This window comes from Bos indicus x Bos taurus, chromosome 13 (assembly GCF_003369695.1).
Source record: "Bos indicus x Bos taurus breed Angus x Brahman F1 hybrid chromosome 13, Bos_hybrid_MaternalHap_v2.0, whole genome shotgun sequence".
Lineage (NCBI taxonomy): Eukaryota > Metazoa > Chordata > Mammalia > Artiodactyla > Bovidae > Bos > Bos indicus x Bos taurus.
In genome coordinates, this window is record NC_040088.1 from 48,064,716 (window position 1) to 48,136,804 (window position 72,089).

At 39.4% G+C, this 72,089-nt stretch overlaps 1 protein-coding gene across 2 annotated transcripts; it reads left to right on the top strand.

Moving 5' to 3' along the window:
- The first annotated feature begins 19,355 nt into the window (after positions 1 to 19,355).
- MTPAP (mitochondrial poly(A) polymerase) lies at positions 19,356 to 49,822 on the top strand. 2 transcript variants are annotated; one of them, XM_027559740.1, is made up of 9 exons: positions 19,356 to 19,548; positions 24,288 to 24,460; positions 24,981 to 25,214; positions 27,181 to 27,405; positions 34,613 to 34,824; positions 37,232 to 37,458; positions 47,158 to 47,250; positions 47,331 to 47,404; positions 49,070 to 49,822. In XM_027559740.1, the coding sequence occupies exons 1-9, from the start codon at positions 19,395 to 19,397 to the stop codon at positions 49,427 to 49,429; spliced, it is 1,752 nt and encodes a 583-aa protein (XP_027415541.1). In that variant the 5' UTR covers positions 19,356 to 19,394; the 3' UTR covers positions 49,430 to 49,822. The 2 variants fall into 2 exon arrangements, with proteins under 2 accessions (XP_027415541.1, XP_027415542.1); XM_027559741.1 differs by lacking the exon at positions 19,356 to 19,548 and adding an exon at positions 19,868 to 20,115.
- The last annotated feature ends 22,267 nt before the right edge of the window (positions 49,823 to 72,089 follow it).

Sequence of the window (72,089 nt, forward strand, 5' to 3'; positions counted from 1 at the left end):
CACTGCTCCACCTGGGAAGCCCCAAAACTAACTTTAGAAATCCTAGCATCCCTAAAAGAGAAAGCATACTTAGTATGAAATATACAAAGTAAAAACTGCAAGAACATTGCTGACATGTTCCCAAAGCCAATGCTCATAATTATAAGTGTTTGTACAGGACTTCCAATCTAATGTTCCAACTTCATGTTCCCCAAATAGGGGCAACCTCTTAGAAAAAAAAAATTACAGGAGAAAGAGAAAATCTGTCATTGCTGCTGGTGCCTCTCTGGGAAAATGAAGACTATAGGAAAAGCTTTCAAATAAGGTAACTTTGTATCTCAGAGCTCTGAGATTTTTGTGGTCCTAATAGAAATGTTTCCTGTGGTTGGAGGTCTGTACAAATGCCCTCTGGGTTCAGAGGCACCCAAATTACTTTCTTTAAGGGTCTTTTGTTGTTTTTAAAAAATATTGTTTAAATACCACATTTTTTTTCTTGAGAAAGAAAGATATCAACTGAGCTGGGAATGTTGGCTATCCTAATTACTATTCTACCTTTACTCATAGCCTGGTTTTCTTTTGTTGTTGTTGTTTTTTGAGGATGAGATGGTTAGGTAGCATCACCAACTCAGTGGGCATGAATTAGAGCAAACTCTGGGAGATAGTGAAGGACAGGAAAGCCTGGTGTGCTGCAGTCAATGGGGTTGCAAAGAGTTGGACATGACTTAGGGACTCAATAACAATGGATTATTCAATCTCTCTATGCTTTAGTTTCCTCACACATTAAATAAGGATGATAACAGCTTATTTTATCGATTCTAAGATGGACATTTTCCCCATAATTTAGTATGTCTGAAATCAGAGTGCATTTCATCATTGATAATTTTCTTTTTTAAAGCATTGTGTCCTAAATTAACTAGCGTATTTTTCTTAGGGGTGTATAAAATAATGGAATGTCCTATAATGGTGATGTCTGTTGTTGTTGTTGGATGAAATATGATAATAATATGGATATCCTAAGCATTTGTGAGAGTTAACTGAGTTAAGAAACAAAATGCTTAGAACTGTGACTTGCTAATAATTAATCACTTAATAGATATAATCTATTAGTATTCTTACCCATGGGTAGATTATAAATTAACTAGTCCCTCCTTGGTGGCCCTTTAGCTCATCTCCAATATTTCTATCATTATGAAGTGAAGAGAAGGGAAGTGAAAGTTGCTCAGTCATGTCCGACTCTTTGTGACTCCATGGACTAACCATCCATGGAATTCTCCACACCAGAATACTGGAGTGGGTGGCCTTCCCCTTCTCCAGGGGATCTTCCCAACCCAGGTATCGAACCCAGGTCTCCCACATTGCAGGCGGATTTTTTATCATCTGAGCCACGAAGGAAGCCCAAGAATACTGGAATGGGTAGCCTATCCCTTCTCCAGCGAATCTTCCCAACCCAGGAATCGAACTGGGGTCTCCTGCATTGCAGGCAGATTCTTTTTACCAACTGAGGTATGAGGGAAGCCCTTCTACTGTTATCAGTTCAGTTCAGTTCAGTCGCTTAGTTGTGTCCGACTCTTTGTGACCCCATGGACTGCAACATGCCAGGCCTTCATGTGCATCACCAACACCCGGAGCTTACTCAAACTCATGTCCATTGAGTCAGTGATGCCATCCAACCATCTCATCTTCTGTCGTCCCCTTCACCTTCTGCCTTCAATCTTTCCCAGCATCAGGGTCTTTTCAAATGAGTCAGCTCTTTGCATCAGGTGGCCAAAGTATTGGAGTTTCAGCTTCAATATCAGTCCTTCCAATGAACACCCATGACCAATCTCCTTTAGGATGGACTGGTTGGATATCCTTGCAGTCCTAGGCACTCTCTAGAGTCTTCTCCAACACCACAGTTCAAAATCATCAATTCTTTGGAGCTCAGCTTTCTTTATAGTCCAACTCTCACATCCATACATGACCACAGGAAAAACCATAGTCTTGACTAGATGGACCTTTGTTGGCAAAGTAATGTCTCTGCTTTTGAATATGCTATCTAGGTTGGTCATAACTTTTCTTCCAAGGAGTAAGCGTCTTTTTATTTCATGGCTGCAGTCACCATCTGCAGTGATTTTGGAGCCCCCCAAAATAAAGTCTGCCACTCTTTCCAATGTTTCTCCATCTATTTGTCATGAAGTGATGGGACCAGATGCCATGACCTTTGTTTTCTGAATGTTGAGCTTTAAGCCAACTTTTTCACTCTCCTTTTTCACTTTTATCAAGAGGCATTTTAGTTCCTCTTCACTTTCTGCCATAAGGGTGGTGTCATCTGCATATCTGAGGTTATTGTTATTTCTCCCCGCAATATTGATTCCAGCTTGTGCTTCATCCAGCCCAGCATTTCTCATGAGGCACTCTGCATATAAGTTAAATAAGCAGGGTGACAATATACAGCCTTGATGTACTCCTTTTCCTATTTGGAACCAGCCTGTTGTTCCATGTCCAGTTCTAACTGTAGCTTCCTGACCTGCATACAGATTTCTCAGGAGGCAGGTCAGGTTGTGGTATTCCCATCTCTTTCAGAATTTTCCACAGTTTATTGTGATCCACACAAAGGCTTTGGCATAGTCAATAAAGCAGAAATAGATGTTTTTCTGGAACTCTCTTGCTTTTTCCATGTTGGCAATTTGATCTCTGGTTCTTCTGCCTTTTCTAAAACCAGCTTGAACATCTGGAAGTTCACGGTTCATTATTGCTGAAGCCTGGCTTGGAGAATTTTGAGCATTATTTTGCTAGCAAGTGAGATGAGTGCAATTGTGCAGTAGTTTGAGCATTCTTTGGCATTGCCTTTCTTTGGGATTGGAATGAAAACTGACCTTTTCCAGTCCTGTGGCCACTGCTGAGTTTTCCAAATTTGCTGGCATATTGAGTGCAGCACTTTCACAGCATCATCTTTCAGGATTTGGAATAGCTCCACTGGAATTCCATCACCTCCACTAGCTTTGTTCGTAGTGATGCTTTCTAAGGCCCACTTGACTTCACATTCCAGGATGTCTGGCTCTAGGTCAGTGATCACACCATCGTGATTATCTGGGTCATGAAGATCTTTTTTGTACAGTTCTTCTGTGTATTCTTGCCACCTCTTCTTAATATCTTCTGCTTCTGTTGGGTCCATACCATTTCTGTCCTTTATTGAGCCCATCTTTGCATGAAATGTTCCTTTGGTATCTCTGATTTTCTTGAAGAGATCTCTAATCTTTCCCATTCTATTGTTTTCCTCTGTTTCTTTGCACTGACCACTGAGAAAGGCTTTCTCATCTCTCCTTGCTATTCTTTGGAACTCTGCATTCAAATGGGTATATCTTTCCTTTTCTCCTTTGCTTTTTGCTTCTCGTCTTTTCACAGCTATTTGTAAGGCTTCCTCAGACAGCCATTTTGCATTTTTGCATTTCTTTTTCTTGGGGATGGTCTTGCTCCCTGTCTCCTGTACAATGTCATGAACCTCTGTCCATAGTTCATCAGTCACTCTGTCCATCGGATCTAACCCCTTAAATCTATTTCTCACTTCCACTGATTTAAATCTAAATCTCACTTTGATTTAAGTCATACCTGAATGGTCTAGTGGTTTTCCCTACTTTCTTCAATTTCAGTCTGAATTTGACAATAAGGAGTTCATGATCAGAGCCACAGTCAACTCCCGGTATTGTTATAGAGCTTCTCCATCTTTGGCTGCAAAGAATATAATCAATCTGATTTCAGTGTTGACCATCTGGTGATGTCCATGTGTAGAGTCTTCTCTTGTGTTTTTGGAAGAGGATGTTTGCTATGACCAGTGCATTTTCTTGGCAGAACTCTATTATCCTTTGCCCTGCTTCATTTTGTACTCTAAGGCCAAATTTGCCTGTTACTCCAGGTGTTTCTTGACTTCCTACTTTTGCATTCCAGTCCCCTATAATGGACACCTTTTTAGGGTGTTAATTCTAGAAGGTCTTGTAGGTCTTCATAGAACCTATCAACTTCAGCTTCTTCAGCATTACTGGTTGGGGCATAGACTTGGATTACCATGATATTGAATGGTTTGCCTTAGAAATGAACAGAGATCATTCTGTCGTTTTTGAGACTGCATCCAAGTACTGCATTTCAGACTCTTTTGTTGTCTATGATGGCTACTCCATTTCTTCTAAGTGATTCTTGCCCACAGTAGTAGATATAATGGTCATCTGAGTTAAATTCACCCATTCCGGTCCATTTTAGTTCACTGATTCCTAGAATGTCGACGTTCGCTCTTGCCATCTCCTGTTTGATCACTTCCAGTTTGCCTTGACTTTTGGACCTAACATTCCAGGTTCCTATGCAATATTGCTCTTTACAGCATCAGACTTTACTTCCATCACCAGTCACATCCACAACTGGGAGTTGTTTTTGCTTTGGCTCCATCTTTTATTCTTTCTGGAGTTATTTCTCCACTCTTCTCCAGTAGCATATTGGGCACCTACCGACCTTGGGAGGTCATCTTTCAGTGTCCTATCTTTTTGCCTTTTCATACTGTTCATGGGGTTCTCAAGGCAGGAATACTGAAGTGGTTTGTCATTCCCTGCTCCAGTGCACCACATTCTGTCAGAACTCTCCACCATGACCCATCCATCTTGGGTGGCCCTACACGGCATGGCTCATAGCTTCACTGAGTTAGACAAGGCTGCGGTCCATATGATTAGATTGGTTAGTTTTCTGTGATGGTGGTTTTCAGTCTGTCTGCCCTCTGATGGAGAAGGATAAGAGGCTTACCATTATATACGGCGTCAAATATTTTTGTATGTAACCCTTTATGTTCACCTCTAATTAGGATAGACTGCTAAAAGTGAAATTGCTAAGGTCAAAAAGCAAGAATGGTATTTAAAGGTTGGACTTAAGAAAGTCAAATCTGGATTAGGCTCGCCAAAGGATTCTTAGTCATTCTACTTAGCCTTTCTGCATCTCGGTTTTTGCATAGATCAAATGAGAATAATGATAAAATTCACAGGTGTTACAGAGAAAAACCACAGGCCCACAAGGGCAGCACATCCCAGAAGGATATCAGGCCTAGACTTAATGGCTCTCCTATTTGCAGTTTCAACCTCCCCTAGAAATGTAATCTTAATCAACCAGTCTGGAATTTTCTGGTCAGTACCAATGACATCATCGGTCACATGGGCCCTTTCCACTCCCCTCCCCACCTCGAAAGGGGGAGGAGGCCAGCTGTGTGATAAACTCCCTTTCCCCTCCCACTCCATAAGTGTCTGGGCCTCAAATAATCTTTTCCTTTCTTTTCACTAACAGTTCCCTTGCCCCATCCTTCTCTCATAGAAACCGTCCATTTGGTACCACCCCTTGGAGTGCCTTTTAGATTCGAGGTGAGGTGCTCCTCTGTTTCCGAATCACTGAATAAAACCAATGAGATCTTCAGTTTTACTCGGTGGCATTTTGTTTTTTAACACAGGCATGCTGTGAGGTTTAAATAAAATGATCCAAGTAGACAGCATACAGTACTGGGCCATAGTGAGTTCACAGTGAAGGTAAGCTATTTTACTGGGACATTCAGACTGGGCTTGCCTCGTAGCTCAGTCAGTAACAAATCCGTTTGCAAAGCAGGAATCCGGTTGCTTGCAGGAGACTGAGGTTCGAGTCCTGGATCCGGAAGATCCCGCGGAGACGGAAATGGCAACCCATGCCAGTATTCTTGCCTGGAAAATCCCATGGACAGAGGAGCCTGACGGGCTACTGTCCATGGGGCCGCAAGAGTCGGACACAAACACGACTTAGCGACTAAACCCCTCACCGTCACTAAGCAGACACCCTACTAAGGCGGCTTGTCGTGGACCTGTCCTCGAAGCACTGTGAAATCACCAGGGTCCAACAGTGACCCCGTGTGGCCATATTAGAAACAGCAGCTGCAGAACGAATGCCTGCGTTGCCAGATACGATGAGATTCCTGTGTTCCTTTCTCGTGGTGTCCCGTGACCAGACTGTCCCCGGCCAGAAGCATGTTCCTGGGATTCTTGAATGACCTGAGACAGACAGACTCAGTTAAGGGGTAATGGGCACTGCCGACCTGAAGAGAAAGACCTGAGCGATTACTTTAAATGTTGATAGATGATGACCTCATAGGTACATGTGAACTGTGGAGTTAGTCATCATTTCTACAGAAACTACAAAGAACAGTGGATCTCCTTGCACAATATAACCATGAGACAGCACTTTGGCAATTACGTGTGTCCCTTATCAGTCAGTTCAGTTCAGTCACTTAGTCGTGTCTGACTCTTTGTGACCCCATGAATCGCAGCACACCAGGCCTCCCTGTCCATCACCAACTCCCGGAGTTCACTCAGACTCACGTCCATCGAGTCAGTGATGCCATCCAACCATCTCATCCTCTGTCATCCCCTTCTCCTCCTGCCCTCAATCCCTCCCAGCATCAGAGTCTTTTCCAATGAGTCAACTCTTCGCATGAGGTGGCCAAAGTACTGGAGTTTCAGCTTTAGCATCATTCCTTCCAAAGAAATGCCAGGACTGATCTTCTTCAGAATGGACTGGTTGGAACTCCTTGCAGTCCAAAGGACTCTCAAGAGTCTTCTCCAACACCACAGTTCAAAAGCATCAATTCTTCAGCACTCAGCTTTCTTCACAGTCCAACTTTCACATCCATACATGACCACAGGAAAAACCATAGCCTTGACTAGATGGACCTTTGTTGGCAAAGTAAAATCTCAGCTTTTCAAGATGCTATCTAGGTTGGTCATAACTTTTCTTCCAAGGAGTAAGCGTCTTTTAATTTCATGGCTGCAGTCACCATCTGCAGTGATTTTGGAGCCCCCCCAAAATAAAGTCTGACACTGTTTCCACTGTTTCCCCATCTATTTGCCATGAAGTGATGGGACCGGATGCCATGATCTTGGTTTTCTGAATGTTGAGCTTTAAGCCAAGTTTCACTCTCCACTTTCACTTTCATCAAGAGGCTTTTGAGTTCCTCTTCACTTTCTGCCATAAGGGTGGTGTCATCTGCATGTCTGAGGTTATTGATATTTCTCCCGGCAACCTTGACTCCAGCTTGTGCTTCTTCCAGTCCAGCGTTTCTCATGGTGTACTCTGCATATAAGTTAAATAAGCAGGGTGACAATATACAGCCTTGATGTACTCTTTTTCCTATTTGGAACCAGCCTGTTGTTCCATGTCCAGTTCTAACTGTTGCTTCCTGACCTGCATATAAGTTTCTCAAGAGGCAGGTCAGGTGGTCTGGTATTCCCATCTCTTTCAGAATTTCCCACAGTTTATTGTGATCCACACAAAGGCTTTGGCATAGTCAATAAAGCAGAAATAGATGTTTTTCTGGAACTCTGCTTTTTCCATGATCCAGCAGATGTTGGCAATTTGATCTCTGGTTCCTCTGCCTTTTCTAAAACCAGCTTGAACATCAGGAAGTTCATGGTTCACATATTGCTGAAGCCTGGCTTGGAGAATTTTGAGCATTACTTTACTAGCGTGTGAGATGAGTGCAATTGTCCCTTATAAACCCTGACAAATTCTGATACTGAATTTTAGTGAGTGGTTTAGTGGGGCTGTAACTACCCCCAAAGACCTTCTGATGCAGCCTGGAGTTCATATAATGAGCACATTGAATATACTTAACAACTGGCTTGTCAGGTGATTGATTTTCATATTTCATCGATTGTGTTTCACATAATACCATGTAGACCTTAATTGTCTGGTGTCTACAATCTACTCAAAAGGATTAACTAAAAGAGAATATGAATTAAACAAAATTTTTTTTAATTGGAGGATTAAAATTACAATATTGTGATGGCTTTTTGCCAAGCACCAACATCACTCAGCATTAGGTACACACATGTCCCCTCCCTCTTGAACCCCCCTCCCACCTCCCTGCCCTTTTTATCCCTCTAGGTGGTCACAGAGCGCTGGCTTTGGGTTCCCTGCATCATACAGCAAATTCCTGCCGGCTATCTGTTTTAGATAGGGTAATGTATATGTGTATGTTCCAATGCTATTCTCTCATATCATCCCACCCTCTCCTTCCCCGCTGCTGTGTCTAGAATGTCTGTGTCTCCTTTGCTGCCTTGCCAGTAGGATCGTCAGTAAGAGAATATGTTTTTAAAAGAAGCTTTTACTTTTTTAAGTAGACAGCATCTAGAACTACAGAACCTCAAGTAACAGTTGAAAAATGGCCATAAACCATCAAAACCATCAAAATCATATGGATGTGAAAGGTCAGTTTGAATTGGAATAAATTTAGAATATGTAATTTTAAAACTTTATAAGATTTTTTTCAATGTAGTATTTAAGAATGTATATAATAACTTCAAATACCAAGTTATATGGAAGATCTAAAATGCTTAAAGGTATATACTTCCTTTCTCCCTCTAGATACCCATGGTTAAAAAAAAAAAAAAAGTAAAGATGTGAAAGGCAGACAATGAAACTAAGTTGTCTCCCCCTCAACCTCCCTACAGCCCCATTAGATCCCCAATTAATCTCCTCAGAGGCAAGCTATAGATATGAGATAATTTATATTTTTAATGAACAAGTGTTTTGAATCTTTAAAATCAAATTTAGAGTTATAATGTTTAAAAATGGTTTAAAAGGTCAAAAGCTACACAAGGCAAAAAAAAAAAAAAATCCGCCTTTCATACTTGTCTTCCAGCCTTTCAGTCTCATCTCCAAAATCAATCAAGGCTACCAGATTTTCTGTGTATCCTTCCAGAGGTAGTCTGCACACACACCAGCAAATGGGTGTGTTTAGTGTCCTACCCACTGGTTGCTCCACTTGCCATTTTAATAATGTATCTCTCTTTGAAACTTTTTTAAATTGAAGTATAGCTGATTTACAATGCTGTGTTAGTTTCTGATATATAGCAAAATGACTCAGTTCCACATACAGAGATATCTTCTTTTTCACATTCTTTTCCATTAAGGTTTATTACAAGATATTGAATTAGCAATGTATCTTGAAGATTATTCCAGATCAGTAGATAAAGAGCCTCCTCTTTCATTTATTACTTCTTCCACTAAGAGCAAGTTTGTCTCTACTATACATTTCTAGAAGTAGAATTGCTGGATCAGAGGTTAGGATCAGAGGTTATATGGATTTGTATTTCTGAGAAGTATAGACAAACTATCTGAAGAACATTTCTAAAATTCAACTGGTTCAAAGAAATTCACACATAGTTGACATTTCATTTGCATTTTTTCATTGCAAAGTCCAGTTTCATAAACAACAGAAAGGTAACTTTAGTCTCATCTCTGTCCAAATTATCTTAATTCCAAATTGGTAGAAGATTAACAAATTCTTTGTCTTCAGACATATAAAATTATAATGAAATTTCTGTAATGGAGCAAATGGAAAAAAGTGACAATTAAACCAAATGGAAATGAAAAGTAATATGCCAGTTTACGAGTAGATGTCCTGTGTTAGCACAAGTGTTTTAAAATTTTGGTTCATAATTCGATGACTTGTGAACCTATTATGTTCTTAGCGCTAGAGGAACAATGATGATTGAGTCACAATTCTTATAACAGCAAGCTGCTCACAGTCTTGAGAGAGAGAGAGTGTTCGTGTACCGTGCTTGTCTATTCCTGTGGCCCACCCCTCCCTCACAACACACCATGTCTTTTGGGGAACATCTGCTTCATGCTTGCTTTCCCTTCCAGCATTTACCGCTGGATGCTACCTAACCTATCAACCAGTCTGATCGCCTCAGCAGAAGGTAGACTCCCTGAGAGTAGAAACACAGTTTACTCTTGACATAAACATCATAGCACCATGCAGTACTGGCTCAGAATTTTAAGGGAATATGTCTTAACTGAATTCTAAGTCTTGGAGTTGTGATGCTAGAGAAGATTCCTTAATGCCACCCAACCATCTCATCCTCTATTGCCCCCTCCTCCTGCCTTCAGTCTTTCTCATCATCAGGGTCTTTTCCAGTGAGTCATCTCTTCACATAAGGTGGCCAAAGTACTGGAGTTTTAGCTTCAGCATCAGTCCTTCCAATTCAGGGTTGATTTCCTTTAGGATTGCAGTCCAAGGGACTCTCAATGGTCTTCTCCAGCACCACAGTTCGAAAGCATCAATTCTTTGGCACTCAGCCTTCTGTATGGTCCAACTCTCACATCCACACATGATTACTGGAAAAACCATAACTTTGACTGGATGGACCTTTGTACGCAAGGTGATATCTCTGCTTTTTAATATGCTAAGTTGCTTTTCTTTCAAGCAAGCATCTTTTAATGTGATGGCTGCAGTCACTGTCTGCAGTGATTTGGGAGCCCAAGAAAATAAAGTCTGTCAAGATGGAAATGACAAAAGAATTTGAGTTTCTCTCCTGAGGACACACATAGCAGGTTTCTGGAAGAGGTAGGACCAGAATCCAGCTTCCTGACTCACCAGGCCAGTGCTTTTCTCACACCTCCTGATGCTTTTGCCTGATCTCAGGTTGCTAGCCAGGGGCTGCCCTCATACAAAGTGCTATGCAGAGCTTTGAGAAACAGCTATGAGGTTGGGTCTTTGGTCTTAAACAATGAATGAAAAGATGGGTGGAATTAGTATAAGTTAGTATAAATTTAGTATAAATTCACTGGAGAAGGGAATGGCAAACCACTTCAGTATTCTTGCCTTGAGAACCCCATGAACAGTATGAAAAGGCAAAATGATAGGATACTGAAAGAGGAACTCTCCAGCTCGGTAGGTACCCAATATGCTACTGGAGATCAGTGGAGAAATAACTCCAGAAAGAATGAAGGGATGGAGCCAAAGCAAAAACAATACCCAGTTGTGGATGTGACTGGTGATAGAAGCAAGAGCCAATGCTGGAAAGAGCAATATTGCATAGGAACCTGGAATGTTAGGTCCATGAATCAAGGCAAATTGGAAGTGGTCAAACAGGAGATGGCAAGAGTGAACGTTGACATTCTAGGAATCAGCAAACTAAAATGGACTGGAATGGGTGAATTTAACTCAGATGACCATTATATCTACTACTTCGGGCAGGAATCCCTCAGAAGAAATGGAGTAGCCATCGTGGTCAACAAAAGAGTCTGAAATGCAGTACTTGGATGCAATCTCAAAAACGACAGAATGATCTCTGTTCATTTCTAAGGCAAACCATTCAATATCATGGTAATCCAAGTCTATGCCCCAACCAGTAATGCTGAAGAAGCTCAAGTTGAATGGTTCTATGAAGACCTACAAGACCTTTTAGAACTAACACCCAAAAAAGATGTCCTTGTCATTATAGGGGATTGGAATGCAAAAGTAGGAAGTCAAGAAACATCTGGAGTAACAGGCAAATTTGGCCTTGGAATACGGAATGAAGCAAGGCAAAGGCTAATAGAATTTTGCCAAGAAAATGCACTGGTCATAGCAAACACCCTCTTCCAAAAACACAAGAGAAGACTCTACACATGGACATCACCAGATGGTCAACACTGAAATCAGACTGATTGTATTCTTTGCAGCCAAAGATGGAGAAGCTCTATACAGTCAACAAAAACAAGACCAGGAGCTGACTGTGGCTCAGATCATGAACTCCTTATTGCCAAATTCAGACTGAAATTGAAGAAAGTAGGGAAAACCACTAGCCACTCAGGCATGACCTAAATCAAATCCCTTATGATTACACAGTGGAAGTGAGAAATAGATTTAAGGGCCTAGATCTGATAGACAGAGTGCCTGATGAACTATGGAATGAGGTTAATGACATTGTACAGGAGACAGGGAGCAAGACCATCCCATGGAAAAGAAATGCAAAAAAGCAAAATGGCTGTCTGAGTAGGCCTTACAAATAGCTGTGAAAAGAAGAGAAGCAAAAAGCAAAGGAGAAAAGGAAAGATATAAGCATCTGAATGCAGAGTTCCAAAGAATAGCAAGGAGAGATAAGAAAGCCTTCCTCAGCGATCAATGCAAAGAAATAGAGGAAAACAACAGAATGGGAAGACTAGAGATCTCTTCAAGAAAATTAGAGATACCAAGGGAATATTTCATGCAAAGATGGGCTCAATAAAGGACAGAAGTGGTATGGACCTAACAGAAGCAGAAGATATTAAGAAGAGGTGGCAAGAATACACAGAAGAACTGTACAAAAAAGATCTTCATGACCCAGATAATCACGACGGTGTGGTCACTGACCTAAAGCCAGACATCCTGGAATGTGAAGTCAAGTGGGCCTTAGAAAGCATCACTATGAACAAAGCTAGTGGAGGTGATGGAATTCCAGTGGAGCTATTCCAAATCCTGAAAGATGATGCTGTGAAAGTGCTGCACTCAATATGCCAGCAAATTTGGAAAACTCAGCAGTGGCCACAGGACTGGAAAAGGTCAGTTTTCATTCCAATCCCAAAGAAAGGCAATGCCAAAGAATGCTCAAACTACCACATAATTGCACTCATCTCACACACTAGTAAAGTAATGCTCAAAATTCTCCAAGCCAGGCTTCAGCAATACGTGAACTTCCAGATGTTCAAGCTGGTTTTAGAAAAGGCAGAGGAACCAGAGATCAAATTGCCAACATCTGCTGGATCATGGAAAAAGCAAGAGAGTTCCAGAAAAACATCTGTTTCTTCTTTATTGACTATGCCAAAGCCTTTGACTGTGTGGATCACAATAAACTGTGGAAAATTCTGAAAGAGATGGGAATATCAGACCACCTGACCTGCCTCTTGAGAAACCTATATGCAGATCAGGAAGCAACAGTTAGAACTGGACATGGAACAACAGGCTGGTTCCAAATAGGAAAAGGAGTACGTCAAGGCTGTATATTGTCACCCTGCTTATTTAACTTATATGCAGAGTACCTCATGAGAAACGCTAGGCTGGAAGAAGCACAAGCTGGAATCAAGATTGCTGGGAGAAATATAACCTCAGATATGCAGATGACACCACCCTTATGGCAGAAAGTGAAGAGGAACTCAAAAGCCTCTTGATGAAAGTGAAAGTGGAGAGTGAAAAAGTTGGCTTAAAGCTCAACATTCAGAAAACGAAGATCATGGCATCTGGTCCCATCACTTCATGGCAAATTAGATGGGGAAACAGTAGAAACAGTGTCAGACTTTATTTTTGGGGGCTCTAAAATCAGTGCAGATGGTGACTGCAGCCATTAAATTAAAAGATGCTTACTCCTTGGAAGAAAAGTTATGACCAACCTAGGTAGCATATTCAAAAGCAGAGACATTACTTTGCCAACTAAGGTCTGTCTAGTCAAGGCTATGGTTTTTCCTGTGGTCATGTATGGATGTGAGAGTTGGACTGGGAAGAAGGCTGAGTGCCGAAGAATTGATGCTTTTGAACTGTGGTGTTGGAGAAGACTGTTGAGAGTCCCTTGGACTGCAAGGAGATCCAGCCAGTCCATTCTGAAGGAGATCAGCCCTGGGATTTCTTTGGAAGGAATAATGCTAAAGCTGAAACTCCAGTACTTTGGCCACCTCATGGGAAGAGCTAACTCATTGGAAAATACTCTGATGCTGGGAGGGATTGGGGGCAGGAGGAGAAGGGGATGACAGAGGATGAGATGGCTGGATGGCATCACTGACTCGATGGACGTGAGTCTGAGTGAACTCCGGGAGTTGGTGATGGACAGGGAGGCCTGGTGTGCTGCGATTCATGGGGTCACAAAGAGTCGGACATGACTGAGCGACTGAACTGAACTGAACTGAGTATAAATTTCTGTTTGCTGATAGAGAAGTAAATCTTCCTACCTGGGCTGGTCCGAAGCAAGTGAAAGGGGATTATGAGCTTTTCTTGCTGCGGAGAGGTGAAAAGCTGGGTGAGGTGGACCATTTTGTAGACTCAGCGTTTCTCCACCAGGCTCTCTCCTGATTCGATGCTGTGATGCCAAGAAGGCAGTGAAAGCTTGCAGTTGCACCTTTGATGGAACACTGAAGAATTTAACAAAGGACAGCTCCAGTCTCCAGTGTCACCCCTGGGCCTCAAAGATGGGAGGGCAGGAATCTTTGGCAAATGGGGATGAGAATCGTGGATTGCTGATTTTACTCAAACATGATTTGAGAGGGAAAGTAAACTACAACCTCTCTCAGTATCCTTGGGGCATTGGTTCCAGGATCCCTGCAGATTCCAAAATTCACAGATGCTCAAGTCTGTTATATAAAGTGGCGTAGTATTTGCATATAACATACACAAATCTTCCCATATGTAGGGGGTTGGGGTGCTGACTCCCATGCAGTGGGAAATCCACAGATAACTTCAAACTCCTCCAAAACTTTACTACTAAAGCATTCTGTTGACCAGAAGCTTTACCAATAGAATAGACAGTCAATTAACACATATTTTGTATGTTTTATATATTATACTGTATGTTGTTGTTCAGTCACTAAATCGTGTCTGACTTTTTGCGACCTTGTAGATTGTAGCATGCCAGGCTTCCCTGTCCTCTATTGTCTCCTAGAGGTTGCTCAAGTTCATGTCTATTGAGTTGGCGATGCTATTTAACCATCTCATCCTCTTCCACCCTTATATAGTGTATTCTTACAATAAAACAAGCTAGAGAAAAGAAAATGTTATTAAGGAAATCATAAGGAAAATACAGGTAATGTATTATATTTATCCATACATCATCTGTTTATGAGTCATTGTGTCAGTACCTATGTCAATATTGTCTTAGATGGTACAAAACACGGTAGATGTCATACATATTACTAACACTAGCCGTCACAAATGAAAAGATAATGTGAAAAGGAAATTTGTTTATTTATAGTTATAACAAATCATGCATTGATAACTTTATGGTTGCCTCATGTCATGGATAAGATTGCTCCACAATTAATGTACACAAATGAATGAATCATTATAAAATTTTATGGCATAGAGTGTTAGTCATATTCATAATACTGTATTGGAAGCATTGCTACATTTTTTTAAAAACCACTTACCTATGATGATAGCTGATACACAGCTTCTCCGATTACGAGAGGGATACCATACAGTAATGAAATTCTTTGAAAGCAAAGCTGTAAAACAACAAGGAAAGTAACCCATTATTAATTTTATAGTAAATATCATTCACCTTATGCCTACATAAGGAAACACTGTGAATGAGTGCTCAGTTACTCAGTCGTGTCCTACTCTTTGCAACCCCATGGACTGTACCCCGCCAGGCTCTCCTATCCATGAGATTTTACAGGCAAGAATACTAGAGTGGGTTGCCATTCCTTCTTCAGGGAATCTTCCTGGCCCAGAGATCAAACATGCATCTTTGGCTTCTCCTTCATTGACAGGCAGAGTCTTTATCGCTGAGCCACCTGGGAAACCAATACACTAATATCTGAATATATTTTATGCATTCATAGCATAACCTTTTTTGTTATATATATTTCCAGGCCAGGCTATGAATTTCATCTGTAAGTTTTTTGAAATTGTCACAAATCTCCAGAAAATGTTCCAATATAGTTATTGAAAAAAATTTACATGTAGGTAGATTCATGCAGCTTAAACCCGTGTTGTTCAAGTCAACTGTGCTTTAAATCATCTGTAGATTTCTTATAATACCTAATACAAAGCAAATGTTATATAGTTGTCTTCGTGGGGAAAATTCAAGTTTGGTTTTTTAGAATTTTCAGGAATTTTATTTTTCGAATGTTTTCCTTCTGAGGTTGGCTGAATGTGTAGATGTGGAACCCATGGACATAGAAGGCTGACTGTAATTTAGCACACAACTTAGCAGCAGCAGCAGCAGTGAGGAAAATAGTTATTTTTCTACAGCAGCAAAAATATAAATATTGTAGAGAATGGACATTTTCATGATTTTATAGATAAAAAACATAATTTCTCAGAAATTCTAAGACTGTGATAGCTCATGCCTTTCAAAATCCCAGTGGTTGTAAGTTTGCTTTTCTCTGCTAGTAAAGCTTCCTTTTGCACTTCTGCTTGCTGAGCTGTTCTTAGTCGACATACTCAGCTTTGAACATGAAAATCCTTCTTGATGACTTGAACAGGAAACCACGAACTGAAAGGCCATTAGTAAGGTAGCCAGATAATTTATCCTCTGAATTGGAATACTTGTTAGAGTGAGAGTGTGGAGTTAATAATTACATGAGCACCACTGAATATATGCCCTCTGGAGGCTTAAATCACACACTTTCACATTTTATCAAAGACAAGCTTAACATGTAAAAAGCATTGTGTGGCATATGAAATGTAGACACAATTTAAGAATTTCCTTACTCATTTTCTATTGGCTTTCCATCTGCAAAGGATTCCTTTTTCTTTTTAGTGATAAAAATAATACCTGTTTGTTTAAAAAAAAAATACTAAATGCTGGGACTTCCTTGGTAGTCCAGTGGTTAAGAATCCACTTTGCAATGCAGGGGATGCAGGTTCAATCCCTGGTCGGGGAACTAAGATCCCACACGTCTCAAAGCAACTAAGAGTAGGTACTCTATTAACAGAAGAGTCTCATGATGCAACGGAGATCCCACACGGCACAACTAAGACCCGAGGCAACCAAACTCATGAATTAATTTTAAAAATGCTAAATGCTAAAAGTCTCTCATTTCTATGCCCCTCAGCGCCTAATTTCCCTCCTCATCAGATAGCACCATTTAGGTGGCTTAAAATAAAAGAAATGTATTGTCTCACCATTTTGAAGGACAGAAATCCAAAGTCAAGGTGTTAGCAAGGTTGTGTTCCCTCTGAAGCCTGTAGGAGAATTTTGTGGCTTGCCAGCCATCTTTTGGCTACATCTCTCCAGTCTCCACCTTGTCATCACTTGTCATTCTTCTGTGTGTCTGGCTTCATCTGGCTGCCTTCTTATAAGGACACCAGTTATACCCCCTGCCCCTGCTTCACTATGAACTTAACTGATTACATCTATAATAACCCTATCTCTAAATAAGGTCACATTCTGAGTTCCTGGGGGTTAGGATAACTTTAGACGGGCACAATTCAATCCACAATAGAAGCTAAACTCTGTAAGTCAATAAATTAAGGCTGCCATCTATAACAAATATTCATAATACTTCAAAGTTTGGCTCTTTTTACCCATGTTTGAGAGAATCTATGGGAGCAACATTTTTTAATTGACATATAATTGAGTTATAATGTTGTGTTAATTTCTGCTGGTTTTCAATTTCAGCAAAAATGATTCAGTTATATATATATATATATATATATATATATATATTCTTTTTTCATACTCTTTTCCACTATAATAACCACAGGAATTGAATATGGTTCCCTGTACCATACAATGGGACCTTGTTGTTTATCCATTCTATATATAATAGTTTGCATCTGTCAGTCCCAACCTCCCATTCCTTCCCTCCCCCATCTACCTATTCCTTAGCAATGTGTGGGTAAATTATTGATAGACATAGAGAAGCCTGAATGAACTGACCTCAGCTAACCAGAATCACCAACTTATTGACCAAAATGTATATGCACTGGACTTTCCAAAAGAGCAGTCATTAACAAGAAAATACTCAATGACATGAATGTAACTTTGTATTAAATATTGAGTAGATACAAAATAACATTTATAAACATGTGTATGGTAAGAAGAATTCTGATCCAATGAACAATTATAGCCCCACCACACAGTTTAAAAAATAAAACACTATCCTTCAAGAATTCTACATTTAATTTTTAAATGGCTAAATTAATGTGTGGACATACTTAGTCTAAAAACTTTTTATAATTAGAATTCTATTGAACAAAAATAGAATGGAATAAATAAATAAAACAGATAATAAGGAGTATTGACAAGAATGTAGAGAAACTGGAACACTCATAAACTAGTTGTGAGAATGAATATGATTCAGCAGCTATGGAAAATAGCCTACAGTTCCTCAAAAAGTTAAACACATGACCCACCAATTCCACTCCTAGGTATGTATCCAAGAGAAGTGAAAACACATGCTCACACAAAAACTTATACATGAAAATTCATAGCAGCATTATTTATAGTAACAAAAAGGTGGAGACAACCCAAAGGCCCATGAAGTGATGACTGGATACCCACTTGTGGCATAGTCACACAATGGAATATTATTCTGCCACAGAAAGAAATAAGGTGAGATAGATGCTACAACGTGGGTCAACCTTGAAATGATTATATCCTGTGAAAGAAGCTAGTGACCAAAAAAAAAAAATCTCATATGATTCCATGTATATGAAATGTCCAGAAAGGCAGTTCCATAGACACACAGAGTAGATAAGTGGTTATTTAGTGCTGGGGGGAGTGTGGTGGTTAGGGGTGGTAGCTGACAGGGGCACAAGGTTTCTTTTGGAGGTAATGAAAGTGTTTCTAAAAATAACGGTGATTGGTGTCCATTTTCGTGAATATACTAAAAATCACTGAATGATGCACCTAAAGGGGTGTAGCAATGGCACCCCACTCCAGTACTCTTGCCTGAAAAATCCCATGGGTGGAGGAGCCTGGTAGGCTGCAGTCCATGGGATCGCTGAGGGTCAGACACGACTGAACGACTTCACTTTCACTTTTCACTTTCCTGCATTGGAGAAGGAAATGGCAACCCACTCCAGTGTTCTTGCCTGGAGAATCCCAGGGACGGGGGAGCCTGGTGGGCTGCCGTCTATGGGGGTCGCACAGAGTCGGACACGACTGAAGTGACTTAGCAGCAGCAGCAAAGGGGTGTATTTTGTAGTATATGAATTAAATCGCAATGAAAATTTTACCAAAAAATGACAGGGAGGGAGCGAGAGAGGGAGGGAGGAAGGGAAACCCTACTGTGAAACCTAGGTTTACTTCTATTTCTTTCCCAGTCTGGCTGTAGAACTTTAGGAATGTTACTTAACTTCTCTAAGCCTTAACTTCCCCATAAATAAATGGGCATAGTAAGAGTTCTTACGTCACAGGGCTGTTGTAAGAATTAAAAAAGTCAACACACGTCAAGGGCTTGAAGTGAAGTCGCTCAGTCGTGTCCGACTCTGCGACCCCATGGACTGTAGCCTACCAGGCTCCTCCCTCCATGGGATTCTCCAGGCAAGAGTACTAGAGTGGGTTGCCATTCCCTTCTCCAGGGGATATTCCCGACCCAGGGATCGAACCCGGGTGTCCCTCATTCCAGGCAAATAGTTTAAACTCTGGGCCACCAGGGAAAGAAAAAGTGTCGAATTTATTATATTCTTAGATTCCCAAGTCAGCGCCTCTTCCTCATGCCCCCGTCTCTGGTTCTATTTTCAATGTAAAAGAGTAAGTCGCCTGCTAGTTCTCTTCAGCGTCTTTTTTCAGAGAACCGCGGGAGAGTGGAAATATTAAAACATGTCAGAAAGCTCAGGCATCTTTATTCAAGCCGCATCTTATTATCTAAGGGAAACGTCCTTTGCTTAGTTTGACCCTCTAGGCTTCCTATCCTTTTCGCCTCAGCGCGCATGCGCGGAAGCCCGGCGCCCCTTCGTTCGTGCTTCTGCCGCTTTGACAATGGCGGCTTGCAGCGTGGGGCTGTTGACCCGTTTGTCCCTGCGCGTTCAGAGAAGCCAAGTCCAGCGCCCTCTTCGCAGGCTTCTCAGTTGCCCAGGAACGGTGGCCGCAGGCCTCAGGAGGGAAGAGCAGTCCTCGGGGAGCGCGGAGACAGGTGTGGTGCCGGGGCTGTAGCCGCGATCTGCCTCGGGCCAGGGCAGGAGGAAGAGTCTGGAGTCGCGGGCGGGCGCTTGACCTGTGGAAGCGGCCGAGGAGCCTTTGGCCATCGGAGAGGTGTCCCGACCTCGTCTGACCGCGCTCGGGGAATCTAGAGCCGCCGTCGTGGCTCGTGGTCGTAGCGGGGTTTGTGACATTTCTGCCTTCGGGGACTCCGTGTCCAGCAGTGAAGTCGTTCAAGGCTCGTTTGCAGGCCAGGAACACAATTTGCCAGTGTTTGACAGTTTGGCGAAACATTGTTGCCAGTAATGGTAGTGATTCCACAGTTCCTTTTTCGGTAGCTTCCTAGCTCACAAATGTAACTGATTTTGATGCTCACAAGTTGCTCATGGAGGCCGAGCGATGCCTTGATGAATGAGTAACTGGGATCCCTGGTCCTCCAGTGGAGGCTCTGCTTCTGAAGTTACTGCCTTTTGCTTTATTCTTCTGGCCAGTTTGAACAAAATCAGCCTGGTTAACAGACCTGCAGGGGCTGGAACAGCAGGAGTTTTAAGTTTATGTGTTGGTGTGTTCAGAAGTCCAGCCACCCCTCTTGAAACCTAAGAGATGCGTATACGCTGTTTATAATTCTTAAAGCAATCTAGCAAGAAATGTATAATTGTTTCCATTTTAGAGATGTAGACAGAGGCCCAAGGTGCTGAGTGGTTTGCAGCTCAGTTAATTTATACCTCGAGTCCCACTGTTAAACAAAATATGTTGATTTTACCATTTCTTGGAGCTGGAATTTTAAGATATGAAATTATTTCTGGGAACAACTCTAAAACATGCTACACCAGGAAAGTGTTTTTCCCTAAAATAAATGATAGGGTTGCCGTCCTCATCAGACTGTTTGAGAGACTCATTGACAGTGAGTGGGAAATATTGCTTAATATGACAGTTCATTGAAATGTCGATTGGGTTGTGTGTAGTAGAAACTGCTTCTGTTAGAATCTCTTTAAGTGACTCAAAATTTAAGTAAGACTTCTGCCAAAGAAGCTATTATAATTTAACATGACTATGGAGAAGGCATTGGCAGCCCACTCCAGTACTCTTGCCTGGAAAATCCCATGGACAGAGGAGCCTGGTAGGCTGCAGTCCATGGGGTCGATAAGAGTCAGACACGACTGAGCGACTTCACTTTCACTTTTCACTTTCATGCATTGGAGAAGGAAATGGCAACCTACTCCAGTGTTCTTGCCTGGAGAATCCCAGAGACGGGGAGCCTGGTGGGCTGCCGTCTATGGGGTCGCACAGAGTTGGACACGACTGAAGCGACTTAGCAGCAGCAGCATAGCGGCTTAATTTTAGAGTATTTTCATATGCTCTTTGAGATACAGAACTATGTGAACTCAGTTTGGAAGGAATTATTAGTCCATCTTATAGATACAGAAACAAGTTTGTCCAGGTGGTGAGTAAGTGGTTCAAACTCATTCAGCTATTCAGTGGCAAAGGTAAGAATAAACCCTTCTGATTCCAAGGCTTCATTTAGTAGAACTTTTGTGTTTTCCTTAAGAAATGTGTTTCATTTTGTATCATTAGGGTAATATAACTGGCTAAATATTTAGAAATTCTTGTGAGGCATAACAAGTAACAAAATTCTCATTTGAATTGCTTTTCTGTTTTTAAAGAGAAGAAGGTGATTATTCTATGTAATTTTATAATTAGAAGAAAATTGAGAAATACCCAGTTGAGTTATTCACTCAGTGCGAGAACTCATTGCCAAAGCTTTGCTAGTTACATTTTCTAATAACAAGGAACACACTATTTCATAAAAAAGTCAGTTCATTTTTGATGAGGCTCTGATGGCTGGAAAATATTTATAATGAGCTAAAGCTACTAATTTCCCATTTCCCTGTTGGTCTTAGTTTTGACATAGCTTTCATGTGAGAAGTGGAAAGAACCCTGATTTAAGAACAAGAATTTGTATTGTTCAGGACTCTGGGTGCAGATGACAGAAACTAACTCAAATTAAAGGGAGGATCCACCAACCATGTAACCAAACTCCAGAAGGAGACATGACTGCTTTAAGGTCACCTGGATGGATGTGATGAGAGTGAGTTATTTCCTCTGCTGTTCTTGTGGCGGCCTCCTTATCTCAGGTTCTTCTTCTACAGGTTGTTAATGGTGAGGTGGGGAGGAATGGCCACTAGTAGCTTGCAACTTTGTCCTGTGGGAGAATAATCTTTTGCCTGAATTTCAAAGATCCTAAGAAAGAGTTTTTGATCATCACCCCATCCCACCCCGCCACCCTCACCTACTGGACCAAGAGGCGCTGTTTCAAATCATTTGAGAGTCCTGGCCCGCCTAGTGGGGCGTGGGCACATGTATGGGAAGATAGCTATTGACAGCCGCCCCCTACAATCTCACAGACAGGGTTGTGTGTTACCAGAACAGGGGACATGTGTCAGGCAACCAAGAAGCAGCTAAGCTCTTCAGGAGGCTACCCAGCTTGTTAGATGTTTGATTTGTTTTTTCATCATTAATGATACTTACCTTGTCTATCTCAAAAGGTTATTATGAGATTCAGAAGAGAGTGTTTTTGTGAAAACTGGAAAGTGCTGCCCCAGTGGAAGGGCAGCTGTCGCGTTCTCGTTGGTTTGTTCCAGGTTGTAAATCCCTACTTTCTTTGCAGTGCTTCCCTACCAGAGTTTTAGACCTTTGATTACTTCTTTCCAGATGCTCTCTGGTTAATCAGCATCCTTCAGATCCCTAATGTCTGGAGCAGAGCGTGTACTCTACATGTGGCCTGACCAGTGAATAGTGAAAAAGTGAAAAATCCCTTGAACTTGGATTTTATATCTATATCTATCTTCTCCCCATTCTCACCCCAGAAGTTAATACATTCCCTTGGCTTATATTGAACTTTCATCAAATCACACTTTTGTTCTTCTTTTATACATCTACTGCTAGCTGATCCCTCCCCTCCTCCCACCCCACCCCCATTATGTGCTTCTGTGTTTATGTTGTTTTTGATTCTAAATGAAGGACAGTATTCTCTGTGTTTTTGCTTATCAGATTGTTATCACGACCACTGCAAATTTGAATCTGTCTTAGAATATTAGCACTTACTACTTTTTCCTTCCAACTTTGTGTTCTTTGTACATTTGACAAGCCTTTTTACAAGGTAAAGAACTTACATTACCTGAACTTTCTGACCCCTCTTTCATGCCTTTGTTCTGTCTGCATCATTCGTACCTTCTGTTGTTGAAGGCCAGAGCTGTTAGTCCTGTAGACCCTGCCTTCCCCCCTTACCTCCTGTCTTTTCAAGCATGTTTCTCCATCATTCATCAAACTTCTCGATCTGCTTCTCAAATTCAGTTTCTGTTCCTCCTCAGTAGTCCAACTGCAGGCAAATACTTGCATAAAAGTGCAAAGACATTGTATACTGATGACATTGCAGTGTTGCTCCTGATAGTGATAAAGGTAAACCATCTAAATATTTATCGTAGAGGATTAATTAAATTACCATAAATATCCAAGAATACTTATGCAATTATTTTTAAAATGAGGTAAATATATATCTACTGATGTGAAAAGATATGACAGTGTATTAAATATTTAAAAACGTATTACAGAACAGAATGTACAGTACATTTTCAGTAATTTCAGTTATGTGAAAAATGTTTATCTCTGGAGAGGTACAGATGTATATGTTTATATATGCCTTGAAAATGTCTGGAAAAGTATCACACTTAATACTTGGGTGTCAGAACTGGAGGAGGATTTATACATTTACTCTATGAAATTTTGCAGTTTGATTTTACTTTTACAATTAGCAGTTGAACATCAGTGTAGAGTCAGTAAATATCAGCAACAAGAAGATTGAGGTGGTAATTACAACTGGAGAAGTGGATGAGAAAAACTTGGACCATTAAAAAAAGAAGAAAATAGGGACCAGGTGGAAAGGCTGTCAGTAGACTGAGGTCATCCCTCTCCTAAGGACGGAAGACAGGTCCTCTTCTGTGTTGTTAAAGTAAGTACAACACTGTGACTGACATTCTTCCAGAGATGTTGAAGTGAGGTATTGCAGAGTCGAGGCGATTCTGCCAAGAAGAGTCACAGACCTGAGCCCAGTTTGCAGGATGAATGGGAGTTTGTGAGACAGGAAATGAGAAGGTGGGCATTGCAGCCAGAGAGAGAGGCTGTGAAAGTTCACTGTGTGATGGTGTCGTGTGGAGAGCACTGTAGGTGCGCAGTGTGGAGGAGGAGGAGGTGGCGGAAGCGACGTGGGTGAGAAGGGGCCAAGGTGCTGGGAGCCTCAAACTCAGGCCATGGGGCTGAGACCGGACTAGGAGCACAGCAAGAAGAAGACTTTGCTAAAAAGATTATTTTATAAAAGGGACTTTGGCACCTTTGTTTCATTGCACTCAGGCTTGAAAGTATTTCTTTTAGACTTTGAAATGTTACAGCTTATATAGACTTCTTATGTGTGTATTTATAAAAGTGGTTTTACTTTGAAAATTTTGTGGAACACTCCCTTTTTAGTGCTATTCATTGAATATAGTCAATCAAAACAGTGGAAAGGTGAGTGGTAAACACAAGGAAATGGTGGAGCACTTCACCTTGATAAAGGAGGAGAAGAAATAAGATGAGGTTAGGATAAAGTTGACTGTAGCCAAGTGTACAGTCTTTATATCCTTATCAAGAGACACTTTAAATTTTACGTGTGTGTTGGTAATGTCTTTGTCTCATTCATAGGCTCTGAAGACAGGACTCCAAAACAGAGATTCTCTGAGGTGCAAAACAAGAGACGAGAGCAGGCCCAGCGGACTGTGTTGATCCACTGCCCAGACAAAATCAATGAGAAAAAGTTTCTCAAGTTCTTATCCCAGCATGGACCTATTAACAGCCACTTCTTCTATGAAAGTTTTGTAAGTATTTGAGAAACGGTCTGACTGAACAGTCATGTATATTTTTTTTAGTTATTTTTTGCTCTCTTGCCTCTGCCACATGGTAAAGTGATATTTTCTGTTAATATCCTACAGCTTTCTTTATCTAAATTTCTTTAATGAGGTTTTTTTTAATATGAGAAGTCCTTATAGGAGTATTACAGAATTATAAGCAGAATTATAACCGAATCATAATTTGACTACTTTAAATCATTCCATTATCTTAGGCATTGGAGCCAGTGGGAGGTCCTTTTTTACCTTTTAATTTTCTGTGTCAGCATTATTTTCAGCTTCACTTAACTCATACCATTTTATAGTGTTCCTTTTGTTAATCTGCTTATAATGGTTTAAAACCATTGCTTGTGTGCATACCATTGTAGATTTTAACAATGAACGTTTTTCATGTTGTGATAATTGCTTGGAAATATGAACTAAAACACTTTTAGTTTAAAAATATTAATAGTATTTAGGAATATGTTCTATTCTTATGTTTTTGATCTAGGGTCTTTACGCTGCTGTAGAATTTTGTCAGAAGGAAAGTGTAACTTCGTTGCAGAATATAACCCGGACTCCAAGCCTGGGCCCAGAGGCTGCAATTCCATTCAAGTCACGTTATTTAAATTTAAAATTGAGAAATTCATTAAACCAGACTTCTGAACTGTCAAGCATTCAATGTAGTAACCAGTCTTCTCCTTCAAGCAAGAAGCTTTATCAGTTACTTTGTTGTGCAGAAAGTGTAAGTTTTTAGGTATACTTCCCCAACTTGATATATGTGTATTTGACTTGTTTTGTACATTTTAAGTTTTTATTATCAAATATTATTAAATATTCAAATTACAGAGATACTGACCGAGTGAAAAGTAAAATCAGTCCTTCCCCACTCCTTACCTGATGCACCATTTGTGATCATAAGAAGTAATCACATTCTTCCAAAGTTTTGGGCCTTTGGATTATTCTAGTTTTCTCTCTCTTGTCAACATGACATATAATTGTATATGACATTCTTTTTGTAAACTAAAAGATCTTATTTCTGGTTTTATCTCTTTTTTTCTTGCTCTGATAATGTTTGCAGTTGCTGGCCAGTCGCTCAGTTGTGTCTGACTCTTTGTGACCCCGGGGACTGCAGCAGGCCAAGTTTCCCTGTCCTTTACCATCTCCCGGAGTTTGCTCAAGCTCATGTCCATTGAGTTGGTGATGCCACCATCTCATCCTCTGTCACCCCCTTCTCCTCTTGCCTTCAGTCTTTCCCAGCATCAGAGTCTTTTCCAATGAGTTGCCTCTTCGCATCAGGTGGCTAAAGTATTGGTGCTTCAGCTTCAGCCTCAGTCCTTCTGATGAACATTCAGGACTGATTTCCTTTAGGATTGACTGGTTTGATCTCCTTACTGTCCAAGGGACTTTCAAGAGTCTTCTCCAGCACCACAGTTTGAAAGCATCAATTCTTTGGCCCTTAGCCTTCTTTATGGTCCAACTCTCATATCTGTACCTGACTACTGGAAAAACCGTAGCTGTAACTATACGGACCTTTGTTGGCCAAATAATGTCTCTGCTTTTTAATATGCTGTCTAGGTTGGTCAGAGCCTTTTTTCCAAGAAGAAAGTGTCTTTTAATTTCATGGCTGCAGTCACCATCTGCAGTCATTTTGGAGCCCAAGAAAATAAAGTCTGTCACTGTTTCCATTGTTGCCCCTTTTATTTGCCATGAAGCTATGGGACCGGATACCATGATGTTTATATTAGTTTTGGTTTTTCTTACAGACTTGTCAAAGATTTAGCTAGTTCTTTTCAAGAACCTCTTTATGGTTTTATTTATCAAAATATATTATTTGGGGGTATTGATTTTTCTAGTTTTTAAAACTTCTAACCTTTTATATTTCCTCTACTTTGTGGGCCTTTAAGGCTGTGGTTTTTATTTTAAATACGAATATTTAAGCTTCAGCATGCACCTTCATCGGAGAAGGCAATGGCACCCCACTCCAGTACTCTTGCCTGGAAAATCCATGGATGGAGGAGCCTGGTGGGCTGCAGTCCATGGGGTCACTAAGAGTCGGACACGACTGAGCGACTTCACTTTCACTTTTCTCTTTCATGCATTGGAGAAGGAAATGGCAACCCACTCCAGCGTTCTTGCCTGGAGAATCCCAGGGACGGGGGAGCCTGGTGGGCTGCCGTCTATGGGGTCGCAGAGTCGAACACGACTGAAGCGACTTAGCAGCAGCAGCAGCATGCACCTTCATGGTATGATCATTTTAGCACCAGTTTCCTAGGAAACATCCAGGACTGTTGTTCTAAGAAACTGGGGGATCGTGGGCCTTCATTCCTGAAACTTTGCTGCTTTCTAGTGTTTCTTGCCTTGAACATTGGCTCTCCTCTCCCCTGCAACTCCCTTTAAATGTCCAGCTTTGTGGTGGTTTCTACCTCCTCTACTAGAGCACTTTACTGTTTTCATTTTCCTTAAACAATACTTTATACTCAGTGCCTAAGAAAAGTCGTAGTTTTAATTCTAGCCAATTTTTATTTTGCTGGTATCCTTCCTCATTCCTCAGTACTTTTTAAAGGGCATTTGTAATAAGGCTCAATGTAAAAAGATTGTGTATTTTTAAAGTCAGTCTCCTAAGCCATCAAATATCTGAAATAATATGACCATTATGCAACATGACCTGAACATTTTCTGTGTTTTGTTGTTTTGTTTTGGCCAGCTAGGTAGATGATCAGCTGAACACTCTCTTGAGGGAATTCCAGCTCACAGAGGAGAACACCAGGCTTCGATATCTCACCTGCTCTCTCATTGAAGATGTAGCGGCTGCATACTTTCCAGACTGTGCAGTCAGACCCTTTGGCTCCTCGGTGAATAGTTTTGGGAAACTAGGATGTGATTTGGACATGTTTTTGGATCTAGATGAAATTGGAAAATTTACTGCTCAAAAGGTAACTGCATTTCTTTAAATCACAAAGTTAAAATTATTAGAAGAAATAAAGGAAATATTTGGACTTAATAAAATTATAACTTGATTTCTAAGCTTAAGAGGCACTGTGGTTACAGAGTAAAGTCTATTTGATACTGCTTCTTTGGAATTGTAACATCTTTGCATTAGTCTAATATGTGGTCATTTTTTGTGAACATCTTAAACATGTAATAAAATGTTTGTTCCTTTCGGGGGTTGAGAAATTTTTTGGATAGACCAAGGTTACTTACTGTGTTTTTCAGATTATGTGTATATTAACTAATCGTTTTATCTGCATAACCTAGTTACTGAAATACTTTTTACATCTCATGTTATTTGCTTTTATTCATTTCTCAGAATTCTTCTGATTTTTATTGTATTCAAAGACTATGTTAGCTACATTTAAGTGTATGATTATTTATTTTTTATTTTATTTTATTTTTAAATTTTACAATATTGTATTGGTTTTGCCAAATAACGAAATGAATCCGCCACAGGTATACATGTGTTCCCCATCCTGAACCCTCGTCCCTCCTCCCTCCCCATACCATCCCTCTGGGTCGTCCCAGTGCACCAGCCCCAAGCATCCAGTATTGTGCATTGAACCTGGACTGGCGACTCGTTACCTTTTTATCGGGTTGTTCATTTATCATTGTTATGTCCATCATCTCTGTAAATGCCTTTTCTTTGAATTCTTTTTTGTTTATTAAGATGGCCCCTTGTTATCTGTCTCAGAAACCTTCTTCTGTATCACTATTTTCAGCTTTCACATTTTTGTTCAGTTGCCAAGTCATATCTGACTCTTTGAGACCCAATGGACTGCATTATGCCAGGCTTCCCTGTCCTTCACTGTCTCCTGGAGCTTGCTCACACTCATGTCCATTGAGTCAGTGATGCCATCCAACCATCTCATTCTCTGTTGCCCCTTCTCCTGCTCTCAATCTTTCGCAGCATCAGGGTCTTTTCCAATAAGAAGCTATGGTTTTTCCAGTAGTCATGTATGGATGTGAGAGTTGGATTATAAAGAAAGCTGAGCATCAAAGAACTGATGCTTTTGAACTGTGGTGTTGGAGAAGACTCTTGAGAGTCCCTTGGACTGCAAGGAGATCCAACCAGTCCATCCTAAAGGAAATCAGTTCTGAATATTCATTGGAAGGACTGATGCTGAAGCTGAAGCTCTAGTCCTTCAGCCACCTTATGTGAAGAACTGACTCATCTGAAAAGACCCTGATGCTGGGAAAGATTGAATGAGGGAGGAGAAGGGAACTGCAGAGGATGAGATGGTTGGATGGCATCACTGACTCAATGAACATGAGTTTGAGTAAACTCTGGGAGTTGGTGACGGACAGGAAGGCCTGACGTGCTGCAGTCCATGGGGTCGCAAAGATTCAGACACAACTGAGCAACTAAACTGAAGCTCTTCGCATCAGATGGCCACAGTATTGGAGCTTCAACTTCAGCGTTAGTCCTTCTAATGAATTTTCAGAGTTGATTTCCTTTAGGATTGACTGATTTGATGATCTTAGTGTCCAGGGGACTCTCAAGAGTCTTCTCCAACACCACAGTTCAGCAGCATCAGTTCTTTGGTGCTGTCTTCTTTATGGTCCAACTCTCACATCCATACATGACTACTGGAAAAACCATAGCTTTGACTGGATGGACCTTTGTCGGCAAAGTGGTATCTCTGCTTTTAACATGCTATCTAGGTTTGTCATAGCTTTCCTTCCAAGGAGCAAGCATGTTTTAATTTCATGGCTGCAGTCATACTCTGCAGTGATTTTGGAGCCTGAGAAAAGAAAATCCATCACTGTTTCCACTTTTTCCCCATCTATTTGCCATCAAGTGATGGGACAGGATGCCATGATCTTAGTTTTCTGTATGTTGAGTTTTAAGTCAGCTTTTTCAGTCTTACATCCTCATCAAGAGGCTCTTTCTGAGACTGTTGATATTTCTCTCAGCAACATAACATACGTTGTTATATTTTGGGTATAAATAGCAAATCACTGAATTTTATGCTTTTAGTCCAATCTTTGAGTCTTTTTATTTATTATTACTGGTAAAATTTGATTTTATTTCTACTGTTTAATTTTTTATTTCCTATTTTCTATGCTTTTCCTTCCTTTCTTCCTCCTGTTGAATTCTTTCTTTATTCTGCCCTTTCATCCCTTACCTTCTTTCCATTTACAGTTTAGAGATTTTATATCCCATTTATAGTTTATTAACATGCATGTCTGACAGAGTAAAGTTAATCAGTGTGTCTGGTATCATCCCAAACAGTATAAGAGGGGCTTTAATTTAATTACAACTTTGATTTGGAAAAACTTCTGCATTTTTGTACAATCTTAGGTTTCTATGACTTTTCTTTCTTATGTATTTCAAACTAATAATCCCTGTGTGACTGTCTAGTTGAAACGTCAAACTTAACATTTTGAAAACAAAAGTTTATCTTAATCTCCTTGTTGATATTCTTAAGTTTTTATGAAAGTTATTTATGTGTCACATGTTAATTAGTGGCATTTTAGCTTTCCTGATATTTGCTGTCACCTAAGCAAAGAAATCTAAGCTAATCTTTTAGGCCTGCCTCTTCATTTACATCCTCAAAGCTGCAGTCACAGGGTCCCTTAAAACTTCTCAGTTAAACGATTATAACAACATCTTGCTTTCCACGTATTCCTCACATTATGCCTTGGTATTCTAGCCCTCAGGTTCTGCTGAAGTTACCTTAAAACACAGATTGGATCATCCACAAACTTAGAATTGTTCTTTTTAACAGAGAATTGAAATGATCTGTTTCATAATTCATTTTAGTGATAATTTCTCATTCTGTATCTTCACACACCAGTTTTTCAGTTATATCACTTAATTACCTAATTGTAAGGCACTTTTATGATGTGGATAACAACGAAACAATTGTTATGTCTCTTCATTGAGGAGTGCTGTTTCCTTCCATTCCTGACTGCCATTCCTAAGCAGCTTGCAAGTCCTAGTTCTGATTCCACCTTCTTAAAACCATACTTGATTTTTTTTTTGCTCCAGTCAAAATTAATCACTCCTTTTTTGCAGTGTCTTGCTCATCTTTCTGTCTCTAGATTCCTCCTGGGTTACATTTAGTTAGTGGTTGATCTGTGTCTCTCACTGTATCATAAGCGTGGGCAGAACAGGGACCGCGTCTGTTCGTTTTCTCATCCCACACAGTGCCTATCTGCTTGGTGTGTAATTACAGAGTCAAAACTGGCCAAGGAATATAAAACACATCACAGTGAAACGGATCAGTCTTACTAAGATGAACATGCTTTTAATACTTGAAGTTGTATTAAATTCCTGGCGGGGACACTTAAGTTGTATTAGGTTATTTTTATATTAAATAATTAACATGGCTAACAATATGTTGTGATGGTGAAAGCTTGGGCTCAGGAGCCACACTGCAGATTAATCATTCTTCTACTAACAGCTGTGTGACAATGGGTAAGTTATTTACCTTCTCTGTGCCTTGATTTTCCTAGCTGTAAAACTGGATTGGTGCTGTAGAACCAACTCATAGAATGAGAGGATTGGTAGACAGTAAGAAACAGTTTTTTTTCTGTTGGAAGTAGAGGAAGGAGTTGGAAACTTAGTTGGATGTTAGATTTCTGAACTAAAGAGCTATTTAAAAGACAGTGTTTTAAAAAAGTATTTTAAAAGACAGTGCTTCAGTCTCACTAAACAGTTTGACATAATTTTGTATGTAGGTTTAACTTAAGCAGTGTTGTTATATACTTATATTCTGAAATATGTGCTTATTTAAGATTATAATAGCTTTGCTAATAGAAACTTTTTAGAAATATAATGAAAAACAGGAGCATTTTTTAATTTTAATTTTTAAATAAATAAAAATAAATTAACAGCAACAAAAAGCAGGACTACTTTTAAATTCGTCCTCCATAAAGCAGCTTCTTTGATTGCTGTATGCCGTCATGAACCTCTCCTTCCTCTTGGTGCTCTGTGTGTCTCGGTACCCCACCTTGGTTTGTAATTCTCGGGACTTGTTTTATTCTTCAGCCTGAGTTGAGGACAGTTAGGAAGAGATTATAACTAAATCTATAAATATGTCTTAGCTTCAATCTACTGTATCCTTTTAAAAAATGGCTGCAGAATATTCTATTGAATGAATGCACCATAATTTATTTCATAACCAGTCCTTTTTCGTTAGTTAGGGAGCAGTATCTTTTTTCCTGCTTTATTGCCAACTATAGTAGGTGATATTCTTAGGTTGTGCGTAACAGAAACCAACCCAGAGCAGCTTAAACAAACAGAAGTAGAGGAAGCATCCTAGAACTCAGGAGTCAGGAGTCAGGAGTGTGGGTGAGTCCTGGGAAAAGACTAGAACTAAAGTATAAACTATCAACAATCCACAAAGGGTCTGTTTCTCTCCATGTTTTGCTTTGTTTAATATCTTCCTCCCCTTCACTCTCCTTTCCCCACCCCACTTTGATTTTCTTTACTTTTTCATCCTGGTGGTGTAGCATGTGCCTGCCCCAAAGTTTCTGAGTTCCATTTCAGCCACCTGGTAGCCTCTGCCCCTCAGTTGCAGTTCCTGGTGGAAACACTGGGTGGTGAGGGGAGCCTCCATGCTGCTCACGTCAGCAACCCTGTCTGGTCCACATGCATTGTCAGGGCCTTCATCCTTTCAGGAGTTCTTGAGTTCTTGAAGAGGGGTGGGTTGAGGGTAGAGGGCTTTAAGCTAGATAGAGGTTTTAGAAGGTATTCTACCACACAAATAGTGCTGCAGTGAGTGAACAGCTTTGTAAATCTGCTTGTTTGTATAAGCATTCCTTTGGGGTGATTTCCTAGGATTTTAGTAACTAATCAAAATCTTACATATTCAGAGTTTTGCTATTTCAATATTGAAGTTGTCCCAAAAGTATGTCTCAGTTTACACTCCTCTTGTCAGGATGGATGTGTTTCTCCTCACCCATCAAAGCTGGTCCTGTCAGCCTTTTTGTTTTTGCCAGACTGATAATCAAAAAAAACCTCATTGGTGTTTTAATTTCCTCTTAGTTTCTGGAAAACAAGAACATCTTTTACTATGTTTCTTGCTCAGTTTTATTTCTTCTGTTAATTTCTTATTCAAATGTTTTTGGCCATTTGTAGAATTCGGCTCTGTGTAAACCCTTCATAAATTAGGGACATTATCCCTTTATATGACATGTATTATTATCTTCATTTGTCTTCTGTCTAGTAATAAATATGCTTGGCCTTAAGATGATTTTCATTTTTATTCATTCATATTCTTTTGTGTGTTCTGGAATTTTGTGTCATGCTTAGAGAATCCTTTATGATTGTATAAACATTCTCCCATTGTATTCTGGTATTTTATTGTTCAAAACCTTTTTTATTGAAGTCTTTGCTCTGTGTTGAATTTATTTTGGTTTTGGACTAGTTTCTTTTTTTGATGGCCACTTGACTCATTCTTTCAGTAGCATTTCTACAGTAATTTGCCGAGTTCATTTTATTAACTATTAAATGCCTGTAGTTACATCTAGTTATATTGTCTGTTTCCTTCTGTTGATCTGCTCTTCTCATGCATGTATTTCCTGTTACAACTACTGTGGGTTTGCAGATCTTATGAAAATGGAAAGGCTGACTTGGAAAGGGCATGTATATATATATGTTCTCAGAGTCTGTGGTTCTGTGTGTAGTATTACATAAGTCAATTATAAAAAACCAATGATCTTTCAAGTTAGTATTTTATACTTTAGAGAATCAAAAGACAACTGAAGATTTTTTTAGTGTTTTTATTGAAGTATAAGTTGATCTACAGTGTCATGTTCATTTCTGGTGTACAGCAAAGTGATTCCATTATACATATATTGTGTCTATTCTTCTGCATATTCTTCTCCATTATGGTTTATCACAGGATATTTAATATAGTTATCTGTGCTATACAGTAGGACCTTGTTGTTCATTTTATATATAGCAGTTTGTATCTGCTAATTCTAAACTCCTAATTTACTCCTTCCCTATCCCCATACCCTTTGGTAACCATAAGTTTGTTTTCTATGTCTATGAGTCTGTTTCTGTTTTATAAATAAGTTTATTTGTATCATATTTTAAATTCCACATATAAGTGGTATCATATATTTATCTTTCTCCTTCTGACTTCATGGTAATCCTTGGTCCATTTATGTTGTGTAAATAGCATTATTTCGTTCTTTTTTTTTGGCTGAGTAGTATTCCAGTGTGTGTGTGTGTGTGTGTGTGTGTGTGTGTGTGTGTGTGTGTGTGAGTGAGTGAGTGTATATCACATCATCTTTATCTGTTCATCTGTCAGTGAACATTTAGGCTGCTGCTATGTCTTGTCTGTTGTAAATAGTGCTGCCATGAGCATTGGGGTGCGTGTATCTTTTCAGATTTTTCTCCAGATAAATGCTCAAGAGATGGAGTTTTGGATCATATGGTAGCTCTATTTTTGTTTTTTAAAGGAACCTCTATACTGTTTTCCATAGTGGCTTCACAATATGCATTTCCACGAAGAATGTAGAAGGGGTCCCTTTTCTCCTCACCCTCTCCAACATTTATTATTTGTAGACTTTTTAATGATGGCTGTTCTGACTGGTGTGAGGTGATATTTAATTGTTTTTAAATTTATTTTTAATTGAAGGATAATTGCATTACAGTATTGTGTTGGTTTCTGCCATACAGCAGCATGAATCAGCCATAGATATACATATGTCCCCTCCCTCTTGAACCTCCCTCCCACCTAATTTTAGCTTTGATTTATGTTTCTCTAGTAATTAGCGATGTTGAGCATCTTTTCATGTGACTGTTGGCCATCTGTGTGTCTTCTTTGGAGAAATGTCTGTTTAGGTCTTACACACATTTTTTGATTGGGTCTTTTTTTTTTTTCTTTGGTTTTTGTTTTTGTCATCGAGTTGTATGAGCCATTTGTATATATTGGCCCTTGTCCAGTTGAACTGTTTGCAGATATTTTCTCCTAGTCTATCAATTGTCTTTTCATTTTGACAATTGAGGGTTTTTGGTCTGCTTTTGGCTGTGATTGCATGGAGAATTTTTTGTGTCTGTATGGTTATTAATTTTTTGTTTTGTGTGTGTGTGTTTTGACCAGAAATGACTTAGAGCATCTTTTTAGAAAAGTTTCAGAAGTTCCTTTTTATAAAAAGCTCCTATTTGCTAATGTTTTTATTATTCAGACCTCAGGAAATTTTCTGATGGAATTTCAAGTGAAAAACGTTCCTTCGGAAAGAGTTGCAACTCAGAAGATCCTGTCTGTGATAGGAGAGTGCCTAGACCAGTTTGGCCCAGGCTGCGTGGGAGTCCAGAGGATCCTGAATGCCCGCTGCCCGCTTGTCAGGTTTTCACACCAGGCCTCCGGGTTTCAGTGTGATCTGACTACTAACAATAGGTACGGTCTCTTACTTACCATCTTAAATGAACGTTACAAAGGATTAGCATAGTTTTTCTTGTGCAGAAACAGTGATTTTTGACTCTTGGATATGCTTTACTAGTAATTTTTTTAAAACGTGAAAACTTGAAAAGTAGGAAGTACTTGGGTTTTTTTTTTTTTTTTTTTGGTGTTCTTAATTAAATGTTAAGATACTGTGTTAAAATGTTAACATACCTAACAAACATCTTCTGAGAACTGTGTTTCATTGTTCCTACTTATGTAGCCTGATAACAACTCAAAAGTTCTGAGTATCTAGCCTTCTAGTTTACTTAGAAAGTAAAGTGGCATCTTGAGTTTGCCCTGGGAATTGCCTCCAGATATAGTCAACTTTGTGTCAAACAAATGGTGAACTGAGCAGCCTAAGAAGACTGCATAGTTTTCTTCAGCATGTTTTCATTTTATTATCAATCTGTTTGCTTAAAAAAGGGGGGTAATGAGAATGACAAGTTCTTTTATGCCCTGGTAACTTTTCCTTGGTTCTCAGTAGGGAAAACTTCAGTTGAGGCGTTTGTTTCTTTACACTCTAGTGTACTCATTGCGTGCATTTCATCTCCCTGTACTATCTGTTAGTTAAATAATCATAACTAAAAATAGATTCAGAAAATCCAATCTAAAGCAGTTTTGAATAAACTCAAGTGTTTGCTAACGAGTCAGTGCTAAATACTTCTGAATTTCTCTCAAGTGGCTCATGGACTAAAAATAAATAAAAATGCATACTATACTTTCTCTCATTACTATATTTCTTTATAGTATGTAAGTCGAATAAAATGACTTTTATCTTTGTAATAATGTTCTTTTCATTGTCTTGTTGCTATAGTTTTTACAACTTTAATATGCATCAGACTTTTTATATTTGCATGTTTCTTTATATCAGATACCTTGTACTGTGTGCTCGGAGAAGGCAATGGCACCCCACTCCAGTACTCTTGCCTGGAAAATCCCATGGATGGAGGGGCCTGGTGGGCTGCAGTCCATGGGGTCGCTAAGAGTCGGACACGACTGAGCGACTTCACTTTGACTTTTCACTTTCATGCATTGGAGAAGGCAGTGGCACCCCACTCCAGTACTCTTGCCTGGAGAATCCCATGGACGGAGGAGCCTGGTGGGCTGCAGTCCGTGGGGTCGCTGAGAGTCGGACACGACTGAGCAACTTCACTCACTCACTCACTGTGTGCTACTTCTTTTTCAGCTTAATTTAGCTTCATTTACATAGCTAACGCATTTAATCACCATGAATTTCCACCCATGATGTGCCACCCATGATGGTACTTAGTAGACAGTTTGGAGTTGATACTGTGAAATAACATGTGCCCTCTCTTGGGTCTTTGAGAAATTACAAGACATGTCTTGATCATTAGGAACTTAATTTTAAAATATTTCTTATAATTCTTTGCATTATAACATATGACTAGAAGACTTAGAAAATAGGCTCTGAAGACTGATTTCTTAATACATATTTAATCTTCCTGAGTTGTGGTTTTTATAAATAGTACACTTAACTAATTTTGGCTAAATTTTAAAAGATTTATACTTTCTTGATAAAATAATATTTCCCTTGTCTGTTGAAGGACTAGATAATCTCCCTTTCCCATTCTGAAGTGTCCTGATTTGGATGATAAAGTATAAGGTTAGGTCACCTATAATCAATCCATAACAAAATCAAATTGTTTTTGAAATTCAGTTATCAGGAAATCTTTGTCATATTTTTCTTCCTGTGGCGAGTGCAAATCCTACATATGACTTCATTTCCCTTATAGCTTCTTCTGATAGGAAGATCAGAAATAATCATGCAGCACAGTTTTAATTAATCTGCAGAACCATTGGATTGGAATGCCTGTAGCCCAAATAGATTCTGATTCTGACTTTGTTCATTCTGTCTTTATCTTCTCTGCATGTATCTTCAGTGCCCCTTAAAACACTAGAAAAGCTGTGGGTGCAACAAATAAACACAGGAATTAATGATGACTTAAAACAGAAAAGGACTAGTTAATCTACATTGCAACTAAAATATGAAGCTCCTACTTACAGACCTGCCTGTGTCTTTATTGATAATTAATAAAGAGCACTTAGGTATTATTTCACTTATTACATCATGTTTAGGGACTTTGATTTAAAATTTTCAAGTATGATAACTGCATTGTGGTTGTCAGCATTTAGAATAATGTTTTAATGATAATGAAAGGTTACCATTCATATTAAATGTTATATTGCAGATACATAATGCATTTGATGATCTGCTCTTCTTGTTCTGAATATGTTTAGATAGAGTAAGATAGTTAGATATGTGCCCAGGTTTGTGTTTTGTTCTACTCTGGGATCATATTTTGGGGGGGTTGAAAATTTCTGTTATTTTTCTCTTTCGAAGGATTGCCTTGAAAAGTTCTGAACTGCTTTACATGTATGGTGCCCTGGACTCGCGGGTTAGAGCCTTGGTGTTCAGTGTCCGATGCTGGGCTCGAGCACATTCGTTAACGAGTAGTATTCCTGGTGCTTGGATTACAAATTTCTCCCTCACCATGATGGTCATCTTTTTTCTCCAGAGGAGGTCACCTCCTATTCTTCCAACACTAGACTACCTAAAAACCCTTGCAGGTGAGACTCAAAACATCTGTTTTCTCTCTAACTGTTTGAATGGATAGCAGTACCATGTGTTATCAAAGCCATGTGTGTGTGTTTGTTTATTGTTCAGTTGCTCAGTCAGGTAACTTTGCAACCCCATGGACTGCAGCATGCCAGGCCTCCCCGTCCTTCACTATGTACTGGAGTTTGCTCAGACTCATGTCCATTGCGTTGATGATGCCATCCAACCATCTCATCCCGTCTCCCCCTTCTCCTCCTGCCTTCAGTCTTTCCCATCATCAGGGTCTTTTCCAATGAGTCGGCTCTTTGCATCAGGTGGCCAAAGTATTGGAGCTTCAGCATCAGTCCTTCCAATGAATATTCAGGGTTGACTTCCATTAGGATTAATCTCCTTGCTGTCCAAGGGACTCTCAAGAGTCTTCTCTAGCACCACGGTTTGAAAGCATCAGTTCTTGGGCACTCAGTTTGTTTAAGGGTCATGTATTTTCAAAGTGTTGTGACTCTTATTAATAAAATCTAAAAACTGTTAATTTACTTAATGTCCACCAGGGGTCATGAGAGCTGATGATTTGTGAAGCAGAGGCCTTTAAAATTTTTCAAGAGCTCTGTCTTTCTGTGTCAGTTGGCAACATTGTTTACCATCTCCTGAGCCAATTGGAGCCTCTCCTGCCTTGACCAAGTTTGGAATGACCTTGGAGAAAAATATATCCCAGATGCAGCTTCTGATTGGAGCCCAGCTTACAAATGACTTTCCAAGTTTGAATCTATTTCCAGATTTCTCTTAGAAATGCCAAAAACCATTTCATGGTGTTTCAAGGTCCTAGATTTTTTTTTTTTTTGGTTGAAAGTTTATAGGCAATCTTAGGTAAATGGTTTTAGAATTAGTATACTATTTAATTTGTGTTTTAAATAAATTGAAATTTTGATAGTCTGCTGGGGGAGATACTAAAGTATTATAGTCTTAAATTATGAAAGGAAAATAATTCAGGGATTTACTCAGAAAATGTATATGCACTCCATCGTCTGCCCCTCCTATATATTGCTGCCAGATAATTCTTTTAAAGTACATTCCTAAAGTGGCCCTCTTTAAAGGGATTGTAAAAGGATTTTATTCCCTAGAAAATAAACCTCAGGCAGTTGGCTTAGCTTTGTATTATATAGGATCTTCACCTCTAGCCATTTTTCCAGCCTCTTCTCCCACTCTTTCTCTTCATGTGTTCCCACATTTCAGCCAATAACATGTTCATAACATTTCCTCTTAGCTCCTTTTTATATGATATTTGTTTTTCATCCTGGAACATGCCTTTTCTTCTCTATAAATTCTTTTAAGTTCACTTCCATGCCACTTTTCTTATTATTCAAATTAGAAGTAATCTCTTCTTTCCCTCAAACACTTAAGTGTTGGTCCCACTTGAAAATAAGCTTTAAAAATCTCCGTGTGGTAGGTTATGGAAAGTAGGAAGTTTAGAGGGAGGTAGAGTGGTGGGTCTGTATCTCACCTTTGAGGTCCATGCCTGTGTTCATCTCCTCATTCGGTGTCATTCATTCACTCCGGATCTGTTGGCTACAAACTATGTGTCAGGTGTGGGTTTTGGTGCAGTGGTCTACATATAGACGATAGACGATGTTCTCAGGCAACGCTTAAATCTAGTAAAGAGATAAGATGCACACAAACAGAAAACCTGGGTAGGTCTCACCTATTAGCCGCCTGGAAAGAGCACTTCCTGTTCAGTCCTGCTGTGTGCACTGATGCTTAAGACTACTTTCCTAGAAACTGTTTAGGGAGGTATCATGGATTTTGGAGTTCAGAAGCGAAGAAAGAATAGAAACTGAAAAAAGGAGGCTGCTTTGAAGCAGATTTGTGTTAGCGGCACACCATCACACCTTGATGGTTCTCTCCCACCCCTGCTGCTATCCGGCCCTCCGCATCCCTGCCTGGGGACATTTGCACCGCTTCTCCCTTCCCACTGCTCTGGTCTTAACTAACAGTGATTTTCAGAAATTCACATCTAATTGTAGTATTCACTCTCTTGAAATCCTTTCAGTAATTTTCCTATTATCTTTTTAAATTTCCACTAATTGTTTTAGAAAAAGAATATAATTTGTGAACAAATTTAAAATGACATGTTGAGTTTTTATTCCAAATCTATTTTAAGCCAAATACAAATTTAATCACATTCTACAGCATCAAAACATTCCTTTGATGGGAATTCTTTTATTTTCTACTTAAAAATACCAAGTTGGTTGTTTAACATTTTTCATGCTCATTCTTAAACATGGTCAGAGAAATCAGGCCATTTCAGTTGCTTTTTTCCACATAGCAAATTATAGGTGTGAATTGCTAATAAATGTAAAAGTGAACTTGATATAATTGTTGCTACTTTTTGATCATTGATTTTTAAACTTCTAGTGAAATCTTGAACTTTCTATGAAATACTTTTTCATAGGTAAATGTGTGTATGAAGGATGTGGTAAAGATAATTTTGAGAAGAATGTATCTAAATTTTTTTTCCTATTCATTTACATATTCTTTAGAATCCATGCTTTTTATACTTTCTGATTTTAACCAGGGGTCCCAGACCAATGTATCTTCAACAGTATATGGCTAAGAATAAAAACAATGTTAAACTGTGAAATCATTGCCATCATGGGAACCCCGTGGTTCATCAGCTGAGGGGCTTGAGTCCTGTTACAGTCATTTTCTTCTGAACTGTGCCTTTCGTTTGATATTCAGATAGAGCCTATCAATTTGTATTGTTTCAAAAAGAAGAAAGTAAGAGAGTAAGCTTGCTTGATTGCCTGGTAGTTTATTAGTAGAAGGCAGTGTCAGTTTGTGGAACACCTGTCAGCACTTCTAGGACTCTGTCAACCACTGTTTGAAATCTGGAAGTTGAAGTCCAGAGCTTCTAGCTTTGCGTTTAGGGTCCCTCATGATCTTTGTCTTCCTCCGCTTCTTGTACCTTCTCTCCTCTGTGCAGCTCAGGAGCTGCAGTTCTCCACACTCCTCACTGATCCTAGAGCCTCTGCACTTCTGCATCTTGTGCCTTCACCTGCAGTGGCTTCTTCTCCTGACTTCTCTTTTTACCTGGAGAAGCTCATCCCGATCAAGCCAGGGAAGAGAAGAGACAAACCCAGTCCAGAATGTGACTTCTTAGGTCTTTCCTGGCTTCCTCTCTCCTCCCTTCCTTCTTGGAGGTGGTGCCCTGGTGCCTTCCAAGCACCTGGAACACACCTGTATTGTGACAACTATTAGATTGTTTTCTTTGACCTGGCTGCCTTGACCAAGCGTTTCTAGGTCATGCTGTCTCTGCATTTTCCACTCCTGGCTTAGAGGAGTTCAGTAAATAGATTCAGATGATTGGATGAACATTTTAAAGTTGAAGGCTGTTTGTACTGAGCACAATGGCAGCTTTCATATTTTGGTTATTCTTGAAGTTTGTCTCTTCATGTTCTCTTACAGTCTCTACTGCTTTCCCCGTGTGTCTCTTATTTTCTTGCGTTTTCTGTCTTGTTTTGGCTTTGGTCCCTTTGTAATATTTACTTCTGTGCTTAATGCTTTTAATCCAGCATCTTCCTCTTATAATCAGTCATTTGATTAGAGTTCTTTTGTTTAGGTTGCCTGTTTTTCTTTCCTATGATGAATTAAAGGTTTCAAGAAGAAATGACTGGGTGGCACTTTCAGCAAGTTTGATGCAGAGACCCCAACATAGAAGAGAGCTTTAGTTGCTCATTCTCCGTGACCCAGTGACAATTCTTTGAGTTCCAGGCACTTGGGTGAAATTTTTTTTGCATCATCTAAGTTTCCTATGTTAGAACATGCTCTTTCAGTCTTTTTTTCTGGAAGAGAAGGCCTGGCTTCTGACATGCTGAAACTTTGGCATTTATTACACCATTTGTTGTGTTTAGAACAGTTTTCCCACTCTCAAACGTGTCTTGCATCTCCTAGTATAGAGATTCTTTCTTGTACTGTCTCCAGGGTAAACCTGACATTTTCTGTCAGGAAGAGACCTGGGGGTCTCACTGCTCTAAGCATCAGGCATCCAGGCTGGGCCCTTCTGGTCAGACCTGGCACTTCAGCTGCTAAGCTTTTGGAGGCTCTGCCTGAATGTCTGGTTTCTTCTTGGCTTTCTTTACTGCTGGTTTAGGACCCAGTGTTCTCAGATCTCTTTCAGTCATTGCTGCTTGTTCATCAGTTCTTCAACGTAAAATTTTTGGTTGCTCTTGTCTTTCCTATTCTCCATCTTTAAGATTTTATGTCATTTTACTCTCATTTCAGTAGTGCTTTGGGGTAAAGGTAGATGCTGAGTTTATATCACCATCTTTACCCCAGAGCATGTGCTCTGAAACAGCATGTAGGTGCCACCCAGAGGGGCTGAGTGTCACTGGCATGCGTGGCCTGGTAGGAGGGGTAATAGGACTTGACCTTGTCTGTAGATTGCCAGTGTTTCATACAATACTTCTAAGAAGTAAGTAATTTCCATAGAAATGAACAGAGAGAAATAGGGTGGCATAGGAGCTTCCCAGGTGGCTCAGCAATAAGGAATCCACCTGCCAGTGCAGGAGACATCCCTGATTTGGGGAGATCCCCTAGAGTAGGAAAGGGCAACCCTCTCCAGTATTCTTGCCTGAGAAATCCCATGGACAGAGGAGCGTGGTGGGCTACAGTCCATGGGATCGCAAAGGGTTGGACATGACTGAGCAACTGGGCATGCACACATACAACAGGCTGTCATGTTTGAATAGGCTGAGAATGATTTCTCTACGGCAACATGGTTCAGTAGAGCTTCCTGTCATCACATTGTCCATTGGGCAGCCACTTGTTACCTGTGGCTCTCAGGCACTTGAAATATGGTTAGTGTGACTAAGGAACTGAATTTTTAATTTTAATGGCTATCATTTGTATATTAGTTTAATAGCAGAAAAACAGGAGCGAGAGTAAAAAGGGAGAAGACTCAACAGCTGAGTTGTTTCCTGGGTTTGAATGCTTTAGGGGTTTTGAGAAAACAAAACTGGCCCTGTCTTAAATCAGGGGGTCTTTTTTTTCCTTCAAGTTTTACTGCTTTCTGTTAAAAACTTTTTCTGGTGAAGACCAACAGTTATAGACACAGTCTGTTTTTCATCACTGTACATTCCTAGAAATATTCAGTACTTTAATATAGATATACTTTAAAGTGGATTTACTTTTCTATTGTAAATATATTCCTGGAAAAAAGAAAAATAAGATACAGCAGCTAGAAGAGCATCAGTATATATGACTGGCCTGCTGATAATTTGAAATAATAAGGCATGTGCCCAGGTCCCAGGAAAAATAAATCTAAGTGGACCTGTATATAAATTCTTCAGTTGTATAACAGTGCACATAAAATGTGCTGTTAAAAAATGAGTAACAGTTTTAGAATTTAGTATCAGTATTAGAATCTGGAATGATTTTTGAGTACTTAAGTCAGTAACCAGGGTTTTAACCAAAAAATAACCAAAACCACACCAAAAAACGGGAGGTGGTAGTTTGAAGAAACCTTGTTTTATGAATTTCTCTCTGGCTGTTACAGATAATCATTCAAAGTCAAATATCAGCTAACATTCAGATTCTTGGTTATGTGCCTGCTGTATGCTGGACACTGTTGCTGTGGACTGGCCAGTGGGAAGAGGGAAGGTCATCACTGCCTTGGACTGGACAGTGGTCTCTCTAGTCCCAGACTGGGGTCAGGGAGTAGATAGCATGAATGCTGCCATAGTGTGGTCAGGTGCTTGCTGATGGAGCACAGGACAAAAGGCTGGGCGCCCCCCTACAGCTAGGAAAAGAGAAAGCCTTTTTAGTGGGGGTTGATTAGTCTTTTAAGAGTGGGAGTTTGTTTGCCTGCATTTGTACAGTGGGAGGTGGATTAGAATGGATGAAGGATTTCATGGTGGCTGTATATTTATCCATAACTAGGGAAGCGATTACCTCTAAAGATGTAAATACTGTTAGGAAAGGTGAATTGTGTGAGTCCACTGTGCTGTTAAATGAGTCTTACTGAATCCCGGTCACTGCAGAGGCCTGCCTCTTAGAAATTACCAGAAGTTTTTCAGAACTCTTAGAACATTCAGTTTGTATGTGTCTTGGATGAGTTGTTGAAAGTAAATGCACAAAAGGGTAATAAGACTGAAAATGGAGATCTAAATTAAATATCGCTGATCAAAGATAGTACCAGGATTTAAGTTAGTGAAAGATGGGAACGGTCTACATTTTCATTTATTACTAGAAAATTGATGACCTCAGAGGATAGATTACGAATCATTGAGCGTCGATGGACAGTCTGTTCACCAAAGTTCATGTAAGGTTAATTTTACTGTAGTATAATTGCTCTCAAATCCTTTTTAATGGAGTTTTAATCCTACTATTTATACTATATATAAAAAACCCTGACCAATAATCAGATCAGATCAGTCGCTCAGTCGTGTCCGACTCTTTGCGACCCCATGAATCGCAGCATGCCAGGCCTCCCCGTCCATCACCAACTCCCGGAGTTCACTCAGACTCACGTCCATCGAGTCAGTGATGCCATCCAGCCATCTCATCCTCTGTCGTCCCCTTCTCCTCCTGCCCCCCAACCCATCCCAGCATCAGAGTCTTTTCCAATGAGTCAACTCTTCGCATGAGGTGGCCAAAGTACTGGAGTTTCAGCTTCAGCATCATTCCTTCCAAAGAAATCCCAGGGCTGATGTCCTTCAGAATGGACTGGTTGGATCTCCTTGCAGTCCAAAGGACTCTCAAGAGTCTTCTCCAACACCACAGTTCAGAAGCATCAATTCTTCGGCGCTCAGCCTTCTTCACAGTCCAACTCTCACATCCACACATGACCACAGGAAAAACCATAGCCTTGACTAGACGGACCTTTGTTGGCAAAGTAATGGTCTCTGCTTTTGAATATACTATCTAGGTTGGTCATAACTTTTCTTCCAAGGAGTAGGCGTCTTTTAATTTTATGGCTGCAGTCACCATCTGTAGTGATTTTGGAGCCCAGAAAAATAAAGTCTGACACTGTTTCCACTGTTTCCCCATCTATTTCCCATGAAGTGGTGGGACCAGATGCCATGATCTCCATTTTCTGAATGTTGAGCTTTAAGCCAACTTTTTCACTCTCCTCTTTCACTTTCATCAAGAGGCTTTTGAGTTCCTCTTCACTTTCTGCCATAAGGGTGGTGTCATCTGCATATCTGAGGTTATTGATATTTCTCCCAGCAATCTTGATTCCAGCTTGTGTTTCTTCCAGTCCAGCGTTTCTCATGATGTACTCTGCATGTAAGTTAAATAAACAGGGTGACAATATACAACCTTGATGAACTCTTTTTCCTATTTGGAACCAGTCTGTTGTTCCATGTCCAGTTCTAACTGTTGCTTCCTGACCTGCATATAGGTTTCTCAAGAGGCAGGTCAGGTGGTCTGGTATTCCATCTCTTTCAGAATTTTCCACAGTTTATTGTGATCCACACAGTCAAAGGCTTTGGCATAGTCAATAAAGCAGAAATAGATGTTTTTCTGGAACTCTCTTGCTTTTTCCATGATCCAGCAGATGTTGGCAATTTGATCTCTGGTTCCTCTGCCTTTTCTAAAACCAGCTTGAACATCTGGAAGTTCACGGTTCACATATTGCTGAAGCCTAGCTTGGAGAATTTTGAGCATTACTAGCGTGTGAGATGAGTGCAATTGTGCAGTAGTTTGCGCATTCTTTGGCATTGCCTTTCTTTGGGATTGGAATGAAAACTGACCTTTTCCAGTCCTGTGGCCACTGCTGAGTTTTCCAAATTTGCTGGCATATTGAGTGCAGCACTTTCACAGCATCATCTTTCAGGATTTGGAATAGCTCCACTGGAATTCCATCACCTCCACTAGCTTTGTTCGTAGTGATGCTTTCTAAGGCCCACTTGACTTCACATTCCAGGATATCTGGCACTAGGTGAGTGATCACACCATCGTGAGTATCTGGGTCGTGAAGATCTTTTTTGTACAGTTCTTCTGTGTATTCTTGCCATCTCTTCTTAATATCTTCTGCTTCTGTTGGGTCCATACCATTTCTGTCCTTTATTGAGCTCATCTTTGCATGAAATGTTCCTTTGATATCTCTGATTTTCTTGAAGAGATCCCTAGTCTTTCCCATTTTGTTGTTTTCCTCTATTTCTTTACATTGATCACTGAAGAAGGCTTTCTTACCTCTTCTTGCTATTCTTTGGAACTCTGCATTTAGATGTTTATATCTTTCCTTTTCTCCTTTGCTTTTCGCTTCTCTTCTTTTCACAGCTATTTGTAAGGCCTACTCAGACAGCCATTTTGCTTTTTTGCATTTCTTTTCTATGAGAATGGTCTTGATCCCTGTCTCCTGTACAATGTCACGAACCTCTATCCATAGTTCATCAGGCACTCTATCTATCAGATCTAGGCCCTTAAATCTATTTCTCACTTCCACTGTATAATCATAAGGGATTTGATTTAGGTCATGCCTGAGTGGTCTAGTGGTTTTCCCTACTTTCTTCAATTTCAGTCTGAATTTGGCAATAAGGAGTTCATGGTCTGAGCCACAGTCAGCTCCTGGTCTTGTTTTTGCTGACTGTATAGAGCTTCTCCATCTTTGGCTGCAAAGAATATAATCAATCTGATTTCGGTGTTGACCATCTGGTGATGTCCATGTATAGAGTCTTCTCTTGTGTTGTTGGAAGAGGGTGTTTGCTATGACCAGTGCATTTTCTTGGCAAAATTCTATTAGTCTTTGCCCTGCTTCATTCCGTATTCCAAGGCCAAATTTGCCTATTACTCCAGGTGTTTCTTGACTTCCTAGTTTTGCATTCCAGTCCCCTATAATGACAAGGACATCTTTTTTGGGTGTTAGTTCTAAAAGGTCTTGTAGGTCTTCATAGAACCTATCAACTTCAGCTTCTTCAGCATTACTGGTTGGGGCATAGACTTGGATTACTGTGATATTGAATGGTTTGCCTTGGAAACGAACAGAGATCATTCTGTCGTTTTTGAGATTGCATCTAAGTACTGCATTTCAAACTCTTTTGTTGACCATGATGGCCACTTCATTTCTTCTGAGGGATTCCTGCCCACAGTAGTAGATATAATGGTCATAATGGTCTGACTTAAATTCACCCATTCCAGACCATTTCAGTTCTCTGATTCCTACAATGTCAACATTCACTCTTGCCATCTCTTGTTTGACCACTTGCAATTTGCCTTGATTCATGGACCTGACATTCCAGGTTCCTATGCAATATTGCTGTTTACAGCATCGGACCTTGCTTCTATCACCAGCCACATCCACAGCTGGGTATTGTTTTTGCTTTGGCTCCATCCCTTCATTCTTTCTGGATTACTTCTCCACTGATCTCCAGTAGCATACTGGGCACCTACTGACCTGGGGAGTTTCTCTTTCAGTATCCTATCATTTTGCCTTTTCATACTGTTCATGGGGTTCTCAAGGCAAGAATACTGAAGTGGTTTGCCATTCCCTTCTCCAGTGGACCACATCTGTCAAATCTCTCCACCATGACCCGCCCATCTTGGGTTGCCCCACTGGCATGGCTTAGTTTCATTGAGTTAGACAAGGCTGTGGTCCTAGTGTGATTAATAGGGCATGTTAATCTATAGCTTTGCTTTGTGTGATTATAAATTTCTGAAGTAGGGAATATCTTTGAAATAGAATGTGAAATATTTTCCATTTCTGTTTATTTAAGATGCAGAAGATAAGTGTATAATAGAAGGCCACAACTGTACATTTGTTGGCGACTTGAATAGAATTAAACCTTCACGAAACACAGAAACACTAGGTAGGTGTTTTCCTTTTCTTTGTTCCTTTTTGGACTGAAATAGACTTTCTTATTATCTTTCTTGTTTTATTTTCTTACAGAATTACTACTGAAAGAATTTTTTGAGTATTTTGGAAATTTTGCCTTCAATAAAAATTCCATAAATATTCGACAGGTAAGTACTATTTCATATTTGATTATTAGGTATATGGTCTTCTATTGTACTAATATTTAATGAGTGTAGTTTTCAAAGCATTCTAACAAATGTCATTGTATGTCAACTCTTGATGATAGAGTGATAAAAAATTGACACGTATTGGAGCTATATGACTTGGGCCAAGATTCATCTAGTAGACCAGTTCTTTTCAGCATCTGTCTTTGTCAGTTTGCCATGATATCTTTGTCATCACCTACTACTAAGACTGTATCCTTCAAAATATGGAATATATTCTAAAAAGTTTTTTAGAAAGCGTAATTTTATATACACTTCTATAAACCAGATTGAGTTTCTGTGGAAGAAATGGAATACCTAGTCTCAAAGATAGATTTTAGTAATTCCCTCAATTTGAGCCCTTAGGGTTTAATTTACCTAGGCAAGTGAATTTATTATTTTGGTTCATCTGAGTAGGCTGAATGACAGACATTTTCCGTAAAAGAAGAGCCATCAGAGCAAACTCCAAGCAGAATCTGTTTACAAGTGGGGGATACGTGAGATGGCCTCTGGGTTTATTCTGTTTAGTGTGTGGATATTTGGTTATAGCCCGTGTAAGACTGGCTTCATAAAACACATACTCAGATATTCTTTTTTGCTGTTTTTTCAACTCTCCTTTTTTCATCCTTCCCTGACCCTTATCCTGTTCATGGAGACTTTGTTTAAAAAAGGAAAAAAAGAGAGAAAAAGTGTGGGATAGAGAGGGTAAGAGACACAGAGCTCTGGAATGTAGTTTAGAAGACAAAGGTCATAGAACACAGGAAATGCTTCCCCCTTTATATGCCCTCACTACTCAGGGCTCAGAGAGAACGGTAGGACAGCACCCCCGCTGGACAGTGGCTTGAGAGGCATTAGGGAATTAACAGGGGCTGCCCACAGTGGAGACTCCTGACTTGGTTTTATAGTATTTATGTATGTGATATCATTTGAAAGAGGAAAAGATTATGTAGATTAGTGGATCACTGATGTTCATGAGTCACCTCTAGCTTTTCCTTTTAATTCTATGAGATATCTCACCTGGCAGAGCCTTGTTTAAGTTGAATCTTTAGGAATGTATATAGGAAGCTTTTAATGTTTTAAAATACATAATGGATAATCCTTTGTTCCTTCTCTACCTTTCTCATTTCATACTTGTGAAACATTAATTATTATATTTAAGGCTTCTAATTTTATGTGCTTCTATTTTGTGTGTAATAGATATGTTTTTAGGAAGTCCCCAAAATAACTATCTTATGCCATTTTTCTTTTCCATATTTTTTTTTTCCTTCCCAGTTCTATTCTGTTAGATAAACGTTATGTTATTTTAAAAATACTTTTATTGGTTGACTTAGTCCAGATACCTCTCATTGGAGCAGTGACATCATCATCCATAGCTCATAAACCTAATTTATTTTTCTCTAAAGAGCACTCATAAAACCAGTGGAAAAAGCCAGTCAGAAGTACACACACATATATACACTAACACATAACATGCATACATACCGAGCTCCCTTGGGGAAGAGATTCTTTACTCTGTAAAGTTAGTGCTGGTGTTTTATGTGTTTTTGACATTTTATTAAACCAAACAGTTTCTGTATCTGAGCCCTTAATATATTCATACATCTTTTTCTTCCCGGTAATGATCTACAGGGAAGGGAACAGAACAAACCAGAATCTTCTCCACTGCACATTCAGAATCCTTTTGAAACTTCTCTCAACGTTAGCAAAAATGTAAGTCAAAGCCAACTGCAAAAATTTGTGGATCTGGCCAGAGAAAGTGCCTGGATTTTACATCAGGAAGGTAAAGACCGCCCTTCGCCATCAAGTAATCAGCCTTGGGGGTTGGCAGCCCTGCTGCTACCTTCTGTAGCAAATAATATGTCTCTTTCCAAGAAGAAAAAGAAGCCTGCAAGTGAAAGAATTAAAAACTTGTTGGATTCCATAAAAAGTAGCGGTGCAGAAAATTCCACAGCCACTAATGGGAGAAGAGCAATTAGCACTCAGGCATGATGGCTGCTCATTTGCTTTCAGAACTGGTTTTATCCTGTAAGCTGGTCGCTGACTGCCTGGAAGAACTGTGTGAAGCCCTGGCAGGTCATACTTCCATCCAGTGTCTCTCTTCTCATGATCTTCCTGTCGGGCCCTTTAAACTGGTCTGAGATTCTGCGATATGTTCAGTCTGAAGGCAGTGGCACCATATGAAAATGCTAGCCATAGGAACAGGTGAAAGAAGATTAGAATGTACTTCAGATAAAATATACAAAGCAGGTGGGAAAAATCAGTCCTAGAATCAAACCATTGTTGATATCCGCATCAGTCTCTGGGTGTAAATCATTTAAAGGGACTTCTAGGTATGTATATATGTAGGCAATGAATACAATAAAGTTGAGAAATTTGATAGAACTCCTTAGTTTTGTATTCTTCCAAGTATTCTTTCACATATAAATACAAACATATTGGTACTGATTTCCAAAAACGTTAATATTTTTAAAAGAGATGAATATAGGTACTTCGGTTAGTACATTCTAGATATTCTAAGCTAAAAATATAAAAATATTGGTACTGTGTATTTAAAAATATTAATCAGCTTTTCTATCTTCAAAAATAAAATCCTTTTTCTACTAGTATGTGATATTCCAATATTCCTTCAATCTTGTTTCAGAATTCTTTCTCCCTGTGGGAAGTAGATAGTATTGAAGTATAATTTCCTTTATAGTCCCTGTAGAGTGACTGTCAGTTTATGAAGCAAGTAGTATAGTGTCTGAGAACACAAACTTGAGCCAAACTGCCTTCGTGGTGAATCACTGTCTCTTTGGGTCTCGTCTGTAAAATGGGGGTGATGGCAGTGCCTCCTTTGCGGTGGCTGTGGAGATTAGATCAGCCCACAGGAAAGTGCAGGGCCACAGGCAGGCCTGGCATGTAGTACCGTATTTGTAATGTTGGTGGTAGATAGTCATTATTCATGCTACTCAGAACTCAGATTGAGAGATTGTACTGGTTTTCAAAATAGTTTCCCATCTAAATTTTAGGTCAGAAAGTATGAGCCCTGCTTGAGGTCTTATGGGAAGCTCACTAATAGAACTGTTGTGAAGCAGGTAAGTTCTGTGCCCATGTGGCTAGGCAGTTCACTTTCACATCTGAAACCAACAAGCAGGCATCAGTGTTCTATTCAAGTGGCGTCCTTAAACTAAAAGCTGTTTTTCTTTCCTTTTTGGGGTGGGGAGGGGGGCTGCATGCAGCACAGCTTCTGGGATCTTAGTTCCCTAACCAGGGATGGAACTTGGGCCCCAGCAGTGCAAGCACTATGTCCTAACCACTGGACTGCCAGGGAATTCCGTGTTTGTTTTTTTAATTAGGTTAATTCTGTTGGACTAGATATGTGTACTGAGAGCTAGAAAGAGGTTTAAAAAGCATATTCAAGCGTTTTTAAATGATTTTTTCCATTCATAAATATTTAACTGGACATATTTCTTTTTTAGGTTGGTGTTAAGTCTAAAATGATCATTTAAAGCACATAAAGCATTAATGTGTATATGTGTTCACATTTCTTTTTGTTTTTATAATTTATAGAATAACTTTGACACCCTAGGTCTGTTTTACTTTGCAGAATGAGGTTTACTTACGGGATGAGTTTTAATTTACATCAGTCTTTTACATGAAGTTTTCTTTCTAGTAAACTGCATAAGGACTACAAACAAATTTATAATGTTTTCTCCTAAGTTCATTGTGTATGTGTGAGTCGTTTAGTTGTGTCCAACCCTTTGTGACCCCATGGATTGTAGCCTGTCAGGTTCCTCGTCCATGGGATTCTCCAGGCAAGAATACTAGAGTGGGTTGCCATTCTGTTCTCCAGGAAATCTTCCCAACCCAGGGATCAAACCCAGGTCTCCTGCATTGCAGGCATATTCTTTGTTATTTGAGCTACCAGTGATGCTAATAAATTCATTGTATCAGTTTCCAAATTTTTAAAAAATAGTTTTTATTAATCTTAGGGATAATCAGTAGTTATTTGTCATTGTCATTTCTTAAACTAATTGCAGCAATAAAGGTAAAGAAAAATTTTTAAAGTTTTTCTTTTCTAGCTGTTATGAGGCTTTTAGTCACTAGCTCTCATGAACAATGGGTTTTATTCTCTATGTGAAAATAATTTGATATGAGTTTACCTGGATCACATTGCTTTCAGTGTACATCATTCCTGATTTTATAGCCCACTAGTCTGATTCCTGAGTTATTACCCATTTTTAGGAAGTTAGAGAATTGACCAAGCATTCTAGGAAAACAACATATGATCTGTCTCCCTCACAACTTCCAGTTGTCATAGAGAAGAGGGAATAAGACATTTGAAGTAGGACTTTCTTCCTGCTCTCGTTTACTGCTTCCCTCTTTGTTTTGCTCTAGGTTGAGAACAGAATTAGACTCTTAAGTCACCTCTGTTTCCTAGAAATCCCCTGGCCTTAGAAGTACAGCTCTATTCGCTTCCCTACAGCCTGCTGCTGCCGACAGTAGGAAAATGCAGCATTTACATGTGAGTTAACACCTGCGCAGGGAACACCCGCTGCGAAACCAGCAGACGAGCTGCCAAGCAGCCGCGGCTGGTCCGGGTAGCAGCTCTCTGGTCCACCCTCCAGAGCTTGGTGTTCAGTGGTGAGTAGCTGTCTGCTCTCGGTTCATCCCCTTCAGGAAACACTGTAGGAGTGGAATATTCAAAATACTGTAGCAGGGAAGAACTCTTTACTACCAGAGATGATCAGAGAAGGTTTCATCAAGTAGGACGGTAGGCTTTGAAGGGACCATGGTCTCCGTCGACCAGAGGAGAGACATCAGGATTATCGTTCTGGGAACAGAAGACAGTGTGAATAGGTGTCAGGGAGATGAAGTATGTTTGGAGAAGGGGCAGTCCAGACAGGTGGGGTGGAGTTTTTGCTGTGATGCTCAGAGTCAAGGTTTAGAGAGATTGTGAAGGACGGCCTGTGGCAAGTTAGGAGGTTGAGTATATTTTCAGTGGTAAAGCATTGAAGATTTTTGTGTATGAGGGAAATAAACATTAATCAGTTGCTTTTTTAGGTGACTAATCTATTAATAAGTGTAGTTATCAAGTGCCACTCCTTTTTTCTTAGCAAATTTGAGTACTTTAGGTCCCATCGTTAAGTTAGATAAAATTTGGTTGTTAAATTTTTCACACAGGTCCAGAAGCTGACCCTCATACACCTAGCAAGAGTATTTCACAAGAAAGTTAAGACTAAGTGGTTTAAAGCTATTGCACCAGGAAATATCATCAGGTCATGACATATGATTTTATGTAAAGCCTTACTAATGAGAAATTCTTTGTAGTATATACTTGGGAAGGAATGAAAACATAACCAGAAATCACTTTTCACCTTGGGATGATGTTGGAAAATTTATTTTAAATACTTGAAAGGCTTATTTTAGTTTCCATGCTGAGCTCAATTACTTGTGGATACATACTCCAGCAAGTATAAACATTACAGTGTTCCTCTGGAATTCCCGTGGAGCAACTCCCAGAAAATGTCTATTTTAGATGGAATCTTTAAACTGAAATATCTATGACACAGGATATATAAATCAACACAAATTATTTTTAAAATACACTATATTTTAAATGTGATCCCTTATGTTATCTGTGTGTATGTGTATTCCCCCATCTTTTAAGTACTCAGTGGAGTCAAAACTAGGCTAAAGACAGTAGATGAATACATTTAAACCTTTTTATTCACAGCAGAATTTCTAATCTTTTAGGATATGGTGCCAAGATATTTCTAAAAGAGTATTGGAAAGATGGGACTTGAAACAGTAATTGTTACACCGTGAAGAATACATAGGTAAAATACTTAATTTGGAATAGGCCAACTCTAAATTAATGAAAAATATAAGTTATAAATTATCTTTTCTGGGTGTGTTTTGAAGTATGACACATTGAAAACTTGCTGTAATGGATGATGTGAAATAAAATGGAGCAAATTAATGAAAGATTACAAATTAAGTCAGTGTTACATTCTGTGTCACCAGAACTCATTAACGTGTCAGGTACAGTGGAAGTCATCCATTTTGAAACGTCCTATTGCACAGTTCAGTTACTTGGCTTAGGTTAATGTAGCTTAATGATTAGGATTTTAATTAATCTTCACTTAACTTACACATGGACTTGGAGAGTATATGAGATAACATTAATATCATCTCTTTTTATCTCAAAAACTGAGTAAAAGATGGATTATGAAGCTGGCTGATGCCTTACAATGAATTTCTAAATTTAAAAACTGATTTTTTTATTCATTCCATGAAAAATGTGTAAAGAATCCACCTGCAATGCAGAAGACCTGGTTTGATCCCTGGGTTGGGACGATCCCCTGGGGAAGGGAAAGGCTAAAGGGCTTCCCTCATAGCTCAGTTGGTAAAGAATCCGCCTGCAATGCAGGAGATCTTGGTTCAATTCCTGGGTCAGGAAGATCTACTGGAGAAGGGATAGACTACACTCCCGTGTTCTTGGGCTTCCCTTGTGACTCAGCTGGTAAAGAATCCACCTGCAATGCAGGAGACCTGGGTTCAATCCCTGAGTTGGGAAGATCCCCTGGAGAAGGGGAAAGGCTACCCACTCCAGTATTCTGGCCTGGAGAATTCCATGGACTATATAGTCCATGGGGTCGCAAAGAGTCAGACACTACTGAGAGACTTTGAAAATGTGTATTACAGTTCTACAGATAAACATATCAGTATAAAACTGACACAAGCTTCCCCTTGCTTTTCTTTTTTAGCAGTTAATTTGGTGATTTTAGAAGGGTTGTTTGTGTATGATTTATGTGAAAATGTTCCCTTTCCCCATGTTCTCTGGTTAAACCTACAGTAAGCATCTTTGAAATTTCCCTGCTTCATTTCTTGGCATCACTGGTTATAAAGCTTGGTTACCAGGACTGAGTGGTCTCCTTCAGCTTTATATCACTGAATTTTTACACAAGAGACTTACAGCATTTCTTGCATATTTTATATTTTTATTTGATCAAAATATTTTTATATTTTGGTTTCTTCACTAAAGAAGTGATGTCTAAGAATAACAGTGAGCAGTGGCACTTCACTTACCTGTTATTAAGTGATAAGATGGGTTTGAATAAATATATTTTTTCCATATATCACTGATTTCCAGAGTTTCACGCTCACTTCTGTATATAGGACTATCAAATCATTATTGTAGTCCCACCTCTAAAACTTTGTCACGCTCACTTCTGTATATAGGACTATCAAATCATTATTGTAGTCCCACCTCTAAAACTTTATCATGATTGTGTACTGGACTTTGTGCTTTACCTCCAATTTGACCTGTTTTAAATTAAAATTATTTTCTTCCTTAAAATTGGCTAGCTTCATTATTTTCTTATTTCTGTTGTTGGTACCATTATTCTCTGCCACCATAGCTCAAACTCAGAGATCCTTTGGACCCTTTCTTTTTTTGCACTTTGTTTTATTAATTCTGTTTCTGTTATGATCAGCTTAGTTTATGTCATTACCTCTCTTCTAATTTAATAATCTACTAGCTAGTTTCCCAACCCAATGTTTTCCTTCTTTTGTGTACCTATGTAAACAGCCATCAGTTTTCAAAGGAATGGGAGGCCAGAAAGTACATTTTACAGTAAATTAATATTAAGTTATATGTGTTTGTTTATTGTAATTCTAAAGTTAGCTTGGAATTTTACAGAGCTTTAAGGTCATTCTAAATATGAGGTATACAAAATAGATACTGGTTGAAAATTCTAATTAGTAAAAAGCACTGGCTTCTTCTGTAACCTCAGAATATATTCTGTGTATAAACTCCACTGATTTTAAAGTTTTCAAACTTCTCTACTTGTGACACTTAATCCCAAAATACTGGTATAATGGAGTTATTCATTCAGTAAACATTTAGCCATGTTTGCTCTGTACCAGACACTCAAAATTGAGGCATACCAAGAGATGAAAGGTTTGAATTGCTAGAAAAATGATTTTTGTTCTTGGATAGAAAGGCTCAATATAAGGGTAACAGTTTTGCCTACATATCAGTTAATGATGACGCAGTCAATTAAAATCCCATAAGGATTTTTAAAAGAAACTTGAAAGTCATTGAAAGTGTATGAGTAAGGATATACAAAACTCACTAAGAGAAAGAACTTTTTTATTTTGACAAATGACATGAAAATATAAAGTAAGATAATTAAAACAGAATATTTCTGATTTGAGATAGACAAACCAATAGAACAGTCCAGAAATATATTCAAGATATATGTGGGGATTTATAGTGGTATGATAAAGGCTAACATTTCAGGTCAATAGAAAGATGGAGTATTCAGTAAATCCTGTTGGGACAACTGGTGTGTGCTTAGTCACTTCAGTCGTATCTGACTATTTGCAACCCCATGGACTTGTAGCCCACCAGGCTTCTCTGTCCATGGAATTCTCCAGGCAAGAATATACCGGCGTGGGTAGCCATTCCTTTCTCCAAGGGATCTTCCTGACCCAGGGATCAAACCTGCATCTCTTGCATTGCAGGCAGATCCTTTACCATCTGAGCTACCAGGGACAACTGGTAGCTACTGGGAGGGAAAAAAAACCAGTTTGGTCCCAGTCTCACTCTTACACCCAAATAAATTCCAAGTGGGTCAGAATTTGAATGTGAAAGGGGAGAAGTGAAACCATAGAGTACTAAACAGATCCTGGACGAATATTATGAACTTCGAGTAGAAAAGGGTGCCTTTTCAAATATGACATGAATTTATAAAAGAATATATTGATAAATTTGACTACTTTAAAATGAGAAGCCATGCCACATAACAGCTGTAAACAAAATTCTGATACTGTAGAAAAGGGCTATTTTTTTCTAATAATGAGCTCCACAAATGTATAAGTAATAGGCAAAGAAAAAGATAAGCAATTAAAATGGACAAGTAATAAAGATGGTCAAGCTTACTGATAATTATGTAAAACTTTATTATTATGGAGAATTTTGAACACAGAAGTAAACTGAAAAGTATAATCAGTTCAGTTCAGTCAGTCGTGTCTGACTCTTTGCGACCCCATGAACCGCAGCACGCCAGGCCTCCCTGTCCATCACCAATTCCCAGAGTCCACCCAAACCCATGTCCGTTGTATCAGTGACGCCATCCAACCATCTTGTCCTCTGTCGTCCCCTTCTCCTCCTGCCCTCAATCTTTCCCAGCATCAGGGTCTTTTCAAATGAGTCAGCTCTCCTCATCATGTGGCCAAAGTATTGGCGTTTCAGCTTCAACATCAGTCCCTGCAGTGAACACCCAGCACTGATCTCCTTTAGGATGGACTGGTTGGATCTCCTTGCAGTCCAAGGGACTCTGAAGAGTCTTCTCCAACACCACAATTCAAAAGCATCAATTCTTTTGTGCTCAGCTTTCTTTATAGTCCAACTCTCACATCCATCCATGACTACTGGAAAAACCATAGCCTTGACTAGACTTTTTTGCATAAATCCATCACCTGTTTCAGTAATTAACTCATGGCAAATTTGCTTTAATGTGTAACCCCATTTATTTACCCAATCGGTATTATTTTAAGCATATTTCAGTCATTCTGTCATTTTATCTGTAAATATGTCAGTTACCACCAAAAGGTAACTTTTTTATAACATGATCACAAATTATTATCAAACCTAAGTAGAACAAACAAAAACAATAAATCTCTCATATCTTCATACCCACTTAGAGTTCAAGTTTCCAATTGTCTTATGGATATCACAGCTGTCTTTTTTCCCAAGAATATTTGAGTCAGGATCCAGTTACAGTCCCCACACAGTGAGTGGTTGACCTGTTTCCAAAGTCTTTAATTCTTAGGTTTCTGCTTCATCTCTCTTTTTCTCCTGTGATTTATTGGAGATACGGGATTGTCCGTCATACGGAGTTTTCTCAAACATGGACAGTGCTGATTTTGTTGACACATATGATTCTGTGCTGTGTAGTTGTTCAACATTACTTAATGATGTAAAAATATCTTTTATCAGTTGCAGAAAACTTTCAATCTTTTTTTTTTTTATATATATCTTTTGTGTCTTCATTCTGGGTGTTTCTAACCTATATTACGGCTCATTAACTTTTTTCTTTAGCTGTGTCTAATTTTTTAAACCCATTCATTCAATTCTTAATTCCAATTGAGTTTTTTTTTCCCCCAGTTCTGGAGTTTCTATGTGATATTTCAAATTATTTTTTCTGATTTTCTGACAGAATTCTTAGTCTCCTCTTTGATTTTCCTATGAAGTCTGCCTGATAACTCAGTTATCTGGTCTGCTCTGTGACTCGTGATGCTGACTTCCCTCCTAGGCTGCCTGACTGGTGGTGGTTTGTGTGTTGACATTGTGTGTGGAAAACAGATGAGGGAGGGCACCGTTGATCTTCCTTCAGAATGGATTTATCATTGTTTCTGGAAGGTGGGTGGGGGCACTTAGGATCCTGGATCACTGTGGTCCAGAAGGGGCTTGAGATTTGAAGTTGGGTTCAGTTCCGTATTCTAGCATCACCCAAAGCCAGGAGTGCCCAGCAGGGCCCTTCTTCTTGGGTGGCCCTGAGCTCCAGTTCTTGTCCCCTTTTCCTGCCATCCTTCTGAAAGTCCTGCTCAGCTCTGATCGCCTCGTTGGCAGGCATCTCCATGGGGAAAGCAGTCCCATGTGGTAGGCTCACCTCTGTAGATTTGCATGGCCACAGTCCTTAGGCTTTCACTGCCTTGTTAGCATGTGGATGCTTTCAAGCTGCTGCCGTTTGTCTTGCCCAGCTGCAGTGAGAACTGGTATGTACCACTCAGTCTGCCATTACTAGAAGCCACTGAGTTCTTCTTGACTCCAGCTTCTGGTCCTATATGTATGTATAAACATTTTTGGTTTTATAGGGATGATGTATACTGTTTATACAGTTTACTTCCTTGTAAGGGGCTTTCACATGATGTCTCATTTGCCAACAAGCCTTGAGTCGTGCAGATGCCTGGCCAGATTGAAAGCCTAGTTCACCACTGAGGAAACAAGGTGTTACAGATGTTGTTTGTGCTCTGCTTCAGAAGTCAGAAATTGCCAGCTTTTATTTCTGAATTGTGATATCCTCACAGAGGATTTTGTCCATGCCAATTCAGAGTTTAAATTTATGCCATGTGTGAATGAGTGGCAAAGCGCCCGAATGAGAATGGGGAAAATATCTTCTTTTTCCAGCCATATTCAGATACCTCAAACAACCATGAAATACAATTTTTCTTCCAGTTTTCCAAAATATTTATCTGGGTTGAGACCAAGAATGAAAGCATTTTAGGCCAAAATGCTCGTTGGAAATATTATGATTTATAAGAGAGTTCTCTTTTAAATTTTAGGCATATGTTATTAGAGTATCTTATTTATGAACACAAAATTTTAGTGCATTTTTGCATCAGTGAAATACTTGTGTTTCTTTTCTATGTTATGAGTTATTTTTATAATATTTTACTATTTCATATTTATAGATTTCAGCTAAATTATCAGCTTATAATTGTTTAGGTAGTAGATATATAGCAATTAAAAATATCCATCCTTATTTTGTTAGTTTTCAACTTATGTTGATAATTTGCTACATTCTAGCTCTGCTATATTGCCAGAAACCTTAATTCAAGTCTCTAAATATTTCATAACGCCATTTTAAAAACTGAAATTTTTCGATGTTTTTATCTTGGTTGCTCTGAACAAAGCCAGTTCTTCAAACTTCTCCTTGATGCTTCAGTAAAAATTGCATTAAGTAGTATTTGAATTTAAATGTGGTTTAAAACATTTCTTAATTCTTAAGCCCTCTGTATTCCCATTTTCTAAGCAATATTAGCTACATTTGATCTTCTGCATGAAGAAAGTCTTGAGTATGATTAAATATGTACAGTACCATCCTGGAATAAATTTTACTCATAGATTAATAAAATATGTGCAGCATGATTTAGGAGAAAATATTTTAGGCCATTAGATTTAGTTACATAAGCTACCGTCTGTTTTAAATTCTGTGCAATGAAGTCTGTTTTGCTTTAAAAATAAAAAGTTCATTACACTGGGAAATGTGGAATATTTGTTTTTCAAGCATACCCCATCACACATTTAGGGAAATTTTGAAATACTAGTTTTAGTGTATCAGTTTAGTGGCATTTGTTATGATTATTGAATTTGTTATCTGTGCTTCAAAGCACTGGATGTTTGATTTGGTCGCATTTCTTATAGTACATTGGTTCCAATACAGTTCTTTTCTCTGATAGGAAATAAGTACAAGACCTACAATTAAGAACCAATTTCTTATCAAAAATCATGGATGCCAGAGAGTGGATAATACATTGAAAGTCCTGGAAGGAAAAGTCCTATCAAACAAGAATGCTGTAGCTGGGACTTCCCTGGTGGTCCAGTGGATAAGAATCCGCCTACTAGTGCAGGGGACATGGGTTCCATCCTTGGTCCAGGAGGATCCCACATTGCTGTGGAGCAACTAAGCTGTTACGCCCCAACTACTGAGGCCGCATTGCAACTGCTAGAGCCCTCAAGCTGCAACTGCTGAGCACATGTCCTGTAACTGCTGAAGCCCTTGTGCCTAGAGCCTGCACTGTACAGCAAAGGTCACTGCGATGAGAAGCCCATGTACTGCAGCTAGAGAGTAGCCCCCTCTCAGCGCAACTAGATAATACTGTATCTGGCAAAACTGTCCTTCAGAGATGAAGGAGAAATAGGATTTTTCTAGATGAACAAAAGCTGAGGCAGCTAGTCACCTGGAGACCTGCCCAACAAGAGACACTGATGGGAACTTTCAGACTTCCATGAGGAGCATTAGATGTAACTCCAAGCCATATGACAAAGTACAAGAATGAAGTTAACTGTTACAACTGTATTTTTTGGTAATTTTTATTTTATATGTGATTTAAGCAACAAATGCATAAAATTGATTATAAATCTATGTAATGGACTCACAGTGTCAGTTCAGTTCAGTTCAGTCACTCAGTTGTGTCCAACTCTTTGCAATCCCATGAACTGCAGCACGCCGGGCCTCCCTGTCCATCACCAACTGCCGGAGTCTACCCAAACCCATGTCCATTGTATCAGTGATGCCATCCAAGCATCTCATCCTCTGTTGTCCCCTTCTCCTTCTGCCCTCAATCTTTCCCAGCATCAGGGTCTTTTCAAATGAGTCAGCTCTCTGCATCAGTTGGCCAAATTGTTGGAGTTTCAGCTTCAATATCAGTCCTTCCAGTAAACACTCAGGACCAATCTCTTTTAGAACGGACTGGTTGGATCTCCTTGCAGTCTAAGAGACTCTCAAAAGTCTTCTCCAACACCACAGTTCAAAAGCATCAATTCTTTGGTGCTCAGCTTTCTTTATAGTCAAACTCGCACATCCATCCATGACTACTGGAAAAACCATAACCTTGGCCAGACAGACCTTTGTTGACAAAGTAATGTCTTTGCTTTTGAATATGCTGTCTAGGTTGGTCATAACTTTCCTTCCAAGAAGTAAGCGTCTTTTAATTTCATGGCTGCAGTCACCATCTGCAGTGATTTTGGAGCCCAAAAAATAAAGTCACCCACTGTTTCCCCATCTATTTCCCAAGAAGTGATGGGACCAGATGCCATGATCTTAGTTTTCTGAATGTTGAGCTTTAAGCCAACTTTTTCACTCTCCTCTTTCACTTTCATCAAGAGGCTCTTTAGTTCTTCACTTTCTGCCATAAGGGTGATGTCATCTGCATATTTGAGGTTATTGATATTTCATCCAGCAATCTTGATTCCAGCTTGTGCTTCCTCCAGTCCAGTATTTCTCATGATGTACTCTGCATATAAGTTAAATAAATCCATGTAATGAACACAGTGTACAAGGATATAGTGACCGTTACAGCAGGAAGGAGGAACAAAGTTGTGTAATAGCAGAGATTTTGTGCATCACTGAAGCTAAATTGGTATTCAAAGTAAATTGTTACAGTTCTAAGATGCAAATTTTAATCCATAGGATAACCACTAATAAGTAAAAAATATACAGAAAAGTAAATTAGATAATCATAATAGTACCCTAGAACAAATAAACACTAGACAGTAATAGAGGAATTGAGGAACCAAAAAATATGACATAGAAAAAAATAAATGACAGAAATGAAATTGCTTTACCAGCAATTGCTTTAAATGAAAGTAGATTGAACTCTCCAATTAAAAGGCAAAGAGACAGAAAGGACTGAAAAACACGGGCCAACTCTATGCCATCTGTGCCCCTCTCTTTTCTCTGGTGTTCTGCTTTGCAACCTGTGGTACCTGGGTCTCCATCTTCTTGACTCGGGAAGTCCTCTGGTCCCGGGTCCCCTTCGCATGGCTCCACCAGGGAAACTCAAGGCAGTGAGCTGGGAAAACCCTCTCTCATGGCTCATTTCTTTTTCCTTTATGTCCAAAGTCATGAAAACTGTTTATCATAGACATTTTAGTTGTCTTAAGTGGGATAGTAAATGTAGTCTATTACTCTGTCTTGTCTGGAAGCAGAGGCAGTATTGATTAATAGAAGTCATATAATGATTAGGGTTATACTTTTTTAACCCTTTAAAAAGTTTGAGTTGTATTAGTAAACTTTGGCTTTTCATCAATTACTCTATAAACTAGATTTATTTTGATAACCTTATAATTATCCATTAAAAAGGTAATCCTTTGGACTTTTAAAAATCATTTTAATGATGACAAATATATTAATTGAAAAAAGCATTGTACTTTTTTTAAACCTACTATAAAAAAAGTTCTTTATATTGATCTTTTGGTTTTTCTTCCCACTAAGAGTAAGAGAAACTAAATTAAGTTCAAATGTGTTAACAAGTGTCTGTTGCCAGTAAGCTATTTTTTGTGTCTCAGGAAAATAATTGTATGCATTAGGTCATTATGGACTTATATTAATTACAGCAGTTACAGGGGTAGGTAAAGAAAGAAAGCTCGAACAGGCATCTTATTACTGATCTGGAAACAGAACAACTGGAAATGTGGTTCTATGTTTTCTTTTAAAAATAATGCCTTTTGATCTTAAAAACACTAATTTAGATAGTTGGAAACTTCTAAATTTGGATATTTATATCTTTTCTTAGGTTTAATGAAAATAATTTTGTGAGTCTGTATCTGTGCTTGGTTTCTTCCTCTGAAAACTGCTTTAGATTTGAACATTCCACTCATTTAAATGAAAGAACTTATTCTTAAGTGTAGGAGGAAAAATAGAAGTTTCATGACTCACATTGATACGAAAAAAAAAAAGAATAGTGATGGGTATTGTTTTACTATGTAGTTAACAAGTGATGAATAACAAGGTTATATGTACTCCGGATGTAATGCCAGAAAAAATAATGCTTCAAACATACAGTAATAATACTTGGTCCTAAAATGTATGAATAAGTCATAATTCATTTTTGATAGAATATTCATTATGATTTGTATTTCTTGACATAAATATTAATTTTCAAGGAGTTTATAGCTGTGACTAAGAAAAATACTACACAATCTTGGATAAGAACAATTTTAGAAATGAATTTAATAGTAATTTTGCTAATAAAAACTGCCACATACCACTTCCATGCTGCAAATCAGTGGTAAATATTTTGTGCTTTTTGACAGCTTAACATCGTGGCTGACAGTAAGATCAGATGTTGGTCAATAGATCAGAATCATAATGTCATTGTTGGATAAATTAAAGCTATTATTCCAATTTTGATTGGGTGGTTTTAGTATGGGACATGAATAAGTGAATAAAATTTGAGCCAAATCAGGCATATAACAGAAGAACAGCAGTTTGCTTCATTTAAGAGCATCTGTGCACATCTCTGCCCCCAACCTTGGTACTCTCCTGTCTTCTTATTCCTCATATCCAGGAGGAACTGTACTCAACACATACTCTAGGCAGAGAAGGCCCATCAGCTACAGAAGGCTCTGGGAAGTTAGTTGTGTAGCATCGCATTGTTGTTCAGTTGCTAAGTCGCGTCCGACTCTTTGCAGCCCCATGGACTACAGCATGCCAGGCCTCCCTGACCCTCAGTACCCCCCAGAGTTTGCCCAAGTTCATGTCACCCCCTTCTTCTTTTGCCTTCAGTCTTTCCCAGCATCAGGGTCTTTTCTAATGAGTCAGCTCTTCACATCAGGTGGCCAAAGTATTGGAACTTCAGCTTCAGCATTAGTCTCTGTAATGAATATTCAGGGTTGATTTCCTTTAGGATTGACTGGTTTGTTCTCCTTTCAGTCCAAGGGACTCCCAAGAGTCTTCTCCAGCACCACAATTTGAAAGCATCAATTCTTCGGTGCTTGGCTTTCTTTATGGTCCAGCTCTCACATCCATACATGACTACTGGAAAGGCCATAGCTTTGACTATACAGACCTGTGTCAGCAAAGCAGTGTCTTTGCTTTTTAATATGCTGTCTAGGTTTGTCATAGCCTTCCTTCCAAGAAGCAAGCGTCTTCTAATTTCATGGCTGCAGTCACCATCTGCAGTGATTTTGGAGCCCAAGAAGAGAAAATCTGTCATTGCTTCCACTTTTTCCCCTTCTATTTGCCATGAAGTGATGGGGCCAGATGCCATGATCTTGGTTTTTTTAATGTTCAACATGACCAAAAAAGAAAAAAAAGCAAACCTTTGTTAATAAGAAAAAAATCTTCATTAAAAACTAATTACTTCTGTTTTTCTCTACTACTAAAGCAGATTGCGCTGCTGCTGCTGTGGACTAGAAGTCCTACTCTGAAAAGAACTGGTATTCTTTGAAAATGTGAAAGCAAAATGAGGGCTGCAATTTGGCTCTAAAGTAGTGGCTTCACAGAAATTTCCAATACCTCATTAAAATGATAATGATTCTCACAGGTGCCCAAGTGATTTAAGAGCAATATTGTCATAATGTATGTTCTTCCTCCATTGAGGGAAGAAGTCATAGGTTACTGTGTTGGGGGAGCCTAGATGGGGCCTTGTTTGGGGATTTGGAGGAAGTGGCTTTCGCCTCCTTCAGATGCCTTTGCCTCAGTTTCCTCAGACTTCAGGATCCTGTTCTGTTAAAACATACATGGCGTCACAGCATAAAATGATGGTGCTTATACAACTGCGTGTTCTTTCCATCTGAAAATCGCTTCTGTGTCATCTTCAAGCTTATTTCTGTTTTTCAGTGATTTTTGAAGTCCGGATTGAAAATGGAAAGTTGGCCTGATTTATTTACTTACAGTATATCTGGAATTTAATTCCTTTGATTGCCGCATCCTCACATTCCAGCCCATCAGCCTGTCCTGTGGGCTGCTCTCCGGAACGTAGCCCAGACTTGTCTGCTGTGCACCATCCCCGTTACGGGTGCTTCAACTGCCGTCACCACTGACTGTGCTTGATTTCCCGCTCTCCATGTATACACAGTAGTTGGTAGAGATAGCCTTGTGCGAGGGCTGCCGTAACAAAACACCACAGGCCAGGTGGCTTAGACAACAGAAACTTACTTTCTCATAGTTCTGAAGTCCAGGGTCAGGATGTCATCAGGGCCGGTCTCTGGGGAGAGCTCATTTCTTAACTAGTTGTGAAAAAAGCTCTCTGGTGTTTCTTCCTCTTCTTTTAAGAACAACAGTCCTGGGAATTCCCTGGCAGTCCAGTGATTTAAGAGTCTGCGCTTCCACTGCTGAGGGCCTGGGTTTGACCCCTGGTCGAAGAGCTAAGATCCCATATCAACATCAGTGCAGCTAAATAGAAAACAGTCATAAATATCAGATTACAGTCCCACCTTCATTACATCATTTAAGCTTAATTACCTTCCTAAAGGCCCTATCTCCAAATATTGTCACTGAGAGTTAGGTCTTTGATATCATAGGAAATCTCATGGGTCCCTAAGTAAACAAGACGTCTTAAAAAAGAAGAACAAAATTGGAGAACTCACACTTCCCGATTTCAAGAACATTACAAAGCTACAGCAATCCAAACAGTGGCATAAAGACAGATGTGTACATCAGTGGAATAAAACAGAGAGTCTGAAAATAAATCCTCACATATATTATCAATTTGTTTCTGACAAAAGTGCCAAGGCTAATGAACAGTAAAGGGACAGTCTTTTCAGCAAATGGGAAAACTGGATAATCACATGCAAAAGAATGAGGTTAAACCCTTACCATATATAAAAATTAACTCAAAATGAATAAAAACCTAAATTTAAGACTGCAAATATGAAACTTTGGAAGAAAACAGAAGAAAAGCTCCATAACATTGGATTTGCTAATCTCAGAAAAGACACCAAAAGAATAAGCAAAAAAAGAAACAATAGACTAATTGGACTTCATAAATTTTTTTTAAAAAGCCTTTTATGCATCATAGGGCAGTATCAATAGAGTGAAAAGGCAACTCACAAAACATGAGAAAATATTTACCAGCCACAGATCTGATAAAGAATATGCAGAATATATAAACCCCTACAACTCAACAAAAACAGAGGCAACCCAAGCAATAAGTTAAATATTTGAATACACATTTATATACTAATAATAGCCAATAGGTACAAAAAAAAAAAGATGTTCCAACATCATTAGTCATTCAGTTCAGTTTAGTTCAGTTGCTCAGTCATGTCTGACTCTTTGCTACCCCATGAATTGCAGCATGCCAGGCCTCCCTGTCCATCACCAACTCCCGGAGTTCACTCAAACTCATATCCATCGAATCAGTGATGCCATCCAGCCATCTCATCCTCTGTCCCTTTTCCTCCTGCCCCCAATCCCTCCTAGCATCAGAGTCCTTTCCAATGAGTCAACTCTTCACATGAGGTGGCCAGAGTACTGGAGTTTCAGCTTTAGCATTATTCCTTCCAAAGAACACCCAGGGCTGATCTCCTTTAGAATGGACTGGTTGGATCTCCTTGCAGTCCAAGGGACTCTCAAGAGTCTTCTCCAACACCACAGTTCAAAAGCATCAATTCTTCGGCGCTCAGCTTTCTTCACAGTCCAACTCTCGCATCCATACATGACCACTGGAAAAACCATAGCCTTGACTAGACGGACCTTTGTTGGCAAAGTAATGTCTCTGCTTTTAAATATGCTATCTAGGTTGGTCATAACTTTCCTTCCAAGGAGTAAGCATCTTTTAATTTCTGCAGTCACTGGGAAATGCAAATCAAAACCACAGTAAGGTACCACTTCAAATCCTCGTTACAATGGCTATTGTATTGAAACACTGGAAGATAACCCACATTGGTAAAAATGTGGGAAAACTGGAACTGTGGTACAGTGTTGGTGGGAACGTAAAAAAGAGCAGCCCTGTGGAAAACATTTAGTGGTTCCTCTAAAAGTACACATAGAGTGATCATACCATACCATATGATCAGCACCATTCCTTGGAAAATACTCAAAAGAATTGAAAGCAGAGACTGAAACTGATAATTCTATGCCAATGATCATAGAAGCATTATTCACAATAGTAACAAGATAGAAACAATCCAGGTGTCCTTGAATAGTTAAGTAAGTCAAATATGGTTTATAAAAGCCATGAAATATTCTTCCGCTTTGAAAAGGAAGGAAACTCTGGTCTGTGCTACAGCATGGATTCCGAGAAGGAAATGGCAACCCACTCCAGTATTCCTTCCTGGAGAATCCTAGGGACACAGGAGCCTGGAAAACTACAGTCCACGAGATCACAAAAAGTCGAACATGACTGAAGCAACAGAGCACACACACACACAACATGAATAAACCTTTAAAAACATTATGCTGAGTGATGTAAGTGTTAGTAAGTGTCAGTTGTGCCCGACTCTTTGCCACCCCATGGACTGCAGCCCACCAGGCTCCTCTGTCCATGAGATTTTCCAGGCAAGGATACTGGAGTGGGTTGCCATTTCCTTCTCCAGGGGATCTTCCCAACCCAGGGATCAAACCCAGGGGTCTCCTGCACTGCAGGCAGATTCTTTACCGACTGAGCTACAAGGGAAGCTGATATAAACCAGACACAAAAAATGAAATATTGTATGATTCCACTTATATGAGGTATTTAAAGTAGGTAAATTTATAGAGACAAAATCAACATTACCACGTGTTTACAAGGAGGTAGAGCAGCTGAAATTCTCATACCTTGTTGGTGTGACTGTAAAGTGGTACACTGTGGCCATTTGGGGAATCTATTTAGCAGTAGTTACTAACGCTAAATATATGCTTAATCTATGACCAGTTTCCACTGTATCAAGCTGAGTGATCATCACTCTCATCATTACAACAATAAGAAACTTGAGGAATGTTCAAGTTCACAACTTTCTTGAACTCATTAGAGAACAGAGGTTGAAGTGCTACCAGCTAGCCCCAAATCTAAGGAGAAGTGAGCACATGCAGGCAGAGACAAGATGTGAGCTTATCTGGTTAAGATGCACACGAATATCATAGGAAGAATTTAGCTAGGTTTGTTAGAAAATTAGTAGGAGCCAGGTTGGATTTGTGATAGAATTTGGAGCTTATGGAGACTACAGACGCAAAGGGAAATTGCATCCAAGTGTATACTTATCTTCACAGACCTCACTAGGTGTTTGCAGAAATAATACATGAAAATTCTGAGAAAGGGTCTCTCGTTGTGCCGGCCTAAAGAAGGGGAATAGCAGCTAAAATGTGGGAAAGATATGAGATCCTTTCCCCCTTAAAAACCTTCAACTGCAGAGGAAAGGGTAACCAGTGCTCACTCTTCGGGCGCTGAGGAAACCCACTGCAGCTGAAGAAAGCAAAAGCAAAAGAGCTGTCCCCCTGAGGAAGGACAGCAATACATACAGACCCCAAACTGTGGGGACAGAGCAGCACTGAGGACCCATCCGTAGACTCGGGGACATGGTGCCAGCTCAAGACTGACGCTTAATCACAACGACAGAGAGTGCTTCCTCTTTGACCTCTGCCACACGACTGTGTCAGGCCACAAGTAACAGTGAAATACTGCTGCAAGAATTGTGAGAGCGTGAATCAAGAGGTACAGCACAAATGGGCTTCTCAGACGGTTCTAGTGGTAAAGAGCCCTCCTGCCAGTGCAGATAGACGTAAGAGACACAGGTTCAATCCCCGAGTTGGGACGATCACCTGGAGAAGGGCATGGCAACCCACTCCAGTATTCTTGCCTGGAGAACCCCATGGACAGAGGAGCCTGGCAGGCTGCAGTCCATAGAATCACACAGAGTCAGACCTGACTGAAGCGACTTAGCATGCACGCACAGCACGACAGATAAACCAAAGCTGAAGGAGGAGCAGACATTGAGAGAAATCTGAGCCCTACTCCAGAAAGCAAGTATTTATAGAAGAATTTGAAGACTGGTGCATAATGAACCCTAAAACCAGCTCAATCTTATTGACTTAAAACCCCATACTAAAGGACTCCAGGCATAAAAACAACTTAACTGAGTCACTACTGACTTAACACTAGAAAAAACTACAAGACCTATGAAAAGGCGAGAAAAACAGCACACTGAGAGTAAAAAAAGCAAACGACAGACAAGATACATATGGCACAGGTCTTGAAATCAGACTAATAATTTAAAGTAATCATAACTGATAAATATGTTAATGGTTCATAGGAAAAGGTTAGCACCATGCAAGATCAGATAGACAGTTTCCACAGAGATGGACACAATAAAAAAAAAGAATAAAGTGAAAGTGCTAAAGGTAAAAAAAACAGTAACCGAGGTCAAGAAGAAACTCAGTGGTCTCATCAGTAGACTTACGCAGCTAGGGAAAGAATTAGTGAACTTGAAAGTAGGTTGATAGAAATTATCCAAACTATAACCATTATCTTGTAATGCCTATAATGGAGTATAATCTGCAAAAAACTCTAAGTCAATGTGCCATACACCTGAAACTAATATAATATTGTAAATCAACTGTACTTCAATGAAAAAAGAAAAGAAATTATTCAAACTAAAGCACAAGAGTAGAAAATAAAGGCACTCAAGAGCTGCTGCTAAGTCACTTCAGTCGTGTCCGACTCTGTGCAACCCCGTAGACGGCAGCCCATCAGGCTTCCCCGTCCATGGGATTCTCCAGGCAAGAACACTGGAGTGGGTTGCCGTTTCCTTCTCCAATGCATGAAAGTGAAAAGTGAAAGTGAAGTCACTTAGTTGTGTCTGACTCTTCACGACCCCATGGACTGCAGCCTACCAGGCTCCTTCATCCATGGGATTTTCTAGGCAAAAGTGCTGGAGTGGGGTGCCATTGCCTTCTCCGTCAAGAGCTATGAGACCATAACAAATAGTGTTAACTATGTATAATTGGAACCCAAGAAGAAGAAGAGAAAGACTAGGGTAGAAGAAATACTTGGTTGAGAATTTTGTAAGATTAATGATAGACACAAATACCAGATCAAGAAGTTCAGAGAATGTCACGCAGGATAAAACCAAAACACACACAGCCCCCGAGAGATTTCCTATCCAAACTGTTGAAAACCAGAGGACAAAGAAAATTCCAGGTCAAAATGGCTTAGCTGGTGAATTCTTTGAAACATTTAAGAAATAATACCACTTCTATGCATCCTATTGCAGAAAACAGAACACTCCCCATTCATTTTGTAAAATCAGCATTAATATGATACTGAAACCAAAGTTATTACAAGTAAAGAAAACTACAGACCAACATCTTTTATGAACAGAGATGTAAAATCACTCAAGAAAAAAGACAGTATGACTAAAGTGGGGTTTATCCTTGGAATACAGCTTTGATTCAGTGTTTTAAGATCAGTCAGTATTATTCACAAAAATCCTTAGTGAATCTATAAAGATTCACATAAAAAGCAGCTTTATTTATAATCATGGTTCATGAGATTTAACTGAAGAGGTGATATTTGAGCTGAATTTGTAGTGGAAAGACTGGACACCACAAAACTGGTTCAGAGGGAACAGGAAAATCTACAGCAGCACTCAGCTCTATGCAGGAAAAGTGTAATGTGAGCCACAGATATGTCACACATGTAATTTAAATTTTCTAGAAGCCACATTCAAATGTAAAAAGAAAACTATTCAATTAATCTTAGTAATATATTTTGGTTAGCCCAATATATCATAAAAGAGTCATTTCAACACTTAATCACTGTTAAAACATTGACTTTTTTTTGCACCAGGACTTGAAATCCAGTCTGTGCTTTACCCTGACAGCACTTCATGATTTAGACAAGCCACATTTAATAGCCATGTGTGGTGGTCAGTGGCTGCCATGTAGGACACCACAGTTTCTACTGGAACTCCATAGTCATTCTTGCTGGAAGAAAATGTAGGCCAGAACAGTGCATCTCAGACCAGCACTGGTGTAGGACCAGTGCTTTTGGGTTTTTTAATTTCCAATCTATTTTGGACTGACATTTTTGTAAAGTAAAATTAAAAAACAAAAAAGAATTACTGGAAAAAATAAAAATGAAATACAAAGTGAAATGTAAAGTGCAAGCTTAATTTTGAAGTCTTGGATTCAGCAGATACACTATTCTACGCTCTCACTTTCCATTTCTGGTACTTATCTCGTCTGGGACTGGTTATACAGCATTCACAGGCCTAGGTCAGTCTGCAGGAACCCTCGTCTAGAATACAGTCGGGCTTGCTTGTCTCCCCACCAGTCGTGTAAAATGCCTGCATGAAGGGAATGCCTCACAAAAGAGTATGCTTCTGACAACTGGATGCTCAGAACACCCAGCTAAGTTTTAGAATTGCTTCCACCTGAAAATAAAGTGGAATGCTGTCATCATTCGTCCAGTAAACAAATCCTTGTGTGCACACCACAGATTCCGCCTGCACGATCTGCAGTGCCTCTCAGGGTCTAGGTTAATCTATTCTGGCTTTGCTTTTTTTTTCTCCAAGCCTTAAAGATCATCTTGCAAAGGCAGTGTCCCCCTTCAAGCTTCCTTGCGTGAACTCCATGAGAGTAGGGTTTCAATTTTCTGTCTTTTAAAAATATATATAGCTGGGACTGAGTTTGAGCCAAAGTCATGTTTCATGTAGGATTCAAACATATTGAAAGAATCATGGGGACGGCCAGTCAAAGGCTTCCTTGAATCTCTGAAGGACTCTTCCTGGGAGAAGTGCACCAATGATATTGAGACCGGCCACAGTGGCAAGACACAGGTCCCATCCCAGACAGCAAGACTGACTCTTTCTTCAGGAACCACCTATTATATGCTGTGGAGTTTATATAGATCATTTATTGCCTTTAACCCTCCCCATCAAATGAGCTTGAAGATATGCCCTCTTTGGAGGTAAAGCTTTCACATAGTTCAAAATTCAAAGTTTACGAAAGGATATACCATGAAACACAATGAAAAGTCTTACTCTTACTCTGCCCTGTGCCACCCAGGTTTTCTTGTCATTGGCACCCAACTTTATACATTTCTTGCATATCTTCCCAAACATCTTTTATACTTACACAAAAGTATTTGTATATATTTTCTTTTTCACTTTTTGCCTCCCTGCTTCCATTTGTTATTATATCTTATTATTCTATATCAGATAGCAAGTGTTTTCTCATCCATTTTTATGCTGCATAAATTTCCATTGAATGGATAAATTAGAATTTGTTTAACCAATCTATTTTCAGAATTTTCCCCCCAGTCTTTTGCAACTACAAACAATGGTGCTAATAATATATTATACTTTATTTATTAATGTATCTGTAGGATAAATTCCTAGAAGCGGTGTTTCTGGGTCAAAGGTTTCACACATTTGTAATTTTAAGAAAACTAC

Bases quoted from the DNA above. Each gene is read 5' to 3' on its own strand.
- MTPAP (XM_027559740.1), top strand. From the start codon at position 19,395: ATGGCGGCTTGCAGCGTGGGGCTGTTGACCCGTTTGTCCCTGCGCGTT. The intron at 47,251-47,330 runs GTAGGTGTTTTC...ATTTTCTTACAG, and splicing joins ACGAAACACAGAAACACTAG to AATTACTACTGAAAGAATTT. The intron at 47,405-49,069 runs GTAAGTACTATT...AATGATCTACAG, and splicing joins ATTCCATAAATATTCGACAG to GGAAGGGAACAGAACAAACC.